At 45.0% G+C, this 72,089-nt stretch overlaps 1 protein-coding gene across 1 annotated transcript; it reads right to left on the reverse strand.

The window, feature by feature from the left end:
- Positions 1–30,346: 30,346 nt before the first annotated feature.
- PRLHR (prolactin releasing hormone receptor) lies at positions 30,347–32,906 on the reverse strand. The gene is made up of 2 exons (XM_020869444.2): positions 32,789–32,906; positions 30,347–32,505 (listed from the first exon to the last, which is right to left on the reverse strand). Exon 2 carries the CDS (start codon positions 32,497–32,499, stop codon positions 31,387–31,389), a length of 1,113 nt encoding a protein of 370 aa, XP_020725103.2. The 5' UTR covers positions 32,500–32,505; positions 32,789–32,906; the 3' UTR covers positions 30,347–31,386.
- Between the last annotated feature and the right edge of the window lie 39,183 nt (positions 32,907–72,089).

Consider the following 72,089-nt stretch of genomic DNA (forward strand, 5'->3'; position numbering starts at 1 on the left):
GCGTTTAGGGGTTTTGTTTGTTAGTATATGGAAGAGAATCTGGTTTCCCTAAACGGTTTCTCCCTCCTCCCTCATCAAATTCTAGTTTTTCTTCTAACCCAGAATCTTGTCTGTGTAAATAATCCGTAAGACGGTCTTCCGAATTGTCTGATCACCAGGCTGAGTTGAGTGGACTTTTCAAGTGGCTGTGAAATGTGGGGTTGGTTTGACTTGTTGACACCTGGAAAGCTCAATTCTCCGTTCTGAGCCAGCTTGGGTTGGGCTTGATTCAGTTGCCTTGCTGGTCTTGAGCCAGAAGATCTGATTCAAATGCACTCCATGACTTTCACTGCAATTATTGGGGTCAAGAAATCCCTTTATAGGGAGACTCGCTGGTGATAAGGTTGTAAGCCTGAGCTTCTGGAGAGCTGCCGGTGTCTGAAGGTAGCAGAGAGAAAAGGAATACTGCTGGCTGAAGAGAGATGGACAGGAGCCTGGGGACCTGGGTGAGCCCCTGGGTCCCTCCTGCCTGAAGCCAGCTCTGCACTTTCCAGTTGCCTCAGCCCACGTCAGCCAGTAAACTCCTTTGCAGCTTAAAGCCAGGTTGAGTTGGGTTTCTCTCGTGATGCTGGAGGAGTTCATACTAATAATACGTTTGGAGAAAGGTCCTTGTCATCTGATGTGGCTTAATCGACCCAAAGTGGAGGTTAAGGTTAGGTCTCTGGGGTCAGCTGTCTGTGTTTGAACCAGGGGGTCAAGGCAGCAGCTTCAGGAAGCCCAGACACAGTCTCCGAACTGCCCAGCACCTGGAATCCAGACACGGTGCCAGGCACTGGATGTCTCTGGACTGAAGAGACTGGGACAGTTAAACAGCCTCTAAGTGCTAGCTCTGTGCTAGTAATGATGGTAGAACTAGCATTTCAGATGGAAACAGGATCCTGAAGAGATAGCTACACCCCAGTGTTCACAGCCACATCGTTTACAACAGCCAAGACTGGAAAGCATCCTAACGTTGACCAACAATGAATGGATATAGAAAATGGAGATAAAGATAATTCAGCCATGAGAAAGAAGACTATCCTGCCATTTGCCACAACATGGATGGACCTTGAGGGCATCAAGCTAAGTCCAACAAGTCAGACACAGAAAGACAAATGCTACATAATATCACTTGTAACCTAAAAACCCCAAGCTCAGAGAAACAAAGACTAAAATGGTGGCTACCAGAGGCTGAGGGGTAAGGAAAATAGAGAACTGCAGGTCAAAGTGTGTAAATTTCCAGCTGTAAGAATAAGTTCTGGAGACCCACTGTACAGCTTGGTGATTATAGTTAATAATTCTGTACTATATGCTTGAAAGTTGCTAAGACAGTTGATCTTAAAGCCTATCACTACAAAAGAGAAATGGTAGCTATGTGACATGATGAAAGTATTAGCTAAGCTATTGGGGTAATCATTTTGCCATGCATAAGCATATCAAATCGGCACATTATATACCTTACACTTAAACAGTGTTATATACCAACTATATCTCAGTAGAGCTGGGGGTGAAGATCGTGTAACCTTTCATGAGTAAGGTGTGCCAGGCCCTATTCTGAGTGCCTGACACGTGTCATTGCATTTCATCCTCACAGCACTTCTGTGCAGTGGGTTGTCATCCCACCAACACTAAGGAAACTGAATCTTAAAGAAACTCAGAGACATGGTCAGAGTCACTTGTTGGTAAGAAGGAGGGCTGATTTTAATTGAGGCAGTTGAGTGAGGAGCCCAAGAGAACCTCCTCCAAGCTGGGACCCACGGCACAAGCTGGAAATGTGACTGACCAGCCAGTCATCTGACCTACCATCTCAGCTTCTCTCAAACCCCCAACCAGGACCGAGCTGGTCCCAAGCACTGGGGGTGCAAAGTCTGCAGGTGTGAACCAGCTAGTCCTTTTGTGGGGACTAAAGGCACAGGTCCGGCTAGTTGAGCTTTGGAATAAGTGAAAGTCACTCAGTCGTGTCCAACTCTTTAAAACCTTATGGACTGTTTAGTCCATGGAACTCTCCAGGAGTGGGTAGCCACTCTACTGGAGTGGGTAGCCCTTCCCTTCTCCAGGGCATCTTCACAACCCAGGGACTGAAGCTAGGTCTCCCACATGGCAGTTGGATTCTTCACCAGCTGAGCCACCAGGGAAGCCCTTTGGAATAAAACCTCCCTAAGTGACTTTGATGGGCTAACTTTGGAATAAGACTTGTGTCCGAATCCTGGATGAGTCACTTAACAGCAGGGCACTCAACCCCTCTGAGCATCAGTTTCCTTGTCTGTAAAATGGGACTCACAAAAACATCAACTTTACAAGATTATTGTGAGGATTCCAAGAGGTCATGCAGGTAAAAATCAAATAGTTCTGTGCCCAGCGTCCAGGGAGCCCTCATTAAAAGCTCATCATCAGGGACTTCCCTGGTGGTCCAGGGATTAAGACTTTGCCTTCCAAGGCAAGGGGTGAGGGTTCAGTCTCTAGTTAGGGACCTAAGATCCCACCTGACTTATGGCCAAAAATCCAAAACATAAACAGCAGAAGCAATGTTGTAACAAATTCAATAAAGGCTTTTAAAAGGGTTCACATAAAAAAAAATTTTACAAAAAAAACTCATTATCAGAGTGACTATATGTGAGATGGGGAGAAAGTGATCAGGAGACAAAAAAAAAAAAAAACTGAGAGGCCATGGAACTTTGAAAATGAGACACAGCAGTGGAAAAGGTAGCAATTTTATAAATCAGTGGTTCTTTGCCTGGGTAGCCCATTAAAATCACCCAGGGGAGATTTTTTCTAATCCCATGCATGGACCCTGCCCCTGGACCAATTTCATCAGAAGCCTTGGGGATGAGGCCCAAACGGTAATCTTTTTTCAGAGCACCCCTGGTGACTATCGTTCTTCCAGGTCACAGAGCTGCTGGGTGCACTAGGGTTAAATCCGCCAGAGGTTCCTGAGGCCCTCACCAGCTTGCCTCACACGACAGGAAAGCATGGGTTCTCCAACAGTACAATCAAAGCCCAAGCCCCACTCTGAGAGCTGAAATTTACAGAAGCTTTGGACAGGTCCCTTCTCCACCCAGGGCTGTAATTAGCAGTTCCTCCCAGCTTCGGTGACATGGTGACAGATGGATGAAACGAATACGCTAGGAGATTAAATAAGGAGGAGATGTTATGCCAACAAAATTAACTTGTCCAGCCCCGTTCCTTAGCAACTGTACTATTATTTCAGGTTTCCTCCCAAAGTCTCTGGTTGTTCACACCACTCCCTTTCATTAAAATGCAAGGCACAGTTATTTATAACTTTAACAAAAGGGAGAGAAAAGCAAGGAAATGAGGCAAAAGAAACTTCTAAACACCCTTCGGACTGTATCAGGCCTGCTCCGGACAAATAGGATCAAATCGGCAACTTGTGAGTTGGGTGCTTATTTCGTTTTCCTGCAGACATGTCATTTTGTACCCCTTCAAGGCTTCACAACACCATCCTGCCTTTGATGAAAACACAGCCATTAGCCAATCCAATCCGGGCTGCCCAGATCGCCATTGTGTGGGAGTCAGGCTCTGAATGCCGAAGCGTAGAACACAGTGTCCTCAGAAGAAAATCACTTAAGTGCAGTAGTAAGAGGCACATAGCGGGTAATTGGCAGGCTGTTCAGAAGGGTGGGGCTGGGGGGGCCCTCTCCTTTCTAAACTGCCCAGCTGAATTGCCAAAGACCCATCCTCTTCTAGGGCTTCCCAGGTGACATTAGTAATAAAGAACCTGCCTGCCAATGCAGGAGACATAAGAGATGCTGGTTCGACCCTCGGGTCAGTAAGATCCCCCAGAGACAGGCATGGCAACCCACTCCAGTATTCTTGTCTGGAGAATCCCCTGGCCAGAGGAGCCTGGCAGGCTACAGTCCAAAGGATAGCAAAGAGTTGGGCATCACTGAAGCGACTTAGCATGCACACACATCCTCTTCTCAGATGGAGTTTCTCCTGGGGGATCTGTAAGACCAGGATTTGCTGAGCTTCCCTACGTGACTGATTCAGCATCCATGGATCTGGGTAGCAGGAATCTCTGAGATCGGGTGCCTGGCCCAGAAACTTGGCTTCCAGTCACCCCCTAATCAGATCCAGCTGTGCTCTTGGCTGCCCTGGCAGCCCTGGCTGCACTTATTTATTGACCACTGTGGGCTTCCGGTCTCAAATGACTTTTTAAGTGTCTGCCAGAAATCTCTGCCTATAGGCTTTGCTATTGTCGCTCTGTTTTATCCCTAAAAGCAGAGGTTGTTAACCAGGGTCAAGAATTCAGTGGGTCTGTGAAGTGGGATCAGAAAATAATTGACCTTTTTTTTGACTCACTAAAACTAAAATTTGGCATTTCCTTCAATTATGAGAGAGTCAAATAAGAGACATCAGTGACTCTGTGCCCAGCAGAAATCACAGATTATTTGATATTGCAGTGCAACTGAGGGAGATTCTCAAAACACCACCAATGCAAATCACTGCATCAATACTATGGTGACCATGAGACCTAGAGATTTTACTTAATATGTTAATAAAGACATGGATACAGTAACATATCCCAAATGTGGGTTTTTTATATTCTGATAGCCAAGTTTCAAGATAATTGGTTCCATTTCTAAAGCTATGTATTTTATTTTATGCACTTAAAAACATTATCTTAGAACTTCTACTTCCAGGAAGATAGAATCAACGTACTTTTTCCTATTCCTCCTGCTAAGTACAACTAAAATCCTAAATATTATACATAAAGAAAGACATAAGAAAATTCTAGGGACTTCCATGGTGGTCCAGTGGCTAAGACTCTGAGCTCCCAATGCAGGGGGCCTCAGTTCAATCCCTGGTCAGGGAACTAGATCCCACATGCTATAATCAAGATCCCATGTGCCACAACTATGAGTTCGCTTGCTGCAATTAAATATCTCTCAAGCTGCAAGGAAGATCAAGGATCCTGGGTGCCACAAGCAAGCTCCTGTGCAGGCAAATAAATATATAAATATTTAAAAAGAAAAATGAAAATTCTGAAAGATAGATGGAAGAAGGCAAACCACCTAGGGACTTCAGAGCCTGAGGAGTGATGTGGTGGTGAGTTCCCTAGGCTTTCTTTTTGCCTCATATATCCCAGACTTGGGGCAGAAAAAGCTGACAACACAAAAATGCCACTGAATGAATATTTTTAAAGAAAACCCATTCTCTCAGGCCAAGCTCAGGGAAGAAGCTTAGCAAAACAGATAGCTTTCAGGCAGTAACTGCTTTCTTCTCCATCCAAAGACCACAGGAAAACTGTGGCCACACCCATACCAGCAAAAGTTGACTGGGGAGCATAGACTTCCACGCTCATGAGGCGCCCCAACACCCTCACCTTGGGGTGGTAAGGGGAAGGCCAAGGAGGGAGCCAGGACTTCCATCCCAGCCAGACCCTAACAAGCTACCACCACACTCGCCACCTCCCAGCTGGGACCCCTACCTCCACCTGGCGATAATAAGGCACCCCTTCCCCTCCCCACTGTACTGCTGTCGGAAAAAGCCTGACAAGAGTCAGGACACTCAGCAGTAACAAAGAACCCCGTTGGGTGTCAACAGGGGCCAGATGGAAAACCTGGACATCTACTCCACCTGACGCTAGTGAAGTTGTATCGCCCCCCTCCGCCCCACCTCCCAAAATGGGACCAGGGGAAGTCAACTGAGAGAGAAGGTTTACAAAAGGTCCAGAGTCTCAGAATATAAAACAAAAATACTCAGGTTTCCATCAAAAATCACTCTTCATACCAAGAAAAGCCTAGATCTCAAACTGAATTTTAAAAAAGATATTTGAGGTCAACACAAAGATGAAAGTGATGTTAGAAATATCTGACAGAGATTTTAAAGAAGCCATGGTTTAAAAAAAAAAAAAGTTTCAATGAGCACTTATGAACACACTTGAAACGAATGAAAAAATAGAAAATTTCAGGAAAGAAGTAGGTCTCCTTAAATAAATAGAATATATAAATAAGAAACATATAGAAATTTTAGAACTGAAAACTACAATGACCAAAATTAAAAGATTTGATTTAAAAGCTCAGGGGATGGCTCAACTGCAAAATGGGGGAATCAGGGGAAAGAATCAGTAAAATGAAAGACAGAACAATAGAAAGTATCCAATCTGATAAAACAAAAATGGAAAAATGAATAAGAAAAAAAAAAGAAAGTGTAGGGCTATAACAGAAGATTTAACATTTGTACCATCAGAGTCCTTACCACAGAGAATGAGTCAGCAGTGAAATATATACTGGCTAAAAACTTCAAAGTTTTTAAAAGACATAAACCTATAGATTCAAGCTGCTGATAAAAAAAAAAAAGGACAAACCTAAAGAAATACATGCCAGAATACATCATAATTAAACTTCTGAAAACTAGAAACAACATATAATCCTGAAAACAGCTGGGGGTGGAGGGAGCGGGTAGAAAAATAATTCTTAAAACTGTAGGAAGATCAAAAATGGAAAACCATTGAGTTTTATGAATTATGTTTGACAGCCCCAATGGCTCAGAGGTAGAGAAACTGCCTGCCAAACAAGAGATGCAGGTTTGATTCCTGGGTCAGCAAGATCCCCTGGAGAAGGAAATGGCAACCCACTCCAGTATTCTTGCCTGGGAAATCCCATGGACAGAGGAGACTGGCAGGGTACCATCCATGGGGTCTCAAAAGAGTTGGACACGACTTAGCAACTAGGCAACAACAACCACAAATAGTTTAATACTCAAATTAAAAGATGAAGATCGAGACAGTAGATTAAAGACATAACCCAACTCTATGCTGTCTACACAAATCTTGCTTCAGATACAACTATAGGCTAGTTGAAAATAAAAGATGAAAGAGATACACAAACATCAGCCAAAGGAGAGTGGGACGGCTGTATTAATATCAGATAACACCCCAGAGATGTCATCCCTCTGCTTCCTCTCATGCATATTAACTGTGTAGCGGGATAGAGGACATATGTTAAAACGAATTTGAATATATTTTGTTTCTAGGGAGGTAGTGAGAAAATCAACCTCCACTTTGCTTGTTTTGGCTTCCCAGGACTCGGGTTCAATCCCTGGGTTAGAAAGATCCCCTGGAGGAAGGCATGGTAACCCACTCCAGTATTCTTGCCTGGAGAATCCCATGGACAGAGGAGCCTGGCGGGCTACAGTCCATGCGGTTGCAAAGTATCAGACACGACTGAACATGCACACTGTTTCTTTCCTTTCACTTACAGTGAAGAAGAGTGGAGGGAGAAATTCTAAAATGTCAGTCTTTTTCATAATTCTGTGATACTAGTGGAGGGACCGGAAGGTGAGCACAGACGCTTCTTCACTTATTAGAGCATACAGTCTGCTGAGCACTGCAATATGTCTTTCAGATCTGCCTCCAGAGAAAAGACCGGGAATCCCCAGCTGCTGGGAGGGCTGCCAGAGGATAGCCCTCAGCTATCAATCCCCTTCAAGCATTGCTTCTGCTGGAAAGAAAACCGCCTTGCCCAAAGCCCTGTTGCCCTCTAGGGACAGCCTGCATCCAATGACTAACTGGTGCCAGGGTATAAAGGCCCAGCCCCCTGCCCCAGCTGAAGACAACTCTGAAGGACCAACCCAACTTCCTACAGGATCAGCTGTGGCCTCTCTTGACAGCGATGGCAAACCAGCTCCTTCCCATGCTGATCATGCTTCCTCACTTTCCTTCCACAGGTATTGATCCCAAGAGCCCTTTCTTATAAATATTGTAATACCCTGTGTCAGAATGTCTAGTCTGGGGGTTTCCCTCATAGCTCAGCTGGTAAATCATCTGCCTGCAATGCAGGAGACATGGGTTCGATTCCTGAACTGGGAAAATCCCCTGGAGAAGGAAATGGCAACCCACTCCAGTATTCTTTCCTGGAGAATCCCATGGACAGGGGAGCCCAGCGGGATCGCAAGAGTCGGACACGACTTAATGACTAAACCACCACTAATGTCCAATCTGCTTCCTGGAAACCCGACTTGGAAACACTGGTGCCAAGAACCTCCCTGGTGGTCCAGTGGCTGAGACTCCGCACTCCCAGTGCAGAAGGCCTGGGTTCGATCCTTAGTCGGGGAACTAGATCCCACATGCTGCAGCTAAGATCCTGTGTGCCATGAGTTTGTGAGCTGCAATTAAAGATCCTGCAGGCTGTAAGGAAGATCAAAGATCCTACTTGCCCCAACTAATAGTTTGTGCAGCCAAACAAGTAAATATTCTTTAAAAGAAGAAGAAAAATGGCCTAAGAAAGCAGATGTGGAAGCTCTCAGTTGTCATGAAGACTCATCACGGTGGTAAGGGATGCTCAGATAGCTCCGGGCACAAGGTGGCAGCGCAGCCATGCAGACAGTCTGGTGGTGAGCTAGACGGACAGACCACTGGAGGGATTACACTCGATGGTCCCGGGTGCCAGATATTCAAGAAACACAGAGGAAATAGCAACTGTGAAGACGGTGGGCGGCTGCTGGCTGTTTCCAAGTCCAATTGTCACCTTTTAAAATTATAACAAAGGCTGACGATTTAAAGCTATATTTAGAATCCAGGGAGTCTTCTTAGCACATGAGAAGGCACTTGTCTGCTGCTACTGAAGAGCAGAGAAAGCTGAGGACCAAACTCAGGACTTCACTGTAAAACTAACCAAGCTCCTAATCTAAGCATGTCTCCTAGGTCAAGGGAGAGGCCCTGTTAGGAAAGAATGGGATCCTGATATATGGTATAGGAGTATCTGAGCTAAGGCACCCAAAATCTTGATTTCGAGAGTAAGAACAGTAATCTCAATGTCTTTAAAAAGGCATGATTTTATGTCCAGTTTCTAGACCCAGAATCCGTTTGACTAGAGCAGAGCCTGCATCCCAGGAAGAAGGATTCAGCAGCACCAGGGCAAGAGTACATGGTAGTGATTATCTCAGTCTTTCCCTAAAGGACTCTACAGCAATTTACTCCGATAACTGTTCCCTGAGGAAAAATATGCAAAATATTCAAGATTGATGGGCACAGGATCCAAGTTGACATTGATACCTGGAGCCCTAAAACTTCATCATGCCCCCTACTATAGCTGGGGTCATGTAATAAATGTTAAGTCTTGGTAGGGTTTGACTCACAGTAGGCCCACTGGCTCCATGGATTCACCTGGTGTTCATTTTTGTGGTCCCCAAATAATTAGAATAAACTCATTTGATAGTATAACCTCTACCTTGGTCCCATGGTCTGTGGGGGTAAAAGCTATTAAAATGGGGAAGTCCAAGGACTTCCCCGGTGGTCCAGTAGTTAAGACTCCATGCTCCCAGTGCAGGGGGCCCAGATTTGATCCCTGGTCAGGGAACTAAGATTCTGCATGCCACAAGTTGCAGCCAAAAAAAAAAAAATTAAAATTAAACAACAACAACAAAAAAAACGTGAGGAAGTCCCTTTGGAAAACTCTGAAGCAGCCTCCCTCTGCCAAAATAATAAATCAAAAGTGATATAGTTTTTGAGAAAGAATAGCATATATTAGTGCCACCCTTAAGGATTAGAAGGGTGCAGAGGTCGTGGATATTCATTCTCTCCATTTTATTCACCAGCTTGGGTCCTATAAAAACTAGGTGGATTCTGGAAGATGACATTGGATTACTGTAAACTCAACCAAGTACTGGTTTAAACTGCAGCTGCTATGCTGGATATTTCCTTCAAGAAAATTAAAGATATCAAGGGAACATTTCATGCAAAGATGGGCTTAATAAAAGACAGAAATAGTATGGAGCTAACAGAAGCAGAAGATATTAAAAAAGAGGTGGCAACAATACACAGAAGAACTGTACAAAAAAGATCTTCATGACCCAGATAATCATGATGGTGTAATCATTCACCTAGAACCAGACATCCTAGAATGCAAAGTCAAGTGGACCTTAGGAAGCATCACTACAAACAATGCTAGTGGAGGTGATGGAATTCCAGTTGAGCTATTTCAAATGCTAAAAGATGATGCTGTGAAAATGCTGCACTCAATATGCCAGCAAATTTGGAAAACTCAACAGTGGCCACGGGACTGGAAGAGGTCAGTTTTCATTCCAATCCCAAAGAAAGGCAATGCCAAAGAATACTCAAACTACCACACAATTGCACTCATCTCACATACTAGTAAAGTAATGCTCAAAATTCTGCAAGGCAGGCTTCAACAGTACATGAACTGTGAAATTCCAGATGTTCAAGCTGGTTTTAGAAAAGACAAAGGAATCACAGATCAAATTGCCAACATCTGCTGGATCATCAAAAAAGCAAGAGAGTCTAGAAAAACATCTACTTCTGCTTTATTGACTATGCCAAAACCTTTGACTGTGTGCATCACAACAAACTGTGGAAAATTCTGAAAGAGATGGGAATACCAGACCACCTGACCTGACTCTTGAGAAACCTGTATGCAGGTCAGGAAGCAACAGTTAGAACTGGACATGCAACAACAGACTGGTTCCAGACAGGAAAAGGAGTACGTCAAGGCTGTATATTGTCACCCTGCTTATTTAACTTACATGCAGAGTACATCATGAGAAATGCTGGGCTGGATGAAGCACAAGCTGGAATCAAGATTGCCAGGAGAAATATCAGTAACCTCAGATATGCAGATGACACCACCCTTATAGCAGAAAGTGAAGAAAAACTAAAGAGCCTCTTGATGAAAGTGAAAGAAGAGAGTGAAAAAGTTGGCATAAAGATCAACATTCAGAAAACTCAGATCATGGTATCTGGTCCCATCACTTTAGGGCAAATAGATGGGGAAACAGTGGAAACAGTAGCTGATTTTATTTTGGGGGGCTCCAAAATCACTGCAGACGGTGATTGCAGTCATGAAATTAAAAGATGCTTACTCCTTGGAAGGAAAGTTATGACCAACCTAGACAGCATATTAAAAAGCAGAGACATTACTTTACCAACAAAGGTCTGTCTAGTCAAGGCTATGGTTTTTCCAGTGGTCATGTATGGATGTGAGAGTTGGACTATAAAGAAAGCTGAACACCAAAGAATTGATGCTTTTGAACTGTGGTGTTGGAGAAGACTCTTGAGAGTCCCTTGGACTGCAAAGAGATCCAACCAGTCCATCTTAAAGGAGATCAGTCCTGAGTGTTCATTGGAAGGACTGACGTTGAAGTTGAAACTCCAATACTTTGGCCACCTGATGCGAAGAGCTGACTCATTGGAAAAGACCCTGATGCTGGGAAAGATTGAGGGCAGGAGGAGAAGGGGACGACAGAGGATGAAATGGTTGGATGGTATCACTGACTCAATGAACATGGGTTTGGGTGGACTCCGGGAGTTGGTGATGGACAGGGAGGGCTGGCATGCTGTGGTCCGTGGGGTCACAAAAAGTCAGACACGACTGAGTGACTGAACTGAACTGAATGCTGGATATGGTATCTTCTAGGAAAGGCTAATATGGTATACAGTCTTTGATCAAGCAAATGTATTTTTTTCCTTCCCTATCACAGCAAAAAATCAGAAACAGTTTTTGCATTTAATGTAGCTTTTAAAGTCTTGTCTCAGGACTGTATCAACTCTCCTGCTTTCCAGCATAATATAGTCCACAAAGGTTGATTAGATGAACATCCAACAAAACACCATGCTGGCTCACTATCAATGACATTATGCTAATTGGATCTAATGAGGTAATTGGGCCAAATGAGCAAGACAAAAGTGATACATTTTGATTTGAGCCAAACAGGGTCAGAGGGCCCAAGCATCACGAGCAATAGCCAGACCCCCATGTCATCAACCACAGTTACATTAACACCTTTTCTGCAGCTCACACCTGTGGTCATATGCTCAATGGATCAGCTCAATACATTGGTCAAGTTAAAAATAGATGGTAACTTCATCATGGTCCTTCTTAGCAATGGCCTTGAAAAACAATAATAAGGTATGAGCAGTATACCACACTGGATGGAAAGTGAAGTTGCCCCCAGGTTGGAATATATGTAGACTCAGGAGTAGCATTAAATGGCCTGATTGGATGTCAGCCTCCTCAGGGATTGCCCCACTTGAAAAAGGTCAACTCATTCAAGATCAAGCCCCTTTCCCGTGACAGCCCATATTCAAGGACTAACATGAGGAAGGTTCCCGTGATGTGATTCCGTCTCCAAGACCAGCTTCTGATACTGCCCAGTCTCCACTCCCCCTTCCTGAGAGCTCTCTCACTTCCGCTTTCTCTGTGGTTCCAGACTGATAGAACCGCACTCAGGTTCCTTCTTCTCTCTGATCAGGGAATAAAGCCGAGTCCATCAGATGTCCTCCCCTCGTAATTTTAGGCTGGAGCTGAGGGACACAGGGATTGAAAGTAGCATTCACCTAACCCCACCAGGCCCCCATTCAGACTATTCCTACTATGAGCTGGTGGTGTAGCTCTTGGGCAAGTTAAACTCCCTTCTTGGTAGCTAAATTTCTTCATAATAAACACTGTCTTCAGTTCAGTTCACTTCAGTTGTTCAGTCGTGTCCAACTCTTTGCAACCCCATGGAATGCATGCAACCCCAAATATGAATAGGCAAAAAGACAGGGCACTGAAAGAGGAATTCCCCAGGTCAGTAGGTGCCCAATATGCTACTGGAGATCAGTGGAGAAATAACTCCAAAAAGAATGAAGAGACAGAGCCAAAGCAAAAACACACCCATTTGTGACTGTGACGGGTGATGGATGTAAAGTCCAATGCTGTAAAGAGCAATATTGCATAAGAACCTGGAATGTTAGGTTCATGAATCAAGGCAAATTGGAAGTGGTCAAACAGGAGATGGTAAGAGTGAACATCAACATTTTAGGAATCGGTGAACTAAAATGGACTGGAATGGGCAAATTTAATTCAGATGACCATTATATCTACTACTGTGCGGGGCAAGAATCCCTTAGAAGAAATGGAGTAGCCATCATAGTCAACAGAAGAGCCAAAAATGCAGTACTTGGATGCAATCTCAAAAACAGCAGAATGATCTCTGTTTGTTTCCAAGGCAAACCAATCAATACCACAGTAATCCAAGTCTATGCCCCAACCAGTAATGCTGAAGAAGCTGAAGTTGAATGGTTCTATGAAGACCTACAAGACCTTCTAGAACTAATATCCAAAAAAAAGATGTCCTTTTCATCACAGGGGACTGGAATACAAAAGTAGGAACTCAAGAAACACCTGGAGTAACAGGCAAATTTGGCTTGGAGTACAGAATGAAGCAGGGCAAAGGCTAATAGAGTTTTGCCAAGAGAACGCACTCGTCATAGCAAACACCCTCTTCCAGCAACACAAGAGAAGACTCTACACATGGACATCACCAGATGGTCAACACTGAAATCAGATTGATTATATTCTTTGCAGCCAAAGATAGAGAAGCTCTATACAGTCAGCAAAAATAAGACCAGGAGCTGATTGTGGCTCAGATCATGAACTCCTAATTGCCAAATTCAGACTTAAATTGAAGTAAGGAAAACCACTAGAAAATTCAGGTATGACCTAAATCAAATCCCTTATGGTTATACAGTGGAAGTGAGAAATAGATTGAAGGGATTAGATCTGATAGACGGAGTGCCTGAAGAACTATGAATGGAGGTTCGTGACATTGTACAGGAGGCAGGGATCAAGACCATCCCCAAGAAAAAGAAATACAAAAAGGCAAAGTGGATGTCTGAGGAGGCCTTACAAATAGCTGTGAAAAGAAGAGAAGCAAAAGGCAAAAGAGAAACAATATACCCATTTGAATGCAGAGTTCCAAAGGATAGCAAGGAGAGATAAGAAAGCCTTCCTAAGTGATCAATGCAAAGAAATAGAGGAAAACAATACAATGGGAAAGATTAAAGATCTCTTCAAGAAAATTAGAGATACCAAAGGAACATTTCATGCAAAGATGAGCTCAATAAAGGACAGAAATGGTATGGACCTAACAGAAGATATTAAGAAGAGGTGGAAACAATACACAGAAGAACTGTACAAAAAAGATCTTCATGACCCAGATAATCATGATGGTGTGATCACTCATCTAGAGCCAAACATCATGGAATGTTTGGGCCTTAGGAAGCATCACTACAAACAAAGCTAGTGGAGGTGATGGAATTCCAGTTGAGCTATTTCAAATCCTAAAAGATGGTTCTGTCAAAGTGCTGCACTCAACATGCCAGCAAATCTGGAAAACTCAGTAGTGGCCACAAGACTGGAAAAGGTCAGGTTTCATTCCAATCTCAAAGAAAGGCAATGCCAAAGAATGTTCAAACTACCACACAATTGCACTCATCTCACACACTAGTAAAGTGATGCTCAAAATTCTCCAAGCCAGGCTTCAATAGTATGTGAACCATGAACTTCCAGATGTTCAAGCTGGATTTACAAAAGGCAGAGGAACCAGAGGTCAAATTGACAACATCCATCGGATCATCAGAAAAGCAAGAGAGTTCCAGAAAAATATCTATTTTTGCTTTATTGACTACGCCAAAAACTGTCTTAGCCCATTCATTTTTCTATAACAAAATGTCATAAGTGTCTTATAAATAACACAATTTATTCCGCACAGTTCTGGAGGCTAGGAAGTCCAAGATCAAGGGGCTGGCATATTTAGTGAGCCATAATTCATAGATGGTCATCTTCTTACAGGGCAGAAGGGGAAAGAGATCTCTCTAAGGGCACTATTCCCATTCATGAGGGCTCCACTTCCCTGGTGGCTCAGACGGGAAAAAATGCACCTGCAATGCAGGAGCTGAAAGAGACTCAGTTTCAATCCCTGGATAGGGAAGATCCCCTGGAGGAGGAAATGGCTGGTATTTCCACTCCAGTATTCTTGCCTGGAGAATCTCATGGACAGAAGAGCCTGGTGGGCTACAGTCCATGGAGTCACAAAGAGTCAAACACAGCTGAAGTGACTTAGCACACATGCCACCATCAATATCTTATTATATCCCAAAGGTCCAGTCTCCAAATACTATCACACCGGGGACTGGATTTCCATATGAATCGGGGAGGGGAACACAAATATTCAATCTACGCAAACATGTCCACGTATACCCACCTTTCAAAGGTTATTGTAAAGATAAGAATTAACAGTAAACACCTCAAAGGGACCCGTGCATAGTGAGAACTCAACATGTGTGAGTCCTTCTATGCCCTGACATTTCTGTACACCTCCCAGAACCCTACAGTGAAGGGCTCCACAGTGGTCCAAATAGTACACAGGCCATATACCAACATCTGGGCATTAGTTGCTCAGTTGTGTCTGCCTCTTTGTGAACTCATGGACTAGCCCACCAGGCTCCTCTGTCCATGGAATTCTCCAGGCAAGAATACTGGAGTGGGTGGGTAGCCATTCCCTTCTCTAGGGAATCTTGCCGACTCTCAAGAGTCTTCTCCAACACCATAGTTCAAAAGCATCAATTTTTCGGTGCTCAGCTTTCTTCACAGTCTAACTCTCACATCCATACATGACCACTGGAAAAACCATAGCCTTACCTGCAACTAATTCCAACTGATCTGTTGTCATTGTAAAAGCTGGGTGAGTAGATAGGTGTTTTCAATAAATTCTGTAAAAAAAGAAAACCCATCAATCAACCCATCAATCAACGGATAATAGCTATTCAATTGCCTGCCAGTCATTCCATTTCCTGGCAGGAATTCTATTCCCATTAGCTCCTTTATTCTATTTTTATTTATTTATTTATTATTTTTACTGCACCGAGTCTTTGTTGAGGCATTCGGGATCTTTAGTTGCAGAATGCGGGATCTTAGTTCCCCGACCAGGGATCAAACCCAGCCCCCCTGCATTGAGAACATGGAGTCTTAACCACTGGACCACCAGGGAAGTGTCAGCTACTTTATTCTTAATGAATCTGATTCTGCATAAATTCAGTGACATTGCAGAACTTAAGAAATCACTAATATTTTTCATTTCTTCCTTATACTATTATGTATTTGTTTTAGCAATAAGATTTTTGTATTATTTGTAAAATCAGAAAAAATAAACTTTTCAACAGAATTGAAAGAAAATCACCAAAGTGTATCCCTACTGTGCCGCCAGCACAGGCTGTGGGGTCTGGAAAAAGCCCCACACCCTCTCTGAACTTTAGTTACCTAAGTTTTAGATGCAGAGATCGGACCAGATGCTGCCTTGGGGGTCCTTCTAATGGTCTTGGACTCTATGTGTGTTTCAATCTCTTGCCCCCTGGAATAGTGTTTGATTTTGCAGCACTAACTATCAGTGGGCAGTCCTCAATTTTTTTCCAAGTCATAGCTGGTACAGCTGTAGCCAGGCTTCTGTCGTGTGGGCATTTCTTGGACCGTCCAGGAGTGACAGACTGCAGTCAAATATAGAGACCTCCCCAGGAGGCGCTAGTGGTAAAGAACCATACTGCCAATTCAGGAGACGCAGGAGACACGGGTTCGATCCCTGGGTCGGGAAGATCGCCTGCAGAAAGAAACGGCAATCCACTCCAGTATTCTTGCCTGGAGAATCCCACGGACAGAGAAGCCTGGCAGGCTATAGTCCATAGGGTCCCAAAGAGCTGGACACGACTGAAGGGACTCAGCACATATGCACACCTTGCTGTATAAGGCTATGCCTGCCCCGCTTAGGGTCTCTTTCATCAGCTGTGGGTATCAGGGACCTGGCCTGTTCACTGAATCTGGTTTGTGGTTGAAAGAGCTACTATTCTCTGAGCAGGTGTGCTAACCAGGGGGAATGGGTGATGACCATGCTTTGTGAGTATTAAATGCACTCAAAACCAAATACCCTTAATGGATGGAATCATTAAGACACAGGTCTAAACTGCCTTAACAATAAGCATGAGAAATGGACAAACACTCTCTTGCCACAATCTTTCCTCTCTTAATCCAGGCAGGCTGATTTCTATTCAGGCTTCAGCAACAGCTTCAGAGTGTCATTACCTCTCGATTATTGTAATGAGCATCTGAGTAGTAATGGCTTGGCAAATTGCTTTTGTGCCTGTGTATTTATTAGGTTCCTCATTCAAGCAGCCAAAGCATCCTCCAGGCTTGCATCCAAGTGGCAAGTCACCAGCATCAAAAGAACAAAGATATGGGCGATGAATGTTTGCAGGCAGGGGAGGAGAAAGGAAGGGCGGGAGGGAGAGAAGAAGGGAATTTCATCCAATGATAAGATTTCAGACCTCACTTGGTCAGCATCCAAAGAGGACATGAGCTTGCTTGGAAGACTCACCATGGGTTCGGACTTTGTTTCAAAGCCAGCCTCTGCACAACAGGAGAACAAGTTATCTGAACATCAAAGAATATCTCACACTTGCAGCAATACGAATGGACCTAGAAATTATCATCACCAGGGCTTCCTTGGTGGCTCAGATGGTAAAGAATCTGCCCACAATGCAGGAAACCCAGGTTCAACCCCTGGGTTGAGAAGATACCCTGGAGAAGCGCATGGCAACCCACTCCAGTATTCTTTCCTGGAGAATCCTCTTGGACAGAGGAGCCTATTGGGCTACAGTCCATGGGGTTGCAAAGAGTTGGACACGACTGAGCAAATACACTTTCAGAGATTATCATACTGAATGAAGTAAATCAGACAGAGAAAGATAGATATCGTGTGATATCACTTCCAGTGGAATCTAAAAACAACAGTACAAATGAACTTATTTACAAAACAGAAACAGAGCCACAGATGTAGGAAACCAACTGATGGTTTTCAGGGAGAAAGTGAGGGAAGGATAAATAGGGAGACTGAGATGGACCCCACTGTGTAGCACAGGGAAGTCTACTTGGTCCTCTGTAATGGGCTTCCCTGATGACCCACTTGTTGAGAATCTGCTTGCATTGCAGGGGACATGGGTCAGATCCCTGATCTGGGAAGATCCACATGCCACAAAGCAACATGGTCCATGCCTATAGGCCACAACTACTGAGCCTGGGCTCTAGAGCCCTCAAGCTGCAGCTACTGAAGCCCGTGTGCCTGGAGCCTGTGCTCCACAAGAGAAGCCACCTCGATGAGAAGCCTGCACACAACAGTGAAGAATACCTCTCACTCTTCCTGCAACGAGAGAAAGCCTGCAGGCAGCAACGATGACCCACCACAGCCACAAACAATTTTTAAAAATAAATAAATAATCTTGTTTTTAAAAAATGACTCTGTGATGACCTATATGGAAATGGACATATGTATGTGTATAACTGATTTACTTTGCTGTTTATCTGAAACTAACACAATATTATAAATCAACTATGTTCCCATAAAAAATTTTGAAATAGAATACCACAAACACAGAGCAACAGGGGCAGAGAGAGCATGTTCATCCTATTGTTGTGCTGGGAAACCCTGCTTCTTCTTTCTTTTTAATATTTATTTATTTTGGAGGCTAATTACAATATTGTGTGGTGGTTTTTGCCATACGTGAATCAGCCACAGGTGTACACGTGTCCCGCCATCCTGAATCCCCCCTCCCACCTCCCTCCTCACCCCATCCTTCTGGGTTATCCCAGAGCACCCACTTTGAGTGCCCTGCTTCATGCATCAAACTTGCGCTGGTCATTTATTTTACATAGGGTAATATACAAGTTTCAATGCTCTTCTCTCAAATCACCCCACCCTTGCCTTCTCCCACAGAGTCCAAAAGTCTGTTCTTTACATCCATGTCTCCTTTGCTGTCTTGCATATAGTGTCATTATTACTGTCCTTCTAAATTTCATATATATGTGTTAATATACTGTATTGGTGTTTCTCTTTCTGACTTCCTTCACTCTGTATAATAGGCTCCAGTTTCATCCACCTCATTAGAACTGACTCAAATGCATTCTTTTTTATAGCTGAGTAATATTCCATTGTGTATATGCACCACAACTTTCTTATCCATTTGTCTGCCAGTGGACATCTGGGCTGCTTCCATGACCTAGCTATTGTAAACAGTGCTGCAATGAACACTGGGGTACATGTGTCTCTTTCAATTCTGAAACCCTGCTTCTTGAGAGAAAGCACAGTTTAGTGAGGAAGGAACCCAGGCTCTAGAGCAGTCTTCCTGAGTGTGTCTCAACTTTGTGACTGACAAGTCACGTGATATTGGACAAGCCACCTTGTCTCCCAGTGACTTACTTTCCCAACCTATAAAATGTAGTGTGCATAGACTGCAAACACTTTGTAGCTCCTTCCATTAGGAGGTATGGATCATCATAGTTTCCACACACAGTGTTACTATTGAGCTATAAAATTCTAGGCTACCTAGCATGTAGCCAACCCTCCATAAACTATAGTCATACTTATTACTATTATTGTTGCTATTTGTCATTATCATGTCACTTGTGTGGGGTAGGACAGTGTGAGTGGAACCGGCTTGGACCCAGACAGATCTGGATTCAATCCTGGTGCCATTCTCTGACTTTGGGTAAACGACTTCTCTAAGCTTTAGCTTCTTCACCTGTAAAACTGAAAGAGCAACGCCAGCCTTTCAGGGCTTCAGTGGATGCTAGAGATGTGTGAGCTTGGCACAGAGTGGGAATTTCTTGAAAGGAATGACTGCCACCATGCCTGCTGCTTGGCATACCAAGGGCAGCAGGACCTGATTGCCCACTGTGGACACCTCCCCAGGCCCACCAAATGCCCCTTGGGACCTGGAGAGAACATGGTCCCTGTGGGGATACCCTCACCCTCATAGAGTCCTCTCATATCTTGCTAGATGTTGGATGAAGAAAATAATCAAAGGAAGAAATTCCCTGCTGGTCCCGTGGTTAAGACTCTGAGCTGCCAGTGCAGGGGGTATGGGTTCCATCCCTGAACAGGGAACCAGTATCCCACATGCCATGCAGAATAAACAAAATATTTTTGTGTTTTGACAAAATATTTTTTAAGTATTAAAAAAAAAGGAGAAAATAATTAAAGAGGACAGTACTTTACACAGTCAAGGCACTTGAGAAGTGTCCTCCCTGATCTCGGCTAATTGACTATAAATTTCAGTTCAACCACAGAGCAATGTGTTTGCTAGCAAAACTTTTTCTATTTAACACATCTACTATAGCAACACTTTTCTTGAATTGATTCCCAAACACTATTTTTAAATATACAATCCCACTCCAAGAGGATCCTATGTAGTAAGTCTCAAGGAAGGACCGGGCCCCTTTGTTTTCTAAGGGCTGGGCAATGATTCTGAGAAGTGCTGGCTGAAGGCAGAGGCCAAGGAAGGGGTGAGCCCCCACCAGACCTTCTAAACCCTCAGGGCAGCGTGGCGTGGTGGGTGATGGCCTGACTTAGAAGCAGGGAATCTGGATCTGAACCCCAGGCTCCCCACCCCTTGTGATGGGACAAAGTAAGTCAGTTCCCTTGCCTTCTCCACAAGTGAGGATTACGCCTGCTGTACTTACTTCCAGGCCCAGGGGTGCAGGTTAGAGAAAATCATTCTCAGCCGTGCTTGCGAGGGGCCAGACTCTGATATGCTGCTGAAAAAAGCAGATATGGCCTCTGCCCCCATGGAGTTCCCATTCGTTGCTGTTGTTGTTCAGTCGCTTAGTCGTGTCCAACTCTTAGGGACTCCACGGACTGCAGCACAGCAGGCTTCCCTGCGCTTCATCGTCTCCCAGAGCTTGCTCAAACTCATGCTCATTGAGTCGGTGATGCCACCCAACCATCTTGTCCTCTGTCATCCCCTTCTCTTCCTGCCTTCAATCTTTCCCAGCATCAGAGTCTTTTCCAGTGAGTTGACTTTGGAAAAAAGCACAGAATGGATTCTGCCTCGTGACCCTCAGAAGGATGCAACCCCACTGACACCTTGATTTCAGAGTGCCAACCTCCAGAACTGTGAGACAGCAAATTTCTCATGTGCATGCTCATTTACTAAGTCACGTCTGATTCTTTGGGGCCCCGTGGACTCTAGCAAGCCAGGCTCCTCTGTCCATGGGATTCTCCAAGCAAGAAGACTGGAGTCGGTAGCCATTTCCTTCTCCAGGGGCTCTTCCCAACCCAGGGATCAAACCTTGCATCTCCCACATTGGCAGGCAGATTCTTTACCACTGCACCACCTGGGAAGTCCATGAGACAGTAAATGTCTGTTGTTTAAGCTGCTCAGTTGATGGTACTGTGTTACAAGAGTTCAAGAGGATTCATAGAACTGGGATTTCTGGAATATACATACCCTCCGTGGTCTGCTCTGCTGTGGACTTAGCCACAAAATCCTGGGCCTGGTGAGGTTCTAGCATGACCCAGTGAAAAACAGAGAGTTTCCTGCCACATCAATAAACAAAGGATGTCACAATCATCAGCAATTGCAGCCACCAGGGATAGTGAGCTGGTGAACCCTGAGGAAACTCAGGATGTGAAAATACAAGATACTGGCCCCAGGTAGATGAGGTACATATCAAAGGAATGATTTCAGTAGGCCCAGAATCATGCATTTTCACATACATAGAAGAGAACTAAATTCCTCAGCTTGGACTATCTGGTTTTCTTTAACGATAATTTTTTGATGTTCAGACCACCTGCCCTTTGTTGCAAAACTTCTGTATAACCTGGTTCCTCCTCTCATCTCCTCAGATCAGTTCTTTCAGGGTTACTTGAAATGCTGCCTCCTGAGCTTGAAGTCCTAAAAATTCCCATTGAATAAAACATATTTCTCAACTTTCAGGTTGTGAATATTTTTTAAGTCCACACCCAGCGTGACTTTGCCTCCATAAGGATGGGTATTGACTTTGGAGGTTTTTTTCCAGAGGACTTGAGGTTCTGACACCCTAAGCTGCAAGGAGCACACACAGCAGACAGACCTAGTAGCCCCGGCCCTTGGGGAAGGCAATCTAGATGCACAGCAGCAAATGCCAGTAGATGCCCAGGGTCCCCACCCGAGAGGCAGATCAGGAAACCGAAGCTGGTAGGACTGCCTTAAAATGGCCAGGAGTGTAAGACAAAGCAGTGACTCTATCTCTCCCTACTATCATCATCTGAAAAAACTGAGAGCTTTAAGAAAAAACAAACAAACAAACAAAAACACTTAGAGCTATCCGGAAAGTGAAACCTTTAACATCAAGTATCTTTACGCTATTTTTCATCTATATTCATGTCCTCCAAGTCTCCAAGCTTTATGAATACTCTATGAGCATTTGTTTAAAAAAATATAAACTTCAGCGATATGCTGAGATGTAGCTGATGATTCATAAAGGGTGAATCACAACACCAGCAGGCTTTTGGGGGACCTTCAGTGAGCAGATACTCCCCAAGCTGCAGTTTGCCACTTTCCAGAACCCAATAAACGATGTGAGCCATTTCATCTCTTCCCTGGATATGGAATAAGACCTAAGGAGATGCTGACCCCTGGACTGGATAAGCCAATAATCATAGTGACTCTTCCATTATAAAAGATAGAAAAGGGTTTCTTCCTCAGACTCCCTTGCAGATAAAGATATGTCACCCATTTCTGGTCAGTGAGACATAAAGGGGATTGCTTTATCCCATTGCATCACCATTTTTGCTTTGCTACCATTCTTTCCAGCCCATAACAAGCTTTCCCAACATCACCCTCTGCACTGCTTATGATCCCGCGCTTCTTTCAAAATCTGGCTCAAATGCAACTTCATTCATGAAGTCTTCTTCGATCACCAAGGCCATTTGAGAATGACTTCTCTGCCAAATTCACATGGCTTCTACTTATGTATCACTTTGGTGACACTCAGACGTGTGTATGGAGCATTCTAATTTCTTACTTGCTTTTCCCCGGACTCCCCATCTGTGAGACACCTGGGGCTGACTCTAGTCTTCCACTGAGGACACTGCTCCTCTACAGGTGGTCTCTTGGAGTTTCAGTAACCCATCCCACCCTTCCTGTCCACAGAATCCTCTTCTTCTACCATCTACCATTCCTCGTGCTTCCCTATACCTCACCCTTGTAATTAGCTCCTTTGTCAATGAACCCTCCTACAGTGTCAACATCCTGACCGAAATCCTCACCTATGGTCAAATAAGGTAAAGTATTCAATACTTTACAAAGGTCCATATAGACAAAACTGTGGTTTTTCCAGTAGTCACGTATGGATGTGAGAGTTGGACCATAAAGAAGGCTGTGCACCGAAGAATTGATACTTTCTAACTATAGTACTGGAGGAGATTCTTGAGAGTCCCTTGAACTGCAAGGAGATCAAACCAGTCAATCCTAAAGGAAATCAACTCTGAATATTCATTGGAAGGACTGATGCTGAAGCTGGAGCTCCAATACTTCAGCCACCTGATGCGAAGAGCTGACTCATTGGAAAAGACTCTGATCCTGGGAAAGACTGAAGGCAAAAGGAGAAGGGGGCAGCAGAGGATGAGATGGTTAGATAGCATCACTGACTCAGTGGACATGAACCTGAGCAACCTTCAGGAGATATTAAATGATGGGGGAGCCTGGCATGCTGCAGTCCATGGGGTCGCAAAGAGTCAGACACAAATTAGCAACTGAACAACAACAACAATTGAATACTTTACTCCCCCATGGACTTTTGACCTTTGTGGATTCAAGGCCACATGGAGGATTCCCATCTCACTTCCCAACTCTTGGGAAAATTCCACCCTGGGTTATGATTATAAACACCAGCCACTGTTTGCTGGGGAAAAGTTGGGGTGGTACCAGTCACAATTTAGTGCTATGCAAGATCTGGGAACAGGGAGAAAGAGCCTCAACCAACCCAGATGGTAGCAGTCTCTGGGAAGGCTCCACAGAGGACCTTATCCTTCCTGGCACCAAGAGGCATCATTTCAGCATCTGTGGTTACAATGAGCTGAAACTGCTCTGCATGTCCTGCAGGGCTCTGGGAACCCTTCTAAGCCTCAGAACTGTCTCTTCAACCAGTATCACTCACTGGCCAAACAATCACTGAACAGTGGTACCTCCAGACCATAGATGCCTCTTCAGTCAGCCAATCTAGAATGAGGTCCACACCTATGTCCCAACATGGAAGGCTGTTCTCGATGTAATTTTGTTACTGAGGTATAGTTGACTTACAATATTATATTAGTTTCAAGTGTACAGCAATTCAGCATTTTTACAGATCATACTCCATTAACATTCTTGATTATAATTTTGGCAGGGGAGTAAACTACAAAGAGTTTGTACCCTTTCATTTTTGCAAAATATAAACTATGCATATATGGTTACAGATGCTTCTGGTAGGATCTGGGAAGAAAAGCTCAAACTGTTAACTCCCCCAAGAATAATGGGTGGGAATTTTCATCTATGACGTATTTAAGAAAAAGGTTTGCGGATTTTGTAATTTTTTTCAAAATTCTCAATCCTGGAGCTCCTGTTTTGGCAGGAGGTATCGCTTTCCATCAACAATTGCCTGGAGCAGTGGGTCAGCTGATGGCTTCTGATTTTGTTCCACCAGCTTACTTCCCCTCTGCTGCCGAAAAGGGGAAGGGTGTATTTGCCGGGTTGCAAAGACCTCGGCTCCCCAGCACCTGTGGGCCTAGCGGGGGCGCTGCGGGGTCTGCGCACCCAGCAAAGCACCGCGAACTCGCCGCTCCAGAGAGGCGGCGCGAGTCCGACTCCTCCCCCAAATCTGCGACTCAGGTTTCTTCCTTCTCTGCCCCTCAGTTCCGATCAATCCCACAGGGAGTCGGAAGGCTGCAGATCCCCAAAGTCTCCACCAACATACACAGAATAAGTGGCTTCGTGTTCCTTTCCTTTCAGATAGAGTGCTCAGGAAATAGGCGAATGACAGGTGGCCACAGTCAGGCAAGAAACAAGACAGGGGACCCAGCACAGTCCCAAGAAGCCCTTCTCCCTTATCCCACCCCGAAGCCGCCCACCCTCGAGGCGGCGGGGTGCCCACCTGCTTGCGTGCAGGCAAGAGCTCAACCATCCCGGAGCTCCTGATTTCCTGCTTGGGAATCAGACCTCGTTTTCAGAGCGTTCCGGGGATGCCTAAGTATCTAAATGTGGATCGCTTAAGAGTAAGGACAGGACCTGCCACGGAGAGGAACTCCAGAGCTTGGCTGGTCCCGCCTGCCCGGTTCCTACCTACAGACTCGCCTGTCTCCATGCAGGGCCCAACTGGTGCCGGTGAAAGAGCAAGGGAGGGGGACTGAGATCCCAGATATGGCTGCTGGCCTCCCTTGGGTCCGGGGAGTAGAAGGGTGAGGGAGAGAGGCAAAGGATGGAGGCGGAAAGCAAGACCCTAGCTGGGCAAGAACTGGAGAGCATTGTAGGGATGGGGGCCGCAGATGACGGCGGCGCTAGGGGCAGGGCTGTTGCAGGACATTAAGAGCGCTGGGGATGGGACTCGCTCCCAGTCTCTGGAGCAGGTGAAAGGCACACAGGGGCTGGGAGAAGGGGCCGAAGACGACGCAGGCCGCAGAGGAACAGCTGACACCCTACATCCGTGCTCCAGCGTTCCGCTTGGGGGCCGGGCCACGCTCAGAGAGGGTCTGGGAAGACCGCGCGAGCCTCCACCAGAGGTGACACAGAGGCGACCTGGAGGTCGACCGCGATGTGCCATCGGTGCAGGCTTGGCACTCTTGCCCAGGACCAGATCAGGACCGAGGCCCGCGGCCCCTTGAGCGCCACCAGTGCGCACAGCCGTGCAGCAGGAATGCCACCAACTTCAGAGACCCGGGCGAGGACAGCCAGCTGAACACTCACACGGAGCGGTGGCCGGGCTGCCGGAGGACCTCGAGGTCAAGAGGAAGGCACTGGATACTGAGAGGACACGCTGCAAGACGTAGGCCAATGTCATGGCACCCGCGTGGGCACACGAGTGGGTCCCCAGGAGCCCCTTACCCTGACAGGGGCTGGAGGCACTAGTGGTGGCTCTGGACGTGTGCCGATAGGGCCCAACCTTCCTTTAACTCCTCCCCATACCTGAGACTCCTCGGCCCCGCAGTGGCCCTCCTCCAGGCCCACCATACTCCTCCTCCTCGGATCTCCACCACTTTGCTGAGCCAAGTGACAGGCCCTTCGGTTCCCCTGATGGAGCCAGGTCAGGCAGAAGCACAATGCGTTCCCGCTAGGTCATTTGGTGCATAGCCGGATGCTTATTAATAGTCTCACTCTAAGCCTCTAAAAGAACCTTTCTCCCAGAATATAATGTTTTCTGCAGAAATGCCCACAAGTACTGTAATTATATCACAGAAAAGGAAAGGGGGACGGGATTTGCTGGAGGAGACTGGGGTAAAAAGACACAGGTATAAATAGCGGCTTGTCATAAAGAAACAGTTACAGCCATTGAAGACACTCACAAACACTCCACTATTTCACCTGCTACTGCTCTTGGGTCTTCTTTGTATTAATAATGATGAAGAGGTCACTGTGTCCCCAGCATTTGCCCTGCAATGGGCAGCAGCCTCAGAAGGACTGGCTTCACCAAGAAGCTGCCTGTGGCACAGCCGGCGTGGCCAGGCCCCGTATCTGACCGCCCTGGGTTATATTACGGCACTGCACCTCCTACCCAGCTGACTGGGCCAGCCTCCTGGGATGGAGACCCAAAAGTGCCTTTCTGGGCTAGGGAAGAAACCCAGCACCTGACCTCTAACCCACAGCTCAGGCCTGACGTTTTTATTTCAGTTTTCTAGCTCAAAGGACTTCTTTCATTTCTTGGCAATAACAGAGTTTGTGTGGTGGAAGGAAAAGGTATAACTTTCCATACCTCATTAAATGTCACTCCAGAAGGAGATGAGTTCTGGGGCCAGGATATTTAGTCATCAGCAAGTCAAGAAGAGGATTTTTTTGAGAGCGGAGGGAGGGAGGCAGGAAAGGCTTTGAAGAAGAGACTGTCCTTTGCTTTCTCTGGCTCAGGTTTTCTCACTACAGCCCCAAACATCAAAATGAAATACATTTGACCTTTCATTGTTAGACCTCTCTTGAGAGCTCTGCGTGAGATTTATCATGTCAAGGATCCTGTGGAGATTCTGTGCAAGCTCCTGTTATCCGCCTCTGCCTGGTACTTGCCTGTGAAACATTAATCGTATGAGTGCCAAGACCCAGAGTGAGCAGGAAACTCAACAGGCAGCTGCTCCTGACTCACTGGTTGCAGCCTGCTTTCTGCAAGGCCAGGATGTCTCCTCAACAAGATGGAAGCTTGAATCCCATCACCTCCCCTTCACTGGGGTGGTGGGAGCATCAGATCAAAGGTATTCATAGATAATATGGAGACGCAGAAGGGGGGGAAAGGCAGAATACACAAATAGTGGGAAATGAAGAGGAATTGACTTGGAAAACAGAGGAGAACAATTAAAAACCTGTTACCAGTGTACACATTCAATGTTCAAAATAAGATTTTCTACTTCCAAAGGCTGACTGGGAATGTACAGTCTTTTAACACATCAAGATTGCAACTCTCATCCATCCAAATAAATATTTTACATTTTCAACATCTTTTGCATACTGACTTATCTTACTTTGCAAAAAAAAAAAAAATCCCTGGTAATGTGTGCATAAATCCACTTTTAAGTCTTATTGTAGATGTACCAAAAATTTTGTGTATGATGCTGGTTTTGAATGGTGTTGAATATAGATGATTAAATTTTGTTTATAGACCCATGTGTTGAATGTTTTAAAATTTCTCAAGTTATATGTGGGAGTAATTAAATTCTAACATTTAAATAATGATTAAGATTTGTGATGATATAGAAATTAAGCATGAAATTCTCTACTCTCCCTTTGATGACCACTGAATTTAGATACACTCAATCTTGGAGAACACAAAACTTGGTGCCTTGTTAATGAAATGCTATCATTACTGAGGTTAGGGCCAGGGAGTCACAGAAGGCCTCAAATAAACAGCTCATTCCTGGAACTTGCTGAAACTGACAAGTCTAGATTGAGTAGCATGTTTTCTTTGGTATGATTTATCCTTGATATGATCCTGGCCATCCTGAGGTCGTATACAGTTAGACTGTGTGTATAACTGGCTTGGTTCATTAATCCCATGGCTGGAGACTGTTCTACTGATTTGATGTTTATTGAGTACCTACAGTGTATGAAAGACAGTACAAGCCCTAGCCTGATGAGCTTCACACAGTGAGTCAGCCACAAATGCATCTTATGCATGTAACAAAGACATCAATCAGCTTATGAAGAGAAATCAATTAGGGACCTAACCTTGGAGATTATCTCCAAGGTTACTCTTAACCTCTCATCTGTAGGATGGACCCTGGGTTCACTCCAGATCTAGCCATGCTCTTGGCATAGCTCCATACCTTATGTTTGCAAAACTACTAGATGTTCAAGAATGCAAGCCACGGGACAGAGGTGGTGAACTAACCAATCTGGGAAAATAAACCAGGAACTTAACACCCCCCCAGTAGAAGGGCAGACTGAAAATCCACAAGTACAAAAATTCAGGCAGGTTGCATCAACTGAAATAGTTACCTTATCATCTCTAACAATCGCTATTTCTGGGTGACTGTGGCCAACCCATAATGAAACACTCCCCAGCCGATTCAGTGAGACAAATCTATTGGTTAGCTGCCAAAAATAAGACTTGGTGACAATGCTTACAAAGAGGATTACAGAACTTCCCATCAACCTCAGAAAGGGCTGGTGCCAAGTAGCAGGCTGGCTCCGTTCCCAGCTTTACAGCTCCTTGCAGGAAAAGGACTGGATACTTGGTAGTAACTAAAATGAACTACTATCTCAAATTAAAAGTTCTATCTCAACCCTATAGGATTTCTCCAGGACTCATTTCTGAGAGATGTGTTTGGTCAGTTTGTTTTGTAGTCAAACAAGTCTCAAGTACACTTCAGATGGGGTAAGAATTAATTAGTTGCTGTTCAATTGCCAATGTGCATAATTGGTAAAGATGTCTATAAACACAGTGACTCTTCAACCTCTTTAGGCTCTCCATAAAGTCCACACACACATTAAAAAAGTTTAACTGAAGTTGTAGGCAGGATAGAAACTGGTGAGAGCTTTTCTAGTAATTAATGAGGATACTGTTCTCTCACAGTTGACTTAAACCATCCAGGAATATTTTGAGTTTTTTAACATGCTAGCAACTAAGAATAATTCATGGTGTATAACTTTATAATGCCATTGACCTAAAGTTGAATAACAATACTTTAAAAAAACAACTGACTGGACTCATACAGAGCCTTACACATAGATGTGTAAGGAAACTGTTGAATGGACACCTATATATTCTGATTATAAGATTTACCTCTATGTGATCCATCAAGTATTGTCTAAAGGCTAATAGCATATTCCCAAAGCTTCATTCAGATGTTTCTGAGATTCATTAGAAATAGGATCATTCTTAAGGTGTTTAACCTTTGTCATGTGTTAAACTCACCTGAAATGCTTTGAAAAAATGCTGGTGCCCAACCTCCATCTCTAATCGATTGGCTGGGGGATATGGCCTAGGCACTGATGGTTTTTGAAAGCTCCCCAGGTAACTCTAGGAGCAGTCAGGGCTGAAACCAGTGACTCGAACCCTCCAAAGAAGAGACCACAATTAACTGGATTCCTCCCTAATTCCACTCTTTTCCCTGGTCTTTCCACTCTCCACACACTTTCCAGTCTCCACAATCCAAAGTATGAGCTGAGGAAACAAGAAATGTCTAGTCTTGAGTCTTCCAAACAGTGGAGCTGCTGGGAACACGGGCACCAGTCCCTGGGATGCCGGAGATGAGCCCATTTGGGGTGGGGGAGGGGTGACCTAATGCTGTGGGTGGGTCACATGACTAAAGCTCAGGCTTTTGTTCTCCACATCCAAAGCTGGAGCTGAAAGCTAGTTTGAGTGCCTTTATCAAAGGTAGCTGGTATGTGCCAAGTTCACCTGCCTATTTCTTTCTCCAGCTTTTTCCTGCCCTTCCCCATGCTGTGAAAAGTCTAGTCATATAGATACTAAAGACACATATTACTTGTAAAACAACTATATGCCCATAAAAATTAATTTAAAATAAAAGTTAATTTGATTTTAAAGGATTCATATTGCTAACTAACCCAACTGTGAATGGAACCACGCTCCATTGTGGCTACTGACATCAGAGTAATAGGATTTAACTCTCATCATCCCCAAATCACCTCCTCTTTCCCTTCCTTTAAGGGCATACTTTACTGAGTGAATGAGTTCACGGAGACTAAGAGAAGGGGAGAGGTGGGAAAACACTGATTCTGCTGTTTAGTGAGCTGGGGTAGTACTGGCATCTTCCAGTTGCTAACTGAATGGCTGCAGACACCAGGCTATGTCCCATATGCCGCAAGGGTTAATCTGACAGCTGCATATCATGAATCATTTCCCAAGACTCCTGCCTTCACTGCCATGATCACTTTTCCAATATCAATGTGGAAACTCTTGTCCCAGGGCACTTGTTCTCATTTAAAGAACTCTTGGGATGTTAAGATAACAATTAGCAGCCTGGTATCATGGCCCAACCGTCTTCACCTTTTCCCTTAACCCTAGAAGGAATTACATGTTTGATCTGTACATCCTGTAGGCGGCAGTTTATTTTCCTGTTCCGGCCTTCAATAAGCTTCTCCTAGTCCTTGTATTCTGAGTTGATCGTGCTCCAAGAGTGTCACCACAGAGCAGGTGCTGAGCAGTCAGTTCACAGCTGTTGATTTGTTGCAAGATCAATTAGAGAATACAAGAGTGTGTTACAGCTCACAGTTTACATTGAGCATTCAGAAAACCAAATATTTGCGTGCTTGCCTTGTGGCAAACACTAGATGTATATATACACAAACATACACACAGATAGTCTGTCCTGTGCAGTTATAACTCCCCTTGTGTGAACCTTTTCCACTTTACTCCTATGTTATCTATCTCTTCATCAACTAATTCATCTCATCATTTTCAAACAGCAATTGGGGGATAAGGAAGAGAGAAAACAATAGCAAAACCCCTTGAAGGTGATTTGTAAGTGTTTTGTGCTACAAATGCAAGTGGATTTAAAGTGAAAATCCCTTTGCCATATAAAGCTCTTGTTCAGGAAATGCTGAAATTCTAGACACAGATTTGTAATACATGTTTCCCTGGAATCCTAGAAGGTAATGGGTTTGAATGGACTAAGCACTATCCTGTATTATATCTCAGATGTGTCCTTTTTAAAAGGCAACCTGAAGCTTTACCAACCCCAACCAGTCATTTTAAACCCCATGTATTGTTCCTTCACTCCCCATGGAGCAAGCAGAAGGGAAAGCAAGGAAGACAGTCACGTTTCTGGAATATTATCTGAACCAGGGGAGAGAACTTTGTTTGGCCTTCAGTGGTAAAGGGAGAAAACAGTAAAACCTCTTTTGTTTTCCCTGGCCTCCTCCAAGCAAAGCATGAGAGTCTCACCAAAGCTTAGGTAACATTTTACAGTGACACAAAGACAAGGAAAGATAGAGGGACAAGAGGGGTGGGCTGGCAGTTTGGGGCCATATTTAGTATTAGCCTAGCTCTGGAATAATCTCTCCAGTCCGGCCTCCGGGTGGGCACCCTCCGAGACCAGTGGACTGGAGTTCCCCAAGGCCCGACAGTGGCATCAGATCACCACGCTGACTGTCATGCTCTGGCCGTGCGGAGCAATCTTGCGGGGCCAGGCCAGCAACAGTTTGCGGAGCTCCTCGCGGAAGCTGTCGTGCAACCAGGCGTAGATGAAGGGGTTGTAGCAGGCGGAGCTCATGGCGAGCCAGTGGCAGAGCAGCTGCACTAAGCCGAAGGCATACGGGTCTATGGCGTGCGGGTCGAGGTCTCGCAGCAGGTTGAAGACATGCAGCGGCAGCCAGCAGACGGCGAACACCACCACAACCACCACCAGCAGGCAGAAGGTGCGGCGGCGTCGCGCGCGGTCCCAGTCGGCCTGGCTCTGGGTCACGCAGCCCGGCACCACGCGGTTCCGGAGATTCACCGACACCCGGACGTAAGACAGGAGGATGACCAGCAGGGGGAGCAGGTAGGTGACGAGCAGCAGCCCCCAAGCGTAGAGCTGGCGCTGGCGCTCCTGCGACCCCCAGAACTCCTCGCAGAGGCGCACGCGGTGCGGCTTGAGCTCGACGTGGTAGGTGTGCAAGGCGGCCGGCAGCGCCAGCACCGCGGACAGCGCCCAGATGGCCAGCACCGCGTAGGCGCTGAGGCGCAAAGAGATGCGCCGGCGCAGCGGGTGCACCAGCACGACGTAGCGGTCCACTGCGATGGTGGTGAGCGTGAACACCGACACGTAGACGGTGACCGGCTGCAAGAAGAAGACCAGGTGGCACAGGCCGCCGCCGAACACCCAGCCGCGTGGCTCGAACGCGTAGGCCAGCGTGAGCGGCACGCAGGCGGCGCACATGAGCACGTCCGACAGGGCCAGGTTACCGATGAGAAAGTTGGTCACGTTGTGCAGCCGACGCACCCGTGCGATCACCAGCACCAGCAGGCAGTTGCCCACAAGCCCCACGACCACCACGACGCTATAGAGCAGCACAATCAGCCCCTTCAGCTGATGCACCAGCTGCAGGCTCTGGAACGGTGTGATGGCCTGAGCGCCTGGGCCAGCCGCCGACCCATTGCCCACCAAGGACTCTGAGCTCTGGTTGACCGGACTTGAAGCCGCAGGCAGCAGCCCAGAAAACAAGTCAGGGGCCGCTGGACCCTGAGTCGGCAGTGAGGCCATAGCCACCTGTACAAAGATAATCAGAGTCCGTCACTTCCCATTCTCTATCTGTCCCCTCCTATGCCAACCGGCACCGCCGGCCCCCCCCCCCCCCCACACACACACACATTAATTACTCAAATAGTCCCTTTAGAATGACTGGCCACAATAAATAATCAACAAAATTTAAAGTGCCACCTCTGTAAAATGAAATCTACGGGTGGTTAGATATGCATAGGTTATTTGAATGCCTTCCACTCTATTTCGAGCCCTCCCAGTCCCCATAAGCCAGACCCAAGCGCAGTCCTACCTGGTGATTGGGGCTTGATGGATGGGAAAGCTCTCCGGAGAAAGAGGGATAGAATCCTGGCTGTCCGTGAAGGTCCTCCACCCAGACGGTGGTGCAGGCTTCTCCGCGGAGCTGAAAAGATTCGAGTTCCCAGTGGACTCGCGGCTTCTGAGAGGGGCTGGGAGCACCTCCCCTTCGCCCCGCCCCCACAACAGCGTGCCCTTGTAGGGAAAATAGGGGCGGAGCTCGCACCTCCCAACTCGGTGCTTTGAGGAATAGGAGAAGGATAGTAGAAACAGAAAAGGAAGAAGGGACCAGAAACCTGGGCTGGAGGGTCGGGGGAGAATCTCTACTGTGGGAGCTTGCTGCGTCCTGGGAGAATCCCGCTTCGGAGAGTGCAGTAAACTAGGGAGATGAGAGGCGTGAACCATCTGGCTCTCGGGACGACCTGGTGCCGTTTCCGTAAGGAAGGCTTGTGGCAGGAAATGGGGTGGGGGATTGAGATATCTACCGGGTGTAGGGGAGAGATGAGGGACTCGTCCTTAAGAGCCGGATCCTGCCTTGAGTCCTGGCTCGGGTTAAGAGTCGCATAGGCAGTTCTGTCAGGGATTTAAATTGTGGAGCTTGGAACTAGCCGCAGACTTTCGGGGGCTCGCGCTCCCCGGGACGCACTGAGCCCTTTGCCTAAGGGAGCGACGCGATGCGAGTCACTGGTCCGATCAAGCGCAAGAAAACGGTTCAGCACCGCGGACAGCTCCCGCAGCCGTGGCTGCGCGGCTCGGGCGTGCCTGGGAGAGGATAAACAGGGAGTTCAGCCCCTCTTCTGTGTCCGTCGCATTTGGAGGAGGGACCTGGTCCCTAGCCTGGTTCAAAGAGCTGCCTCGCTGCCTGCATCCTGGGCCGGGCTGCAGACTCCAAGAGCAGTAGGGTGGAGTGGAGGCCGATGGGCCGGAATGACTTGGCTCCTGCTATCGGTCACCGCTCACGGTGCCACTGCCAGCGCTGGGTTTTATCTCCTTAGGTCAGAAGACCAGCCTTTGTGCATCAGGCACACTTCAATACCTGCCCCTCACTACTCCACTACCACCCCCTCCCCTTCTCTCCACTCCTTGACTAGCACGCTCTATTCTTCATCTCCCTGACAATACCAGTATGGAATGTAAGTTCTGGGACTCTACCCTCTCCATCCTTAAATAAACACCTAAGGCCTCCTCACCACGTTTTAGTAATTGCACGATTTCCCACGAGGATAACAAAAGTAACAAACATCTAGGAGCCTTAAAAGTTACATAAAATCTTTAGCAGTATTACATCCTCAATGAAATACAAATTAATCTGGACCAAGTTGGGGGAAGCAGGAAGGAGGCTTTGTAGCCTCCCTCCTTTGAAGACATCTCCTCCCTTCACGTTTTCTTTCCTTTCCCCAGAGGATGGAGCTTTATTATCCCCTCTTTCACAAGCCCTGTACTCTGTCTTCTGGCTGCAGATATTCCCATTAGGCTGGAAAGAAGTAAAATTATTTCACTTTCCAAATTCAAGTGATCACTCATACAGAGAGAAAAGTCAACATGGGAAAAAAAGCAGTACAATTTTATGCACCTGAATTTATTCTAAACCCACATGCTCTGAGTTATAATCACTTTCTTTAGTTATAGCTAAAGAGAAAGTATGTAGTAAAAAAAAAAATTCAAAATAAAATACAATCTGTGCCTGACTAATCCCTTTTTATTCAGTCACTAAGTCGTGTCCAACTCTTTGCAACCTCATGAACTGCAACACGCCTTTTGATTTTTCTCATCATGTTCATCAACAAGGTTTTACGTACCCAAGAGCTGAGGCACCCTTTTGCTTCAAAATATCTTTAGCAGAGGTAATTGTGGTAACAGAGTTGAAAACGATTTGAGGTGCATTTTTTTTGGACATTCTAAGTTGCTTCAGTCACATGCAACTCTTTGTGACCCTATGGACTGTAGCCCATCAGGCTCCTCTATCCATGGGATTCTCCAGGCAAGAATACTGGGGTGGGTTGCCATTCCCTTCTCTAGGGGATCTTCCCATCCCAGGGATCAAACCCATGTCTCCTAGAGTCTCCTGCATTAGCAGGTGGGTTCTTTACCACTGTGCCACCTAGGAGGCCTGCTATATTACCTCCTATTTCCCAAAAGCCTTTAATGGCCCATCAAACAAAGACTTTTAGAATGGCATTTCCAATCAGCATGCCCCTTTATTCTGATCTTCCCTCCACCCCCATCCCCTTTTTTTTGGTCTGGCTTCCCACCTGTCTCACTCCCTATATTCAGACCACACTAGCCTGCTGGACACAGACACAACCTCACCATTCCTGTTCATCATCTCTCTTGGGATTTATTCCCTTTCTCTAGAATATTGATTGCTTCATCCCCACACAACTCACATTTGTCACATGCTACAATGCCCAGTTCAAGGGTACCTTGTCTTCAAGGTCTTCTCCCTTTCATGATCTTTCTGTCCTTTACTACATTCTACCTTTGAAACTATGGAAGTGTTTCCTCCCCTGCCTCCACAACCCCTGATGTAAACTCTTTACAGGCAGGGGCCAATGTCTTGAAGTATTTTGGTACCTACAATATGTCTGAACCCAGCAGATACCAAATAAATATCCTTTTTAATTGAATCGCTAAAAATGGCCACCTTTTATTGAGGGCATTTTACATGCCAGGCACTGTGCTGTGTACTTCACATGCCTTATCTCATTTGATCCCCTCAGCTATTGGGTTTCTTTGGGCTGCCCCACAGAGCTTGTGGAATCTTAGTTCCCCAACCAGGGGTCAAACCCATGCCCTCCACAGTGAAAGCGCAGAGTCCTAACCACTGGACAGCCAGAAAATTCCCCTCTAAATTACTAGAGGTAATTTTACAAATGAGGTAACTGGTACTTCAAGGCTAAGTAACTAACCATAATGGTACAACTGAAAAGCAGTGGGGCTGGAATCTCAGCTTCAATTTGCCAGGTTCTGGAGCCAAACCCTCCACTGTATTTTCCTGCCTCTGAATCGAAGACAGACACATCTGTGCAAACAGAAAATATAAGTAAGTTCTGATGGGACTTAATAAAAGTAGGGAGCCCTCCCCCACAGTGGTTTACTAAAGGAGCTCTATTGTCACCCTGCGTATTTAACTTATATGCAGAGTATATCATGAGAAACACTGGGCTGCAGGAAGCACAAGCTGGAATCAAGATTGCCGGGAGAAATATCAATAACCTCAGATATGTAGATGACACCACCCTTAGGACAGAAAGTGAAGAACTAAAGAGCTTCTTGATAAAAGTGAAAGAGGAGAGTAAAAAGTTGGCTTAAAGCTCAACATTCAGAAAACTCAGATCATGGCATCTGGTCCCATCACTTCATGGCAAATAGATGGGGAAACAGTGGAAACAGTGGCTAACTTTATTTTTCTGGGCTCCAAAATCACTGCAGATGGTGATTGCAGCCATGAAATTAAAAGATGCTTACTCCTTGGAAGGAAAGTTATGACCAACCTAGACAGCATATTAAAAAGCAGAGACATTACTTTGTCAACAAAAGTCCATCTAGTCAAGGCTATGGTTTTTCCAGTGGTCATGTATGGATGTGAGAGTTGCACTATAAAGAAGGCTGAGGGCCGAAAAATTGATGCTTTTGAACTGTGGTGTTGGAGAAGACTCTTGAGAGTCCCTTGGACTGCAAGGAGATCCAACCAGTCTATCCTGAGGGGAACCAGTCTTGGGTGTTCATTGGTAGGACTGATTTTGAAACTGAAACTCCAATACTTTGGCCACCTGATGCGAAGAACTGACTCATTGGAAAAGACCCTGACACTGGGAAAGATTGAGGGCAGGAGGAGAAGGGGACGACAGAGGATGAGATGGTTGGATGGCATCACCAACTCAATGGACATGGGTTTGGGTGGACTCCAGGAGTTGGTGATGGACTGGGAGGGCTGGCATGCTGCGGTTCATGGGGTCACAAGACTCGGACATGACTGAGTGACTGAACTGAACTGAACAAATTTGGTTACAATGCTACCACTATCATGTTTGAGTTAAACAGATCTTTATGCCTCACCTGAAATGCCCCTTACTTATATCCCATGTAGGAGACAAAACCTTGGTCTGCATGAACTTGGAGGATAGTACTATGCTTTTTGATGACAACAGGCAACAGGAGGTAGAGAACAGAAGACAGAGTCAGAAACAACAAAGGTAAAGCCTGCTCAAGGACACTGAAGATTTCATGGCAGCTGAGTTCATGCTGATACGCGGCAGTTAGCCCAAACTCAGAAGAAAATATTGGAGATCATGTTTTAATTTTTTATTTTTTTAGGGGAAACCACTAGAGATCATTTTTTTAGTTACCAGGGAGGAGAGAGCAGTTTTTGAAACTTAAGTCCAGGCAATTGTGTAAGAGATGCTGCCCCAGACTTGAGTTTTGTCTTCCAAGCCTGTCGTGTGTGTTCCAAGAGCCAGGCACGCCGTGGCTCCTCAGACTGAGCTGACTCAGCGTGGCAGGCTGATCACTGACAGGAGAGACAAGCCTGTGATCAGCAGTGTGAGAACTGACGCCGCATCACATACAAAGGCCAAGAAAACCCCATGTGCTTCCCTTAGACGGCTTTGAGAAAATTTTTTTTTCATCCCCAACTCCAGACAAAATACTTATCCGTTCTCCCTCTGTCATACACATACTACTTGTTTTGTAACTCTTCAGTCTAGCTTTGCTTAAATGCTACTTTTCTGATCAGAAAACTTTCTTTCTTTCATTAGCCTTTTCTTCTCAGCCCATCAAAAATCAAAAGGAGCCCCAGATGGCCTTGTGTCCTCCACTCCAGAGTCATCTCTAAAGTGATGCGTGGGGCATACGTCTTATGTCTGTTTCATTTTAATCTGGGTCTCACCGTGGGTCCCCACTGTTGAGCCCAGATGCCTAGGCAACCTCTAGGTTTTCTCTAACCAAGCTTGTGAGAAAGCGCTTGACACGGCCCTTAGCTCTGGGAGGGTGAGAAGACACAGAAACTTTCTAGAAAGAAAACTTACTACCCGATGACCTCTCATGCAGGTGGAGTTCAGAAGATAGAGAGTAAGGTAACCCTTCACTTTTCTCACAAGTCACCTATCAGGCCATGCTTATTTCAGGCAGGCTTTGGACAGGACCCAGGGAATCGCTACATCCTCGCTGGCATGGCCTCAGAGTAGAACATCTACAAGACAAACACACCTTCCTTTTATAGTGTAGATTCCTGCTGATTACATAATCTTGTAACTAGACTAACAAAGTCTTGTCTTTTTTCTATCTTCAATGAAGTTAGGTTAGCTCCCCAGGAAAGGAGTGGATAGCCCCCCAGAGTAACACGAGGAGTTGGGGTGTGACAGGAAACTTCCCTGCCACATGAGAAAAGGGGACGATAAAACCTGCTAATTCAACAACTATTTGTGATTCATCTCTTAGGTGACAAGTCCTGGACAAGGTGCATTGAGTGAGAGAAAGATGAATAAGACACAGTCCCTGCTCTCAAAGAGTTCACAGTCTGGGGCAGACTTTTCTAGAAATAGAGTCAGCTAGTGGAGGGACCCATGAAAATAATCTCAGGGTGCAGCTACTCTAAAAAACCCAATGGTAAAACCAAAAAGCCCTGTGGCTTGAGTAAATTAGCAATCTCTGGGGATTCTTGATTTTGAATTCTTTTTGGTCTTAACATATCTCCTTATAGCTGCTTATTTAAATAATTTCTTTTTGCTTTTGCTTTTTTCATAATTGTTTTTACAGTAATTGATCTCAATGAGGCAGTAAGCGGCGGCATGAAGTAAGATCTTAATTCTCTGCCCAGGAATTGAACCTGGGAAGCCTGGATGAGAACTAAGAATCCTAGCCATCAGACCAGCAAGGGCTAGAGGCTAGAAGCTATTTTTCCCTAGATCTTTGCATCTAGTGAAAAATGCATTTGTTATGGAGGCAGAAACTATAAATGCAGGTACAAAGTTTACTATGAGACATAGCATAACAGCAAGTGGGATAGCACACAGAGAAACGGTTTAGTTAAGACAAGAGCAAGGCAGAGAGGCACACACAGAGAGAAAGGGTGTGGCTGTTCCCCCCAGTGAGGAGGAGTGAAGTGAAGAGGTGATGAAGTCATTTATATAGATCAGTTCTTCCACGTCTTTGTCTTCCTTCAGGCCAATTATCTGGTTTCTTTTTCCACATCTGACCTACCTAGGACCCTCCCCTGAGGCACATGTATCCCTCAACTAAGATGGATCGCTAGGTAAAGGTTTCTGGGAGGAGCAAGATTCATTATCACCTGGTATTATCCCCTGACTTTTGACCCACAAGGAGCCTATCTGTGCGTGTGGAGTCTCCCGTGTCCCAGAAGAGGGGGAGCGGAGTCCCTTAAGCCTTTTCTCAAACAGGGTTTTGCCCCTCTTTGTCCTTGCCATGACTATTATCTTGACTATTGCCATGACTATTAATTACCTTAAGGTGTTTACAAGAGACAAACACTGGCTATTTACCCTGTTTCTGTTGTTACTTCCATTTCGGATGGTAAACAGGAGGCTGGTTGTAAATGCCTTAACTAGAGCCCATCTATCTCTTATCTCAAGAAATGCTAACAGTTGTAACTATCCAGCCTGATGCCCACTTCTTCGTGCCCATGAAATACAAACAGGTGGGAAGTTCTAACCTGGAGCCTTCCTCAGAATCACCCACTCAACTATAAATAAGAAATAGGATCTTGAGTTAACAGTCAGGGTGTCAAGAATAAGTGAGTGAGTGACAGTTGCTCAGTCATGCCTGACTCTTTGCAACCCCATGGACTGTAGCCTGCCAGGCTCCTCGTCGATGGAATTCTCCAGGCAAGATTACTGGAGTGGGTTGTCATTTCCTTCTCCAAAGAGTGTATTAAAGAATAGAGAGCAAGCACTCCATACAGATGGCCATATTTGCATCAGTCCTGGCTGGTCTATCCCTCCACCCATTTCTGGACAAGTTTATTATCCAAACAATTCATGAAATAAATACAAAAGATGTTTTCAAAGACAAACCTGCCCACCTCCAACCCACATTGAATAGGTGATCTAAATGTTAAACTGCTAGCTTTTGGCTGGGGTGGGGGAGGTGCCCTCGATCCCCGTTCTCTTTTACCTCTTTTAGGAACAGAATTTGAACCCTCCCAGTTCCCTCAGGGAAGAACTTCCTGGTGGGATCTCCTTCTGCCCCAGTCTTTCATTGTTGCTATTTAGTCACTAAGTCATGTCCAACGCTTTGCAGCCCCATGGACTGTATGTAGGTCACCATGCTCCTGTATCCATGGGATTTCCCAGGCAAGAATACTGGTGTGGGTTGCCATTACCTACTCCAGCCTGCTCTTTTACCTGCTCCCCAAAGTTCTGAAGCCCCACACCTAGAGCCTGCAAAGAAAGGAGGACACTCAGAACATTACAAGAGCAAAGGAGGCTATTTAAAGGACTTTAAGGGGACTTCCCTGGTGGTCCAGGGGCTAAGACTTCACGCTCCCACTGCAGGGAGCGTGGTTCCATCCCTGGCCAGAGAACTAGATCCCACAATGAAGGTCAAAGGTCCTGCAGGCACAACTAAGACTTAGCTCAGCCAAATAAATTAAAAATTTTAAAAAGCTAAATGTTAAAAAAAAATACTATTTTTTACAAAAAGATTGTAGGTTTTAAAGAAGCTCACCGCTGATAAATCTTGTGCCTCGGTCAGAGTTCTTCTTGGCATACAGCAGACCCACTCTTACTGGTTTAAGTAGAAAAGAGTGGCAGCTCGCAGCTGTAACTGCTGAGAGGACTGGAGCATCGGCCTCAAGACTCAGCTTCTAAAACCAGCCTTGATGAAGAAGTCTCCACCCACATCCCCTGCCTGTAACAACGCTGCTGCCATGGCCACTGTCACCTCCACCAACGCCATTCTGCAGCAGGAACTCAATCTTGCAGACATCGCTGTTCCCAAAAGCCAAGCACCTCTGCCCTGTGCCCAGCAAAATGGGGTTCCCACTTCCTCAGATGCCCTCAGGTTCCTCATTTCTAAAGGAAAAGTTTCACTCAGGTGCATCTGAGTGGCAGAGCCCAGATCTCATGTATATGTGATCATTCGCTTCTTTGTGTCTGACTCTGACCCTATGGACTGTAGCCCAACAGGCTCCTCTGTCCTTGGGATTCTCCAGGCAGCAATATTGGAGTGGGTTGCCATGCCCTCCTCCAGGAGATCTTCCTGACTCAGGGATCGAACCTGCGTCTCCTGCATTGCAGGCAGATACTTTACAGCTGAGCCACCAGGGAAGCCACAGAATCCCATGCCTGAGTTCTAATTGCAAAAATGCTGGGACTTTGGGTTCTGATTTCAACCTGGGGACGATGATGAGGAATTTCCCCAAATATGTGCAGATGACAACCAGCCATGAGTTATAACAAGCGTTCACTCTATTATCTGTCTTGACCATCAGTTTTAAAAGACCAACAGCTGTAAGGAGACTCGAATGCTCTCTTAATTTGCTTGCCATCATTTAATTTAATTTGCTTCTACATCATTTTGAATGAAAATACCAGAGAAAAACATGAGAGAATTAAGGATGTAAAAGTATTATGTGTACTTTAGAGTGTATGCATTTTGTTTACCCTAATGTATGTAATTAACTCTGATCCACTTTGTGAGACACACCTCTTTCAAAAAAAAAAAAAATAGCTTCCAAAGATATAAGAAATATAGCAATGCCTTATAACAGGGTTTTTCAACCACGGCAGTAGTGACATACTGGGCAGGATAAATCTGTGTCATGGGAAGTTGTCCTTTACTTCATGGGATGTTTAACAGCATCCCAGGCCTCTTCTAGTTGTCACAACCAAAGATGCCTCCAATATTGCCAAATACCCTTGTGGGGAGGAGACAAAATCACCCCTCATTGAGCAGCGGTATCTTACACCAATACAGCACTTTAAAAATTCACAAAATGGGGACTTCCCTGGTGGTCCAGCGGCTAAGGCTCCACACTCCCAATGCAGGGGGTTTGGGTTCGGTTCTTGGTTAGGGAACTAGAGCCCACAAACCACAACTTAAAAAAAAAGTTAAAAATTTTTTTGAAATTCACCAAGTACTCTGCTTGGGACTGCTACCAGCCTTCATAGTTGGCTCTCTTTAGACATCAAGACTCCAGAGTTGGGTTTTGAAAACAATGAATTTTCTCAGGTTGCCCTCTTCCTGCTCCCTAAAATAGCAGCAGGGCAAATGGAGGAAGATGTTTAAGAAGAAAAGGAAACCCTAAGAGAAGCACAAGTTGATTGCGGGAGGAAGGAGAGAAATGGTCCCAAAACCCACATATGAGGCAGAGCAGATGGCTCTTGGGCTTGTATAACCAGGCTGCCGCTTCTAAGTACAAACTGTCCTAATCCAAGAAGGACCCCAGTTTTGGAAAATAGGAGAAATTCATAATAACGCCCATCTCTCTGAAAGACGCTGGGAAGACCCAGTACATGCGAATCAACTGGCACACAGCTGGCTCACAGCAATGGGGTCAGCTTTTGGGGAAACCTCTGTCCTGCCTTATGTCACTGCCTCTCGTCAAGAGGGTTTCTTCGGTGTAATTCTCAGGCTTCCTCTTGAACATTACTCCAGAAGACAGTCTTTGTGGTGAGAAGAATTTGCTGGGTTTTAGTCTAAATGCTTTTCTTCATTCCATCCTTGTTTACCAGGCATACAAAGCCCAGGGATCCCAGGAAAAAAGGAACATTATTGTCTAGAATTTGGCAGCCTAATAAGAGAGAAGTCTACAAAAATCACTGTGCTATAGGATCGTGATAAATGCCACCCCGACAACTGCTATAAAAGGGGCACATTAATGCTTATTGGGAAGTTTTGCTAATTGCTTTAGTAAATTAAAACCGTGTTTACCCTTATAGATCATATTTGTTTTAATGCCCAAGTGTCTTTAAAGGACTCACAACATCTGTTGCTCATGTCAATGTTGCATGTGTTGCTTAAACGTGTTCTCCCCGCTGTGTTTACATCAAACACACGCAGCAACTTAGGGCCCATTATGAATGTCTGCAAATATTCAGGTGGCAGGAAATGAACAAGGAGTGGGTGCTCACTGAGTCTTTCTAATGACTGAAATGTTCTTCGGGCTGAAGCTTTGCGTCAGGAATCCATTCCTCCTCTTTCCCCAGCCAGTGCTCAGCATTATTTCTTCCCAGAGCAGGCGTTCCCATGCTCCCTGCATCCCTGGAAGGCATGTGTGGAGTACCTGGGTGATATTGCTGCCTGGTACAACTCCTTCCTCCTCCTTTTGATTGCTTAACTTTGAAATATATGTCTTTAACAATATCCCAAGTGGTCCATGAATGATGCTCACAGGGCTGCCTATTTTTGATGTGGTTATCCAGGGCTGGGGAGAGGTCCATGGTGGCTGAGTTGCAGGAGACCTGACCTCTCTGTAGCATTCAAGGATTCAAGCATTAAGTACCTGCCCTTGACTTATCTAGGATCTCTCGTCACAGGCAGTCTTACTGCAGCCATCCCTGGACCCCACTGAATTCCTGAAGATCCAGGACCCAGCCAGGTCATCTTCTTTAGTGACATTCTGTTCAAAGACTCCCCTAAAAGACAAGGCTTGGCCAGCCTGCCCGATTCAGGATATCAGCCACTTTTTTTTAACTTTTGACTGGACCCTCACCAATACCCATATTAGCAGCATGGATGGCATACCTAAGTTAGTCTGTGTTGCTGCCGTTCAGTCGCTAAGTCGTGTCTGACTCCTTGTGACCCCGTGGACACCAGGCTCCTCTGTCCTCCGCTATCTCCCAGAGTGTGCTCATGTCCATTCTAACAGCTTAGTCTATTAGAAGTAAATACATATGAATGCATAAATAGATGATAGCTTAGATAGATAGATAGCTAGATAGATAAACAAGGAGACCAAAACAAAACACTTGAAAGCCATTTATTTCTATGACATTCTTTTCCAAAGGCAGGGACAAGGTAATTTGCTTTCTCATTTCGATTTCTATCCTTCATTATCGACAAAAATAGCTTTTATGGATGGTAAAAATCATCTTGCATCTGCATAGTGCCATTTAGTGGTGAAGGGCTCTTTGTGGTCACATTTACATGGAAAGCATGACCTTACAGAAGCCCTTCATTTGCGTTTCCATTAATATATGTCAAAACACAGTGATGAACCAAACCGCATCTCATTACGTCCACCTCCCAACTATTATCTAGACACATTTAAGTCCATTCTGGTGTTGCTATCCAAAGTGAGGGGCTCTTTCCTGTTTGTTTGTTTTCTTTTTGACAAAGTGCAGACCTAGAATGGCCTTTGTGGTGTTTTTCAAGTTCATTGTGCGTGTGTGTGTGTGCGCGTGCACGCACACACATATACAAGACTTTCAGGGGTAGCAATCTGGCAGTTAGAAGGTCTGGGATGGGTGTGTCTTCCCTGTCTTTTATCTTAGCGAATGAGTCCCTGTCACCAGGGAAACAGCCCTGGCTTTCATGTGTGACGACATCGTGAGCAGTGTCTCAGCAAAGGAGGAATAACAGAAACGTATTACTCCTCCCAAAGACTATTTTCATCAGAATCAACTCTGGTGCTTATTTAAAATGCAGATTTCAGGAGTCCCCTGGCGATCAGTGGTTAGGACTCGACAGGTTCGCTGCTATGGGCCTGGGTTCGATGCCTGGTCAGGGAACTAAGATCCCCAAAGCCTCGCAGGATCAAAACAAACAAAAAAATGCAGATTGCTGGACCAGAAGATAGACCCATTAAATCAGAACTGTTGATGGTGAGAGCTGGGGAAATGAATCTATCACAAGTATTGCAGGTTACTCTGATTCACACTCAAGTGTGAGAACCACTGTCTTCACAGTGAGTAGTCCTGGTTCCCTGTTTCTCCAAACTTGATCGTGCCAGCCAGGGGGCACGAAGCAGCTGCCAAATCAGCCTGGCTTCCTGCCACAGAAGCCTAACAGAACGCTAGCTCTCTGATAACTTAATAGATACTGGAAGACAATTGTACTAGCTCAGTGCTTTCTCTATCTTACATCTTTTTCAATTTATTCTTAATGACATAAGTAGTATCTGAACATGTTCTCCTATTTAATAGACATAAAACAGAGGAGCCTAAAATCCTGCTCTCTCCCTCAGAAATTATACTTGTCCTTTCTCTGTGAATTTACATGTATATATCTGAACCCAGAGAAAAGTACTGATGGACATTTAGGTTGTTTGCCACATTTTTTGTCATCACAAACGTCATTATAATAAAGATGTTCCAGATGTTGGCCAAAGAGTACAAGCTTTCAGCTCTAAGATGAATAAATTCTGTGGGTCTAACGTGCGGCTTGGTGATTATAGATAACAAAGTGCTAAGCCACTTCAGTCGTGTCCAACTCTTTGTGGCCCATGCTCTGTAGCCCACCAGGATCCCCTGTCCCAGGGATTCTCCAGGCAAGTATACTGGAGTGGGTTGCCATGCCTTCCTCCAGGGGGTCTTCCCAACCCAGGGATCAAACCTGATATCTTATATCTCCTGCATTGACAGGCAGGTTCTTTACCACTAGTGCTACTTGGGAAGCATGTAGATAATAATACTGTATTATATACTTAGTTGTTAAGAGGCATCTTAAATGTCCTCATCACAAAAAAGAAAGGGTAATTATGTGACATGATGGAGGTATTAACTTACACTATACTGGTAATCGTTTTATAACATACAAGTATATCAAATCAACTAGATGTGCACCTTGAACTTATATAAGACTATATGTCAGTTACATTTCAATGAAGCTGGAAAAAAGATTCTGTATTAACACTTATATTTGGGTTGAGAATAGAGCATATTGTCAGTAATGATGTTTTCTAACTGACTAACATATATTGCTCTATATTTATTAGTTATTTTATAAAAGATCAAGATTCAAATTCAGAGAAATTAAAGTAAAATAAACATATTCCCATATGCCTTCTTGGAGAGGTTTCTTTGAGGGGCCTGTCAGCACAGGGAAATTTATAAGTCTCGAGATATGACCCAACTCAGACTCACCAGCACTGCAGGGGACTCTTCTACTTCATGAATTGTAATAGCTTGTTAACTTCTGCATGAGTTTTTATAATGCCCAGATGAGCATGGAAAGGAAATGTAGCATTTTTCATGAATATTGGGGAAAATTCCTAAAAAAATCCCTAAATCCTCCAACTTGGTTTTCCCTACATGTTCCCCTTCCTACAGCCCCTTGCCAACCAGGGCCTCATGATGGCTGCTGGGAAGGACAGATTCTCCTGGGGTGAGAGGGTGACTTTGGCTCAGCCAGCAGGACCTGTGTCAAGGGCATGCACCAGCCTAAGTAAGGCAGAGCTTTCCATCAGGTTCTGGGCATAGCAAAGGGACCTCTGTTTTAAGATGTTATTAAATAAGACACCCATGGGGGACATCACTGAAGCACATAACCCCATGGCAAATAAAATGTCTGAGGCCAACATCCAAGCCACTGGACCCCTGGAACATACAACGGGACATGCTGGGACCATCACCAGCCAGGCTCTTGTAGGACTGAACTGGGATGAGGGGGACAGGACAGCTTAAAGATGTCTAAGGGGAAAGCCTTACGACCCCAGGCTTGGGATATGCTCATGTGTGCTCAGTCATGCCCGACTCTTTGTGACCCCATGGATTGGAGCCCACCAGTCTCGTCTGTTCATGGAAATGTCCAGGAAAGAATACTGGAGTGGGTTGCTCTTTCCTCCTCTGGGGGGTCTTCCAGACCCAGGGATGGAACCTGCATCTCCTGCTTTGCAGGCATACTCTTTACCGCTGAACCACCTGGAACACTGTGCAAATTCCCACACTGACAATAACTCCTGGAGTCACCCAGAGCAAGGCCTACCCAACTCAGGAATCTCTGTGTCCTTATCTATAAAACGTGTTGTGAAAGGAGAACTATAATCCCAAAGGTCCCTCAAGCTCTGCCAGTCCAGGAGCCTGAGACTGTGGTCCTGAGACAGTCATGTCAACTATCTACACACCTGGTTGCCATCACTTGTCTGCACACACCTGGATGCCTTCATCTCTGCACACACCTAGATAATGTTGTATCACATTATATAATACATAATATAGTATATATAATATAACATTATCTCTCCACACACCTGGATGATGCCACTTGTCCCCACTTCCTCAGTGAAAGATGGTCCCCCTTCTACTCAATGTCCATGGACATCCTTTGACAGTTTCACTTTAGTTTTTCTCTCCACAGGTCTGGCCTTCTTACAAATCTAGGAAATAAGCTTAGGCCCTCAGATTTGAACTTCCAGATAAGATTCCCTGCAGGAAATAATTTAATCCCAGTGTGCCCCTCACAATGTTTCAGCTCTCAAGACTTAAGCACCATGAGGAAACTCCACCTGCGTAATTGCTGCAAGTTTCAGAGTTTAGTAAGTTGTGTTTTGTTCGATTCTCATTTTTCACCAGATCCAAGCAAAAGAATAACATATTCATTCTCACTCTTCAGGAGTTTTCCAGCTGTGTGAAGGCTCTGCCGGTGAGGATGATGTTTTTGCATGCAAGTGAAAATCATCAACGTCTGTCTATCATTCCCCCAGCCACTTTCCTTTCATATCACAAATTTCAAAAATGCAACTAAGGGATATATTGGACTCTTTTCCCTTAAATCAAACTTTCAAAATTAAACATAGCTAGAGAGCTCCCTGAGATGTTTCTTATGTGAGTTTTCTCATTAGGGGGAAAAAACACAGAAAACACACAGGACTCAAGGCAATAAGATGTTTTCCTAGAAACTACCCTGTTATCAATCAAATGCTCAAGCAGCTGACAATCCTAGGAGAATATTAGAACTTGAGACCTTCTTGCTTTCACTTTTTTGTTCTATTTCTGTCAGTTCTATTTAATGATCTGTCAAACATGGGTTTAAAAATTTAGAGGCTTGTTACTCAAAGTATAGTCCATGGACCAGCAACATCAGCAGTACTTGGTATTTATTAGCATCTCAGGGGACTTCCCTGGTGGTCCAGTGGCTAAGACTCCGTGCTCCCAATGCAGGGTTCAATTCCTGGTCTAGGAACTAAATCCCACATGCCACAACTAAAGATCCAGGATACTGCAACTAAAGATACCACAACAAAGACTGGTGATCCCCTGTGCCACAACTAAGACCCAGCACAGTCAAACAGATAAGAATGGATATTTTAAAAAAAAAAAAAAATCTCAGGCTCCAGCCCCCGACCTCCTGAATCAGCACTGCATTTGAACAAGATCCCAGGTGATTGGTGTGCATGTTCCACTTCGAGCCGCACTGTGCAGGACTTTCCTGGTGGCACAACGGGTAAGAATCTGCTCGCCAAAGCAGGGGACAGCTGGTCCCTGGCCTGGGGTTCAATCCCTGGTCCACATGCCATGAAGTGTGCCCCACAACTACTGAGCCTGTGCTCTAGAGCCTGGGAGCTGCAACTAGTGAATCCACATACACAACCACTGAAGCCTCTGAGCCTGAAGCCTGTGCTCCACAACAAGGAAAGTCACCGCAGTGAGAAGCCTGTGCACCACAAGGAAGAGGAGCCCCCAGCTCATCACAATTAGAGAAAATCCTCGCAGCACAAAATAAATAAATTATTTTAAAAAAAATGATTGCCCACTTAGCATCATTAAAAAAAAGAAGAAGAAGCACTGTGCTAGAAGCTTCTCCAACTAGCTTTCATTTGGGTACTCGGAATCACAAACCCCATTCTGCATCTGATCAGACACACCCGAACCATTCAGGAAAACCTCTCTATGTAGCTCAGGCCAAAAATCACGCTCAGAAAAGAACTGTTTAGCGTTTCCCCCTGCCTTGTTCTGGTCTTTCTAATGGAAATGGTCTTTCTAAAGGCAGGCTAATGGAAAGGTCTTGCCCCGGCTGCAGGTCGCACACAGCGTTCTGTGTTTCTGCCAAGAGCACCATGTCCCTGAGTCACCAGCTCCACTTAACCAAGTTTGGGTACTGCAAAACCCATCCAGGGCACCCAGGCACTTCCCAAGGAGTACACACACAAAAAAAAAGAAACAAAGAAAAAACCAAATGTGAAGCTCTGGGGCAAAAGGAGGTGGGGAGACTGAGGCCAGGCTGAATGACAGGCCAAGGTCACCCGGCCACTCGGTAGCCCCAGCTCCCTGGAACTCACACTTGGTGGAGGGTGTTCTCGTGATGCTAATGACCACCTGAAAGAGGACCCAGTTCCATCTAATTTCCCAGAACTTTCTGATCTAATTCTTCTATTCATTCAAAATTGAAAACCCATGCTGGCTGTACAGATACAATATTAAAAACAGAAAAATGTGCCGTGCTCAGAGGCCAAGTGTGTTCACTCCCAACTCATCGCCTTTGCCTAGGCTGTGCTTTGCTTTCCTACCCTCATCCCGTAGGTAAGGGCATCCTCAAAGATGTTTATTTGTTAAAAGTCCTGTTTAGTTTATAAAACCAAGAAAAAATGGACCACTTCTCCCCACGTGGAGCCCACACTGACCTCTTCCTTGTCCCAAGTCCTCCAGCCCCAGCTGCCCCTCCAGTCCTGGGTCCTGCTCTTGCTTGCCTGTGGGACTGCCTCCTCCCCTGGGTTTCATCTGTTGGGCTGATTGCCTCTGTGAGACCCGTCAGGGATGATGATTTATCCTCTTGCTCCCCAAGGCATTTGGTAGGTTCTGGTTAAGTTACATCCAGATGAAGGAGATTTGACAGCTTCCAAAATCAGGGGAAGCAGCATGAGCAGGAGTGGACCCATGAGACACGATGTTGCTTCCAGCCAACAGGGATGAGACAAGAAAAAGAGTTTTCCCTGGAGATGGAGTAAGACAGTATCACGTCTGCTTTATAATGAATTGAGGCTTCTTCCCACGTAGCTCAGTCAGTAAAGTATGTGCCTGCAATGCAGGAGACCTGGGTGCAGTTCCTAGGTCAGGAAGTTCCCCTGGAGAAGGAAATGGCAGTGCACTCCAGTATTCTTGCCTGGAGAATCTCATGGACAGAGGAGCCTGGCAGGCTACAGTTCATGGGATTGCAAGAGTCGGACACGACTTAGAGCTCTCTTTCTTTTTATAACGAATTGAGAGAGTAGCATTGACATATATACTCTATCATGTGCAAAATAGCTAGCTAGTGGGAAGCTGTCCAGCACAAGGAGCTCAGCTCAGTGCTCTGTGATGACCTAGAGTGGAGGGAAGTTCAAGAGGGAGGGGATGTGTGTATACATACAGCTGATTCACATTGTTTACAAGAGAAAAAAACACAACACTAAAGCAATTACACGCTAAGTCGCTTCAGTCGTGTCCGACTCTTTGAAGTCCTATGGACTGTAGCCCACTAGGCTCCTCTGTCCATGGGATTCTCCAGACAAGAATATTGGAGTGGGTTTCATGCCCTTCCCACCCAGGATTGAACCAATGCCTCTTATGTGCCCTGCTAGTGGTTCTTTACCACTAGCGCCACCTAGGAAGCCTCAAAGCAATTATACTCTAGTTTTAAAAAAAAAAAAAAAGAAATTTTTAAAAATAAATTCGACTTTTGCTTTTTTTCCTTGAAGGCAGCATTGATTTTACCGGAGAAAGAATTGATTTGCACAATGTCTGCTCACCCTTTTTTCCCACTCAAAATGGCCTTGGGGGAGAAATCTAACCTGGAACAAGGAGTGGTAGGACAGTCCCTGAGAGCTGCCAAGGGTCTGCGGCTGGCAGATCCACTTCTGCTGTGTTCAACCCTGCTGCCCCGCTGCCGTCCTGGGAGTCCTGAGACTTGGTCCAGAGTTTTGATCCATCACACCCTCTGAATTAATTCCAATAGTATGACCTGCATTTTCTCCCTAAACTCAGACACTCAGGATGACTGACCCCAAACACTGAAGTGTGAGCAGAGTTCTGGGCCCGAGTCCAGAGACAGATATAGCAGAAACTGCCAACACCCCCAAAACAGCAGTTCTGAAAGTTCAAGTCTCGTGGAAGACTCGGGGCAAGCCTGGGAGGAGGATGGCTGAGGAGGCACTTTCCACTTGAGAACAAGCTCGCTGAAGTAGAAACACAAGCTGGAGGGGCCACTGTGGGGACTGGATGGACGCCCAGAGATGGTCATCCGGAAGGTTTTGTGGAAGGGCCAGCAGAGACCTTTTGAAACCACTTTCTGGGCACGTCTGTGGTGGAAGCTTCATGCCAGGGGTTAAGGGCATGGGCTCAAATGTTCTAACCCCGCTTGGCTGTGTGATGCTGGCTGAGTCATCTGCCTCTCTGAGCCTGCTTCTAGTCTGTAGATACGGTTCATGAGAGTCCTCACTTTCTGTGCTCCCTGAGTCTGAATGAGATAACCCAGGTGATGAGCTCTGGGTAGGTCCCTGGGTTAGTCTCCCTTACCCGACTCCAAGCTCGCTCTGCTCGCCCAAGAAGATGGCAAACTAATTTCTCAAAATAACCATCTTCCGGGGTCTAGATGCCAGATTCTTTTATAGAACAGAGCTGAGGGAGGTGAGGAAATAAATTAAAAAGCCCATTAATCTTGCACACATCTCCTAGAAAGTCAAACCTCGGGAAGAGGATGTGTTCATTTCTTTCTTCTGGTAGCCACCCACAGGTGCCCAGGGTCCCGAACATTGCTTCAGTAACCTAACAGAAGGGTAGAGTTCCCCGAGGATGAACAGTATCCTTTTAGTGAACAAAAGCAGGGGGTGGGGGAACAAAGGCTAAAGTAAAAGCAACAGATCCATCCTGGAGTCGGTTTTTCCCTATAACACCTGCATGTGGTTAGTGCCCAGGGAATGTCAGCAACTCTATCTGCCCTCCACAGTTGTTCTCCGTGTTCCCACACTCATGGCCTTGTTTCCACCTCACACTAGCCTTGAGAAGTAGGTGAAATCATTACACCCATTTTACAGACTTGGAAGCTGAGGCTCAAAGAGATTGAATGGTTTTCTAAAGATGCTAAAGCTGGAGGGGCAGAACCTGGCTGTGCACTTAGGTCCTCCAGCCTCCTCACCCCACCCCTCCATTGGAGGGACGAGACAGCAGTGTGGGTACCTCTGAGAGCATCAAGGAGCATCTGAGCCTACAAAGCAGGTCACCCAGCACAAACAGACTCTCCATTTAACACCTTCATAGAATGAGGGGGTAACCGCCCTCACACTGTACAGTTCAGTTCAGTCGCTCAGTCACGTCCGACTCTTTGCAACCCCATGGACTGCAGCATGCCAGGCTTCCCTGTCCATCACCAACTTCCAGAGCTTACTCAAACCCATGTCTATCAAGTTGGTGATGCCATCCAACCATCTCATCCTCTGTCATCCCCTTCTCCTCCTGCCTTCAATCTTTCCCAGCATCAGGCTCTTTTCCAATAAGTCAGTTCTTCGCATCAAGTGGCCAGAGCATTGGAGTTTCAGCTTCAGCATCAGTCCTTCCAATGAATATTCAAGACTGATATCCTTTAGGATGGACTGGTTAGATCTCCTGGCAGTCCAAGAAATTCTCAAGAGTCTTCTCCAACACCACAGTTCAAAAGCATAAATTCTTCAGCCCTCAGCTTTATAGTCCAACTCTCACATCACTACATGACTACTGGAAAAGCCACAGCTTTGACTAGATGGACCTTTGTCGGCAAAGTAATGCCTCTGCTTTTTAATATGCTCTCTAGGTGGTCATAGCTTTTCTTCCAAGGAGCAAGTGTCTTTTAATTTCATGGCTGAAGTCAACATCTGCAGTGATTTTGGAGCCCAGGAAAATTAAGTCTCTCACTGTTTCCATTGTTTCCCCATCTATCTGCCATGAGGTGATGAGACTGGATGCCACGATCTTAGTTTTTTCAATGTTAAGTTTTAAGCCAACTTTTTCACTCTCTTCTTTCACTTTCCTTCAAAGGCTCTTTAGTTCTTCTTTACTTTCTGCCATAAGTGTGGTGTCATCTGTGTATCTGAAGTTATCGATATTTCTCCCAGCAATCTTGAGTTCAGTTTGTGCTTCATCCAGTCCTGCATTTCACATGATGTACTCTGCATATGAGTTAAATAAGCAGGGTGACAATATATGCCTTGATGTACTCCTTTCTCATTCACTTTCATAGAATGAGAGGGTAACTGCCCTCATGCTATACAATTTGGGGCTAAGAGTGTAAATTATGGAACCAGACTCTTGGATTCAACACACCAGATACATGACTGTGGGCTGTTATTTAATCCCTATGCGGCCTCAGTTTTCCTGTCTCTAAAACAGCTATAGTAATTTGTGTGCCCACCTCGGAAGACTGAATGACTAAAGTGCATCGAAGAACACTTGGCATAGAGTAAGCGCTCAGTAAACACTGGCTGGGACCTTCCACACTTTACAGATGAGGAGTGTGAGGGGTGCAGAAACTCAAAGCTCGGTTTCTAGAACTCTCCCCACCATCCCTCAAGAGTCTGGCCCATCTGCTTGAGGCCAGATCCACTCAGCTGGAAAATCTCAGTGCCAGAGTCAGCCAACTGCCCAAACAGTCAGCCTCCTCTAACCCAATCCACCCATAATTCCTCCTACTATCATGGGATTCTTTTAAATATATTTACTCAATTGTATTTTTTTATTTCCTGAAGCTTTGTTGCTTTTTAGCACACAATCAAGAGTTAAAGGGGGGTTTGGAGGAGAATGTGAAAGTCACTCAGTCGTGTCCAACTCTTTGTGACCCCATGGACTATTTATCCCGTGGAATTCTCCAGGCCAGAATACTGGAGCGGGTAGCCTATCCCTTCCCTTCTCCAGTGGATCTTCCTAACCCAGGAATCAAACCAGAGTCTCCTGCATTGCGAGTGGCTTCTTTACCAACTGAGCTATCAGGAAAGCCCATTTGGAGGAGAATGGATACATGTGTATGTATGGCTGAGTCATTTCACTGTTCATCTGAAACTACCACAACATTGTTAATTGGCTATACCCCAATACAAAATAAAAAAGTTAAAAGTTAAAACAGGGAGGAAAAAAGAATTAAAGCCTCGGGGATGAGGAGCAATGTAATTATAACAAAGATTAAATCAGTATTTAAAGGTTAATTTTGACGTGTGCCTTGAGCAACAAAAATCAGAATAATATAGTCAGGTTGAGAGCATGAAACACATTCTGATTCTAGAATACGATGGGAAATGCTCTTGAGTTTAGGTGAAAACACTGTCTGGCAACATGATATGTTTTGCTTTTCTGTGGTTAAATAAAAATCTAATTAAGTCACGGAATCTGCCCTGGGGAGTTCCAATGATGCTGTGATGTGATTCAATAAGGAAGGAAATGTGTGAGTACAGTAAGCACATGCAGATTCAAGCCATCAAGACACTGTGTTGCTGGGATTAATATAAAACTGGGTACGCAGCACATTCTGCAAATTGGAGGACTATTGCCTAACTATGCAGAAGGACCCAAAGCTTTGTAAACAATTTAAAAAACCAGTAGTACAAACACTCATTTTCAAATGAGGTCAGATCTCAGGTGTTTTTTCTTCCCACTCAAAGATAAGGGAACACAAACATGGAGTGGTAATTTTAGTTTTCAAGGGCCCCAGTTCTAGGGAAAACATCTTTTCCCCAGGCTAGTGGCAATTTCAGAGAAAAAGGTGGGAGGGTTTTACCTGGCTTCAAGCCCAGCCTGAACTCACTGTAAGGGAGTCATTGTCAAGAAAATTAACATCTATTAGACAATATTAATAATAATTATGATGATGATTAGTGGAAGAATAGGGTGTGAATTTAAGGAGATAGTTGTCTCATGCTCTCACTTACTTATTTAACAGTCTAAGCCGGAGCGGGATTCCCTGGTAGCCCAACTGGTAAAGAATCTGCCTGCAATGCAGAAGATCCGGGTGTGATCCCTGGGTCAGGAAGATCCCCTGGAGAAGGGGTAGGCTACCTGCCTCAGCATTCTTGCCTGGAGAAGCCCCATGGACAGAGGAGCCTGACAGGCTACAGTCCACGGGGTTGCAAACAGTAGGACACGACTGCGTGACTAAGCACAGCACAGCAAGCTGGAGCCAAGCTGGCAGGAAAACAGTAGGAAAAGTTGGATGTTTGAAAGAAGAAGGTACATCTAAGAAAAAGTCGATGGCTCTGAGATCATTTAGGTTAAAGAAGCAAAGTAGTGGGACTTCCCTGGTGGTCCAGTGGTTAATTAAGACTGGACATCCAAAGCAGGAGGTTTAGGGTCAATCCCTGGTCAGGAAACTAAGATCCCCCATGCTTGTAGCCAAAAGAAATTAAAATATAAAGCAACATTGTAACAAATTCCATAAAGGTTTTGGTTTTTTTTGCAATTGTTGTTTACTCATGTGTGACTCTTTGCAACACTATGCACTGTAGCTCTCCAGGTTCCTCTGTCAATGGGATTTCCCAGGCAAGAACACTGGTGTGGGTGGGCATTTCCTTCTCAGGAAATCTGCCTGACCCAGGGCTGGAACCCACATCGCCTATATTGGCAGGCAAGTTCTTTACCACTGAGCCACAGGGTCATATCAGAAAAAAAAAAAGAAACAAATTAGCAATTAACTAAGCTTAGGGACAGAGAGGGGGAGAGACTAAGGGGTCCAAGAAAGTGTGTTAATAAGGTTATCTTGGATATAAAGATTCCAACAAATACCCACTTGTCATTATTAATATGTTTATTCACAAGAATACAGAAAGCAGAATTCTTTATATTTGAGAATATTCTTTATGCATGTGTTTTTCTTAAATATATTTTTGACTGAGTTCATTTTATTCAATGAATAGATCATTTTCAGGCTATAGCCTTAGGAAAATGTTCTTATAAAGATATGCATGGTTCCTCATTTTCCCATCTTTTCCACCCTCTTTCTGCCCTCACCGTTAGTCTCTCTTCTTCAGGCTCTGGCTTCAATAACAGGGGAGTGAAGGCAAAAACAAACTGGACATTCTTTAAAACACTTTTGTGAAGGCAGAAATAAAATCAATTAAAACTACTCAGTTTTAGCTTTGTAATTTTTCAGTGTGGTGGATTGACAGTGCCCATTCAACAGAATGATGGTCTGTGAATGAATCTGGCGGCAGGTCATGTGAAAAGATACAGATGCGAGGAGTTTTAGCCAAGTTCACCATGAACTGTGTTAGTTGGCATCAGTGTCATTAGAAATGAGCTAGTAGTTGACTAATTAAAAAGCTACACTTGTTTACACAATGTTATGAATAATAATAATGACCCTTTCCATTGACCAAGGTTGATTGAGCCAGAGGTGGACAGCTGACCCAAGCAAGGGCAATCAGAATTCTTTCCTAGGATTTTTCAAATTGAAATTGAGAAAAGGAGTTGGGAGGGAGGTTCAAGAGGGAGGGGACTTATGTATACTTATGGATGACTCACACTGTCGTATGGTGGAGACCAACACAATATTGTAAAGCAGTTATCCTCCAATTAAAAATACATCAAAAAAAAAAAAGGAAATTGAGGAAGAGAATGAGCCCTCTTAAGACTGAGCCCTTGAGACTTCCCTGGTGGCCCAGTGGTGAAGACTGTACTTCTAATGCAGGGGGCCTGGGTTTAATTCCTGGTGGGGGGAATAGATCCCACATGTCATAACTAAGAGTTTGCAAGTGGTAGCTAGAGATTCTGCTTGTGCAACTAAGAGCCAGGGCAGCCAAACAAATAAAATATTTTTTAAAAAAAGACTGAGCCCCTAAGAAGTAAGACAAGAGGAAAAAAGTTTTCTTCAACTCTTTCAGGATCCCTGATTGGGTCAAAAAAATTAAACTGACAAAGATTAACAGGAGAAAAGTGTACACATTTTATTGAATTTTTACATGTACATGGGAAACTTCACAAGAGAATGAAGACCCAAAGAAGTGTCCAAAGCAGGAAGCTTGTATACTCTGAGACAAGTAAAGAATTTGTGAAGGATTGACAAGACAAAAGGCTTGAGCTAGGGGTAACAAGGGCTTCCCAGGTGGTGCCAGTGGTAAAAGAACCTGCCTGCCAATGCAGGAAACATAAGAGATTCAAGTTCAATCCCTGGGTTGGGAAGATCCCCTGGAAGAGGGCATGGCAACTCACTCTGGTATTCTTGCCTAGAGAATCCCATGGACAGAGGAGCCTGGTGGGCTATGGTCTATAGGTTCTCAAAGAGTCGGACACAACTGAAGCGACTTGGCATGACAACAAACAGGGGTAATAAAGGCTCAGATAGCAGAGTCTGCCTGCACTGCAGGAGACCCAGGTTCAACACAGGGTTGGGAAGATCCACTGGGGAAGGGAATGGCAACCTTTGCAGTATTCTGGCCTGGGAAGTCCCATGGACAGAGGAACATGGTGGGCTACAGCCCATGGGGCTCACAAAGAGTAGGATACGACTGAGCAACTAACACACAAACACCTCAGGGGTGATAAATGGCAATGAAGTAACGAGGAAGACAAGGGTTGGTTTAAGTAGGAAGATAAAGGTTGGTTTAACAAGCTTTGTATGGATTTCTTGGCCCCAAATTCCCTTCTCTGGTAATGAGACTATCTTCTTTCCTCCTTGTGCAGGGAGAGTATCTTCCATGTAGAAGACTTATTGTTTCAGGGAAGAAGAACAAGATGGAAGGGAGTCAGAGTAAATTTCCTGCTTATGTCATTTTTTAATTCCTTCAGCTTCAGATATTTAATATGCCCAGGAGGCATATCTTGGGGTGGGGTGTCCTGAATGAACTCTGTCACAGACAATCTTGCACAGGCTTGTTTCCCACTAAGTGAAATAAGCCCCCCATTGAGCGGAGCTGAGTCACCAAGAGTAGAAAGGAACATGGAGCAAGAGGGTCTTGACAGTGTCCCAGCACCTGGATCCCACTCTTCCTGAAGCCCTGCTGCATTCTGGTTCTGCCCACAGGAGGACGTGGCTAGTTCCAACCTGAAGGGCTGGATCAGGAGATGCTTGGGGTAAGACCTGGAAGATGAGAGACACTGAGAGAGAAAGAAACCCAGAGACCTGGAAGATCAGAGCTGCCCAGCCCAGAAGTGCTAGTGGCGTAGGTGGCTGAGCAGCGTTTGAATGAGAGGGCAGGCTGGGGAGGCAGGACCAGATCTGAAAGAACCAGAACCTGTAAGCCAGGTAAGGAGTTGGAGCTTTATTCTCTAGGCCTTGGGACTCACTGATGGGTCTTAATTAGGGGAATGAAGTTCACTCCCATGGGAGCATGGAGAGACTGAAGTGGCGACAGGCAGGAGCTGGGGTGCCCACGGGAGGTTGCTGCAGAGGTGCAGGTGAAAGGGGAGGAGAGCCCAGACAGGGCGGGGGTGCCGCTAACTCCCAGTACCAGCCCTTCAGCTTTTCCCATCACTGGGTGTGGCTGGAGGGGAGGGGAGGGGGAGTCAAAGTGAAAGGGAACATGTAGCAGCCTTCTGGATTGTTCCACCTGTTACCCTGGGCACCCAGAGCACACATGCCCACACTTGGCCCATCCTGGCTTCCTCAGATGCTAGATTTCCTTCCAAATACATGCAGGGTAGCAGGTGTGGCTGCATGACCTGATGTTCATTCTATGGCCTCTGTCAGCACCCACTGAAAACCAGCAGCTCCCAAGAGGGTGTGCTCTCTCTTCTGGACACATGGGCTCCTCACCTAATAATCCCCTTGATGACTCTTTGTCTGCATCACAAACCATCCGAGATTCCTGCGCCCAGGCAGTCCTCCCAAAGTGCAGCCACCCACCCCATATGGGGCTCTGCCCCTACATGCAGTTCACTTTCCTGAACTTTGTCTATCTTCATTTTGCTGCCAGATGATAACACGAGACCTTTTGTCAGGATGATGGAGTATGGCACACACCCAGGGAAGTCTTGATTGGATCCATTAACTCTGGGACTCACTCTGATTTTCACCATGGCCTTGGCCTTCAGCAGGATACAAATCACTGCCACTGTCCCACAGGACCATCTCCTCTCATTGCACCCCCTCTTCCTCCAGGTTCCCTCTGTCCTTCTCCTCAAGATCTTAGACCGATGCATTTCCCCTGCATTTGCTAATTGGCTCTAGTATCAACCAGCAAACCTTGACTCCTCATAACCCAGAGCTGCATGTTCCACTCAGCACTCCCTCCCTTTTGAAAAAGGCATTATAAACTTACCTTTCAAAAAAGGGTGCTCAAAAAACACATGAAAAGATGCTCAACATCACTCATTATCAGAGAAATGCAAATCAAAACCACAATGAGGTACCATTACATGCCAGTCAGGATGGCTGCTATCCAAAAGTCTACAAGCAATAAATGCTGGAGAGGGTGTGGAGAAAAGGGAACCCTCTTACACTGTTGGTGGGAATGCAAATTAGTACAGCCACTATGGAAAACAGTGTGGAGATTCCTTAAAAAGCTGGAAACAGAACTGCCATATGACCCAGCAATCCCACTTCTGGGCATACACACCAAGGAAACCAGATCTGAAAGAGACACGTGCACCCCAATGTTCATCGCAGCACTGTTTATAATAGCCAGGACATGGAAGCAACCTAGATGCCCATCAGCAGACGAATGGATGAGGAAGCTGTGGTACATATACACCATGGAATATTACTCAGCCATTAAAAAGAATTCATTTGACTCAGTTCTAATGAGATGGATGAAACTGGAGCCCATTATACAGAGCAAAGTAAGCCAGAAAGATAAAGACCATTACAGTATACTAACACATATATATGGAATTTAGAAAGATGGTAACGATAACCCTATATGCAAAATAGAAAAAGAGACTCAGATGTATAGAACAGACTTGTGGACTCTGTGGGAGAAGGCGAGGGTGGGATGTTTCAAGAGGACAGCATCGAAACATGTATATCTAGGGTGAAACAGATCACCAGCCCAGGTTGGATGCATGAGACAAGTGCTCGGGCCTGGTGCACTGGGAAGACCCAGAGGGATGGGGTGGAGAGGGAGGTGGGAGGGGGGACCGGGATGGGGAATACATGTAAATCCATGGCTGATTCATTTCAATGTATGACAAGAACCACTGCAATGTTGTAGAGTAATTGGCCTCCAACTAATAGAAATAAATGGAAAAAAATTAAAAAAATAAAAAAATTTTAAAAAGGGTGCTCAAGGGGACTTCCCTGGTGGTCCAGGGGTTAAGACTCTGTGCTTTCACTATAGGGAGTGTGGGTTCGATCCCAGGTTGGGGGACCAAGATCCCACATCGCCAGGTGGTGCGGCCAGAAAGGGAGGAGGGGCTCAGAGATAATTATTTCTCCCATCTGCCTTTTCTGTTTCATTTTGCCCTCACGTTGCTCTGCATAAAAACATAACATCAATAACTTAATGACTTCCACATTACCGTAATTCCCCTTATTATGCTATATAATCAATTTCTCAGTTCAGTTAAGTTCAGGTGCTCAGTTGTGTCTGACTCTTTGCCACCCCATGCTTTGTGACCCCAAGCAGCATGTCAGGCTTCCCTGTCCATCACCAACTCCTGAAGCTTGCTCAAACTCATGTCCATCGAGACAGTGAGGCCATCCAACCATCTCATCCTCTGTCATCCCCTTCTCCTCTTGCCTCAATCTTTTCCAGCATCAGGGTCTTTTCCAATGAGTCTGCTCTTCACATCAGGTGGCCAAAGTACTGGAGTTTCAGCTTCAGCATCAGTCCTTCCAGTGAATATTCAGGACTGATTTCCTATAGGATGGACTGGTTGGATCTCCTTGCAGTCCAAGGGACTCTCAAGAGTCTTCTCCAATACCACAGTTCAAAACCATCAATTCTTCAGCCCTCAGCTTTCTTTATAGTCCAACTCTCACATCCATACATACTGGAAAAACCATAGCTTTGAGTAAATGGACTTTGTTGGCAAAGTAATGTCTCTGCTTTTTAATATGCTATCTAGGTTTGGTCATAGCTTCTCTTCCAAGGAGTAAGTGTCTTTTAATTTCATGGCTGAAGTCACCATCTGCGGTGGTTTTGGAGCCCAAGAAAATAGTCTCTCACTGTTTCCATTGTTTCCCCATCTATCTGCCATGAGGTGATTGGACTGGATGCTATGATCTTAGTTTTTTGAATGTTGAATTTTAAGCCAGCTTCTTCACTCTCCTTTCACTTTCATCAAGAGGCTCTTTAGTTCTTCTTCATTTTCTGCCATAAGGGTGGTGTCATCTGTGTATCTGAGGTTATTGATATTTCTCCTGGAAATCTTGGTTTCAGCCTGTGCTTCAACCAATTCCTAGGCCCCTTCATCTGCAGAGGGACACCACCCTCCTCTTCCAGCCTGATTGCTGCATCCAGGAGCCTTTTCCACCGCTGCCAATGGACGGTTTTCACTTGCTTCTTTGTCCTTTTGTTCTGTCTAGCTGGTAAGCCCTGCCAATTTTTGCAATGGTTAAGTGCTGTGTTGCCCATGGTAAAAGCAAGTTTCTTTTATGACAAGACAGGCAGGTTCCCTTTTTGCCACTGCAGTTCAGGGCCTTCTGAGATGTCAAAAGGACTATCCTTAGGAGCACCTGTTCCTTGGGTTGGAAGAGAGACCACCAATCGTGGGGACACTCTGACTCTGGATCAGCTCCTCTACAGAAAACTCTTCCCTGTGCCTGGTGTCCTTCCACTGGGGCCCCTCCAGGAACCTCCCAGGTGGGAGTGCTGGGGGTCGTGGCCAGAGAACCCAAACCAGCCAACCTTCCAGAACAAGGGGCTTCCATGCAGCATCCGGGAGACGTGCCTGCGGTGCGCTCAATAAGGGACTTGAGACCTGTCTCCAGAGGCCGCTGCCTCAGCTCCCAGTGGAAAAGAGAGACGAGCTTCTAGCTCTCCAGGAGGGATGTGGGACATGACTGTCCTTACAGCACGCTCAGAGCCGGGCAGGACTCAGCCCCACAGCCACTGTGCTCCAGCTCTCCCGGGACAGTCCCCGAGGATGACTGGTGGGGACCCATGTACCTGATGACCTCCTGCAGCATCGCCTGCCTCAGAGCCAGCCACCAACACTGTCCACCAAGACGCTCACAGCAAGCACCAGACAGGTTCCCCAAGGACCCTCCTTTCCGTGCGTCTTTCTACGTTTTTACCACTCTGTCAAAAACAGTCCGCTTTCCCTGTAAGTACTGTTAGTCTCCTAGCTAAACAAACAGAATATGTGCTGAAATAACTGCATTTCCCACAGGGTTTATGAGTTTTCATTTTTTTGTTTAATTTTGACCATTGGCTCAGTTTCCTAGAATTGACTTCAGAGTGTCTAGGTGTAGGTGTGACTTCGCTTGGAGCATCATTTGAGATACAACAGCAGATCTGAATAGAGGAACCCAAGCCTCGCCCCAAGGCAATACCAAACAGCCCTAGGGTACAGAGCACCCAGTGTCATTTTAAAAAAAATATTTTCATACACTTTTTAAAAAATCAATAAAAATGAAAGGAAAGAACAACAGGAAATATTAGCTCCTAAAGGTTGTTTTAAATCCTTCTTTAATCTTCAACACTAGTTTCATTTTTTTTATTTTTTATTTATTTATTTTTTTTTTTTTACCACTGGAGTTTCATACGTGAATTTGGTTTTGAATAGGGAAAAATTCTATGTCTCCCTTACTCTCAAATGCTGCTTCTGTGATCAGACGTGTGTGCATTTTCCCTCTCCAAGCAATTCTGCAACACCAGCTACTTAGTCCCACAATTTAAATCCATTCTGGTACTATCTACTTGAAGTTAGCCTCAGACTGCACAGGTTAAAAGCTCAGTCCCAAAAGACTGCCCCTCACACTTCAGACGCCAATCATAAGACAAGATTATCACCTGTGCTTCAGACTGACTGGTTGTAAGTCCCCATGACCCCCACTTTGGGTTTGATCATTTACTAGAGCAGCTCACAAAACTCAGGGTAGCAGTGTACTTACTAGATTATGGCAGCAGATGATGAGATGGTTAGATAGCATCACCAACTCAGTGAACTTGAATTTGAGCCAAGTCCAGGAGACAGTGGAGGACAGAGGAGCCTGGCATGCTGCAGTCCATGGGGTCACAAAGAGTTGGACACGACCGAGCAACTGAATGACAACAATAATTATACTCAGGAGCAGCCAGATGGAAGAGATGCATACAGCAAGGCATGGAGCAGTGGGGAGGCTTGAAGCTTCCGTGCCCTCTCCAGGCACACGTCCCTGCAGCACCTTCACATACTCACTCTCAACTACAAATTGGCACTTACCAAGAGCATCGCCAACGACTGAATAACAAAGGCGTTTGCCATCTGCCTCTGCGGAGACTGAAGCCCAGGCTGCTACAGCTGCTGACCTCCAACCACCCCTGAGGGAGCTCAGGGTGGAGTGGGGCCCTCTGTGCTCCAGGGAATCTGGGGGGACGGGTCTTTAGATAGTGGGATGTTTTTAGGAGCAGATTTATGATCTCAATCCTTGCATCTCCTCATATCTAGAGAAGCTTCATGGTGATATCAGATCCTCAGGACTAACAAAAAGCCTTTTGCAAAATGAGCACTTCATGGTATTGAACTCCCCCTTCACCAAAAGCTTATGTATGTCTTTCCCCCAGTGTCACTTTGGAGCATCTCTCAGAGCTATCTGGGATGCTGCCTCCCGGGCGGCAGTCCTCACTTTGCCCCAAATAAAACTGAACTCACAACTCTCAAGTTGTACGTCTTTTTTTAGTCAACATCACCAACCCAGGATTTTTATGGAGACTTCATTTTGAAGGCTCAGTTGATAAAAATCATTGACTACTGCTGATTAAGTTGATCTCCAACCCCTTTCCCCTCCCAGGAGGTGAGACTGAAAATTTCAGCACTCTAATTATATGGTTGATTTCCCTGGCAACAAGCCTTCATTCTTAGGGCTTTGCAAGAGTCATCCCATTAATGTAGTTAGGTAGTTAGAACAGAAAACAGGAGTCCAAAATGGCGGTGGCTAAAAGACGAAGAAGGGAAAAGCCCAGAAAATAGAACAAAGGCAGGTCCAAGGACCGGAGTGAGGACTTCAGGTAGAACAAATGACACTTCTGGCTAACCCAATTTACATATGGCAGGCCCAGGGGGAGGAAATAAAAACACAAAAAGAGGAGCCAAAGCGCTCTTTCTCTCTCTCTCTCCCATGCGTGTGGTCTCTCTCTCTCTCTCTCCCTCTCTCTCCCTCTCTCTCCCTCCCCTGCACTGGTTCACGTCTTTGGGTCGGCATGCCCTCACACCTGGAGGACGGATTCTCCTGCTATTTTCTAAATAAAATAGAGCTGTAACACTGATTTGTCTAAGAGCTATAACACAGTCTGTCCAAGACCCGAGAGCTGTGACGCGCCAAGGGCTTTAATGTCCGTCACTCCAAATCTTTGTTGTGACGAGACAGAACTGAGGAGCATACACTTGCCTGACAATATGAACTCATGTGATTGAAAGAAGATTGTTGTGAATAACAACAGTCACCCATTTTTATCTTCATCACTCTGAAACTATTTTAGGAACTGGGAATAAAAATGAAATAACAAAAGATACCCTTATAGCTCTTATCACTTAGGAAATCACAAGGGTTTTCAGGGTTATGTGCCAGTAACCCTGGAGGAAGACCAAGATAAATATACTAAGTGATGATCAATGGAATGCAGGAGGAATTGTTGAATACCACTTCCAAGTTTTAGCTCTAAAAATCCTCCTTCACGATCATTCATTTCCTTTCTGCCAGCTGAATGCAAAGAAGACAAGACCTTAGAAGATGAAACACCCACATCATGGAAGAAACTTTAGTCCCTAAATACATTAGAACAGTCTAAGACCCTCTGCCCACTTCCCAGTAACTGGAACAAAACCTCATTGGATCATAATATGAGCAAGAAATGAAATTTTGCTGTCTTAAATCATTGAGGTTGAGGGGTTTTTTGTTTTTTATTTTTGTTTTTGTATTGGTCTACCTCATGTGCCTACTAAAATAATTTTAAAACTTCTAACCAGAAAGTTTACAAAACAACCTCCATATCTTATATGCCATCTACCACATTCCTCATAGAGACTCCTCAGTGTAAGTCCACACTCACCCAGCACCATTCTGGCTTGTGTTGTCACAGTACGTGAATGAACATTGATGGTTACTTTCAGTTTGGTTCATTGTCCTGATTGACCATATTGACACCTGGCAGCTCAATAATTCGTTCTTAACTGCTGGACTTTGTCTCAGTGGCACCCACCCAAACATTTCTAGAAACAGAAGCATGTTAGATTCTAATGCATCTCAGGGCTGAGGCCCAGTCGGCCATTTTTCTTGCCACCCCCACCCCCAAACATCCTTTCTCTTTTTCCTCTCCTCCCCCAAATCCTTCTCTCCTCACCATCTGCTGTATCACTTAGTTTCTCCTGAATTTATCAGCTGAGCACCTATTTCTACTAATGTCAGTGCCTATCATCCTATATCTTCCTGATCAACAGTTATATCACAATATCACAATCATGTGCTTGATATGTACTTGGTACATATCAGGTACATAACATGTACTCAGTCATATTGTGAAAATAGATGATGACCAAGGGAAGGGGAAGGACTGGAGACAGATTCCGGGGGCTCTGGCTTGCATAATAGAAAGAGAAATGTGCTTAGGGGAAGATGACTGCTTCACTTTGGGACATGCTGTGTCTAAGGTGGTGTCATTCAACCAGGTGAAGATGTCGCATCGATTTATGGACGGGTGTGCCAAGCTCTCGCCCATGCAGATGGGAGAAAAGCCATGGGCATGGACCATCTGCCATGCTGTTATAGGGGCTTCCTGGGAGCAATTGGAACTTCTGAGTGTTGGGGATCAGCCAATTCTGGGGAAAGAAAGGAAACGAAGGAGCTTTCCACCATCCAGCCAAGCAGGAAGGCACTTCTCATGTTTTCACCAGGGAAACTAGCTCTGCATCTCACCCTGCTGCTCTTTTCAGGGAGGAAATACGAGCAGAAGATCAGAGGCCCCACCTCCCCACTGCCGAGTCAGACTGACCGCACTCAGGTTTCTTTCTTTCCTCCGCCATAAAGACAGAAAAATAATTGCCTTCACACAGCCTGCATGGAAACCCTATGGAAAGGCTCAGATTCAAGAAAACACAGGAAGGTCACAACAGAGACAGTTGCAGGTCAACAGGGCCTGTGCCTTCTACCCTGCCTCTAGCGAGAAGGAGGCTCTCAGCAATAGGGCCATTGCTTGGAGGGGAGCAGGGGGCTCAGAGCTGGCTTACAAATCAGCTGCACTGAGACAGGGTGCAGAAAAGGGTCTCCTGCTGGTGACAGCAACTCCCGTGACCAGTGCACACCCTCTCATTCCTCAGCACACCCAGGCTTTGGCTGGTTGTGACAGAAATGGTTGCACAAATAGACATTTCTCCAAAGAAGGCATGCAGATGGCCAAAGGCACATGAAAAGATGCTCAACATTGCTAATTATCTGAGAAGTGGAAATCAAAACTACAATGAGGTACCACCTCACACGGGTCAGAATGATCATCACCAAAAAGTTTACAATAAATGCTGGAGAGGGTATGGAGAAATGGAAACCCTCCTACACTGTTGGTGGGAATGTAAATTGGTACGGCCACTATGGGAGACTCCTTAAAAAACTAAAAATGAAAAATTTTTAAAAACTAAAAATAGGGCCCAGCAATCCCAACTCCTGGGCTTATATCCTGAGAAAGCCATAATTTGAAAAGATACATGCACCCCAGTGTTCACTGCAGCACTATTAACAACAGCCAAGACGTGGAAGCACTGCAGATCGTGTGACGATCTGCACATCGGCAAAAGAACAGGTAAAGAATATGTGGTACATATATACAATAGAATGTACTCAGCAATTAAAAAGAACAAAATAATGACATTCAACATGGATGGACCTAGAGATTGTCATACTGAGTGAAGTAAGCCAGACAAAGACAAATATCATATGATATCATTTATATGTGAAATCTAAAAAAATGGTACAAATGAACCTATGTACAAAACAGAACCTGGTAACAAACAGATGAAAAGATGTTCAACATCGCTCATTATTAGAGAAATGCAAATCAAAACTACAATGAGATGTCACCTTACACCAGTCAGAATGGCCCTCATCAAGAAGTCTTCAAACAATAAATGCTGGAGAGGGTGTGGAGAAAAGGGAATGCTCTCACACTGTTGGTGGGAATATAAATGGATACAGCCACTATGGAAGATGGTATGGAGATGCCTTAAAAAATAGGAATAAAACCACCATATGACCCAGCAATCCCACTCCTAGGCATATACCCTGAAGAAACCAAAACTGAAAGAGACACATGTATCCCACTGATCATTACAGCACTACTTACAATAGCTAGAACCTAGACGTCCATCAACAGATGAATGGATAAAGAAGCTGTGGTACATATACATAATGGAATATTACTCAGTCACAAAAAAGAATGCATTTGAGTCGGTTCTAATGAGGTGGATGAACCTAGAACCTATTATACAGAGTGAAGTGAGTCAGAAAGAGAAAGATAAATACCATATTCTAACACATATATACGGAATCTAGAAAAATGGTACTGAAGAATTTATTTACAGGGCAACAATGGAGAAACAGACAGGAATAGACTGATGGACATGGGAAGAGGGGAGGAGAGGGTGAGACACATAGAAAGAGTAACATGGAAACTTATATTACCACATGTAAAACAGACAGCCAACAGGAATTCGCTGTATGGCTCAGGAAACTCAAACAGGGGCTCTGTATCAACCTAGAGGGGTGGGGTGGGGAGGGAGATGGGAGGAAGGCTAAAAAGGGAGGGGATATATGTATACCAATGGCTGATTCATGTTGAAGTTTGACAGAAAACAGCAAAATTCTGTAAAGCAATTATCCTTCAATAAAAAATTAATTAATTAAAAAAAAAAAACAGAACCTGAGTCACAGATGTAGAAAAAACTTGTGGTTACCAGAAGAAGGGATGATAAATTGGGAGATTGGGATTTATATATATACACTAGGGTCGCAAAGAGTTGGACATGACTTAGCAACTGAACAACAACTGATACTACATACAGAATAGGCAACTAACGAGAACCTAGTGAAAAGCACAGAGAACTCTGTTCAATACTCTCTAATGATGGCAAATAGATGGGGAAACAATGGAAACAGTGACAGACTTTAATTTCTTGGGCTCCAAAATCACTGCAGATGGTGACTGCAGCCATGAAATTAAAAGACACTTGCTCCTTGGAAGAAAAACTATGACCAACCTAGATAGCATATTAAAAAGCAGAGACATTACTTTGCCAACAAAGTCCATCTAGTCAAAGCTATGGTTTTTCCAGTAGTCATGTATGGATGTGAGAGTTGGACTATAAAGAAAGCTGAGGGCTGAAGAATCGATGATTTTGAACTGTGGTGTTGGAGAAGACTCTTGAGAGTCCCTTGGACTGCAAGGAGATCCAACCAGTCCATCCTAAAGGAGATCAGTCCTGGATGTTCATTGGAAGGACTGATGCTGAAGCTTAAACTCCAATACTTTGGCCACCTGATGTGAAGAACTGACTCATTGGAAAAGACCCTGATGCTGGGAGGGATTGGGGGCAGGAGGAGAAGGGGACGACAGAGGGTGAAATGGTTGGATAGCATCACCAACTCAATGGATAGGAGTTTGGGTAAACTCCAGGAGTTGGTGATGGACAGGGAAGGCTGGCATGCTGCAGTCCACGGGGTGGCAAAGAGTTGGACATGACTGAGCAACTGAACTGAACTGAATGACCTCTATGGGAATAGCATGTAAAAAATAATGAAAAAACAAACGAAAAAAGAGAATGTCCATGTTAAGTTTTAACAGTATTTTCAGATTGTCTTCTGAAGGTAAGTCCCCAGCCTCTAGTGTCACCTCACAGATCTCATCCAGAACAAAGTGCTGTTTCCTACATTTAGTGTCTGTTTTGGGGGGGTTTTTTTGGTAAGAAAGTGTTGACACTTCCTGAGCATATATCCAGGACATTTCACATTCTTAGAACATAAAACATAATGCAATTTAAATGTTATCTGTATTTAGAATTATCTTTAAAGCTTGTATTAAAGAAAAACCCCTACCTTCCTATTATATTTGGAAGTAACCCATCTCTATAAACCTTGAAGTAGTGAAGGCTGGCTCATCACAACCAGTCAATAAGGTTAATAAAAGTGAAGCAGAAATGTGGATTGAAACTGATAAGGCAGTATGTGGCATACTGTAGCAGACACTATCAGTAACCTGCCCAATATCTATTCTCGCTTCCTTCTATCAAAACCTTGATTGTGCTCAGGATAATAGTGCCATTTGCCTGCCAAGGTAAAGTCCCACTTTCCGACTCTGGTGTGGTCACACAACACAGTTCCAGACAGAGAAGGAAACAGGTATCTACTGTGGACTCCATAAAGATTTCTGCTTTTGCTGATAGAAGGGATGGGTATCAAATGGATATCGTTTGCACTAACATCTCTCGTCCCACCCTTTCCCCACCATTGCTTTCATCTGCTTTGAACGCGAAGTGATGCATGAAAATACCATAGCCATTCTGTCAACCTAAAGACAGAAAACACAAGGGAGAACTCAGAGAACTGAGGAGAACTGCAAAGAAATTGTCCTTGATATTCTCCAGCATAGGCCTTTTGATATTTGACTTAAAAAATAAAACATATATATTATGTTCCTCTTTGTTTAACTATTATATTATTTTGGTACTTGAAGATGTAGACATCCTTAATCTTGCATATATTACATTAAAAGTGTAGATATGGTGAAAATATTTTTAAAGTTGAATTCTAATGAACCTTTATTTTATAAAATAAAGAGGTGAATGAAGGTGGCAGATTATCTCTTTAGAAACTGTTTGCAGCCTTTGGTTGGAAAGCAATAAGATAAAAAGAGAAGAGGCTGAATCTGACATGCCTAAATTAACATTTAATTTCTGCCACTATCTCTTGGGGTGAGGGGGGAAGGGAAACGTGGTTTCCTCATATATAATTTAAATATATTCTGGTGGCTCAGATGGTAAACAATCTGCCTGCAATGCAGGAGACCTGGGTTCAATCCCTGGGTCGGTAAGATCCCCCAGAGGAGGGAATGGCTACCCACTCCTGCTCCATTTTTGCCTGAAGAATTCCAAGGACAGAAGGGCCTGGCAGGATACAGTCCATGGGATCCCAAAGAGTTGGACACAACTGAGCAACTAACTCTCACTTTCAAGAGTCTTACAGGTTTGTTCTGAAGATTGCATGTGATGATCACATAGTAAGTCATCAACACATGTTGGTTCCCTTCTTCCATTCAAAACTGATCATTTTGTGTAAAAAGCATCCTCAATCTACCTCCCGGGAGATAATACAACTTCTCATTCTTGATTAGTTTATGAAAAGAGGAAAATAACAAGAAAATAAAGTAATATAGGACTTTTTAATCTAAACTACATATTTCAGGATGTGATTCAACTCAGCTCTTAAACCTTATAGAAGTACATCCCAAGTAAACTGAAAATTAATGCTCACCATGAAGGACTATGAGCTTCTGCAAGGTCCGGGCCTAGAGAACTAACTATAGGGTTCACCCTATAGCACTTACCAACGCAGGAAATATAAGGGTGGGGTGGGGGGACAAGCAATGTTAGTTCTTTACTATTTAGAACTCCCTAAGGATGACTGTTATCTAAGATTTTGTTAAGATCACAACATGAATTTTTTTAAGACAGGAAGAAAGTGAAAGATCATCGACATTGCAGAAGTACAAATTCTACAGTTTTTTATGGTTGGCAGTTCTTTTGTTTCTTAAAATGAAAGTATGCATTTTCTTCTCACTTTGCAATTAAGAACCATGTTTGTACCAAAAACCACTGAACTACACACTTTAAATGGTTGAATTGTCAGATATGTGAAGTAGATATCAATAAAGCTGTGTACAAAAACAAAAAGAAAAAACAAAAAAGGAAAAGAAAATAGATAACGAACAATAAATAGCATTTGGAGCTATACTCAATGTTTTGTCATTTTTGAGATTGCATCCAAGTACTGCATTTCAGACTCTTTTGTTGACCATGATGGCTACTCCATTTCTTCTAAGGGATTCCTGCCCACAGTAGTAGATATAATGGTCATCTGAGTTAAATTCACCCATTCCAGTCCATCTTAGTTCGCTGATTCCTAAAATGTCGACATGCACTCTTGTCATCTCCTGTTTGACCACTTCCAATTTGCCTTGATTCATGGACCTGACATTCCAGGTTCCTATGCAATATTGCTCTTTACAGCATTGGACCTTGCTTCTATCCCCAGTCACATCCACAACTGGGTATTGTTTTTGCTTTGGCTCCATCCCTTCATTCTTTCTGGAGCTATTTCTCCACTGATCTCCAGTAGCATATTGGGCACCTACCCCCCTGGGGAGCTCATCTTTCATTGTCTTATCTTTTTACCTTTCATACTGTTCATGGGGTTCTCAAGGCAAGAATACTTAAGTGGTTTGCCATTCCCTTCTCCAGTGGACCACATTCTGTCAGCCCTCTCCACCATGACCCAACCGTCTTGGGTGGCCCCACACGGCATGGCTTAGTTTCATTGAGTTAGACAAGGCTGTGGTCTGTGTGATCAGATTGGCTTGTGTTCTGTGATTATGGTTTCAATGTGTCTGCCCTCTGATGCCCTCTCGCAACACCTACAGACTTACTTGGGTTTCTCTTACCTTGGATGTGAGGTACCTCTTCATGGCTGCTCCAGCAAAGCGCAGCCACTGCTCCTTACCTTGTATGAGGGGTATCTCCTCACGGCCGCCCTTCCTGACCTTGAACGTGGAGTAGCTCCTCTCGGCCCTCAAAAATGATGGAATGATCTCTGTTCATTTCCAAGGCAAACCATTCAATATCATGGTAGTCCAAGCCTATGCCCCAACCAGAAGCTGAAGTTGAATGGTTCTATGAAGACCTACAAGACCTTTTAGAACTAACACCCAAGAAAGATGTCCTTTTCATTATAGGGGACTGGAATGCAAAAGTAGGAAGTCAGAAAACACCTGGAGTAACAGGCAAATTTGGCCTTGGAGTACAGAATGAAGCAGGGCAAAGGCTAATAGAGTTTTGCCAAGAGAATGCACTGGTCATAGAAAACACCCTCTTCCAACAACACAAGAGAAGACTCTACACATGAACATCACCAGATGGCCAACACCAAAATCAGATTGATTATATTCTTTGCAGCCTAAGATGCAGAAGCTCTATACAGTCAGCAAAAACAAGACCAGGAGCTGACTGTGGCTCAGATCATGAACTCCTAATTGTCAAATTCAGACTTAAATTGAAGAAAGTAGGGAAAACCACTAGACCACTCAGGTAGGACCTAAATCGAATCCTTTATGATTATTCAGTGGAAGTGAG

This window comes from Odocoileus virginianus, chromosome 7 (assembly GCF_023699985.2).
Source record: "Odocoileus virginianus isolate 20LAN1187 ecotype Illinois chromosome 7, Ovbor_1.2, whole genome shotgun sequence".
NCBI classification, from domain to species: Eukaryota; Metazoa; Chordata; class Mammalia; order Artiodactyla; family Cervidae; genus Odocoileus; species Odocoileus virginianus.

Coding starts and splice junctions, on each gene's coding strand:
- PRLHR (XM_020869444.2), bottom strand. CDS start 32,499: ATGGCCTCACTGCCGACTCAGGGTCCAGCGGCCCCTGACTTGTTTTCT.